This window comes from Somniosus microcephalus, chromosome 1 (assembly GCF_052327205.1).
Source record: "Somniosus microcephalus isolate GS21.2 chromosome 1, FLI_Smic_1.0, whole genome shotgun sequence".
Classification (NCBI taxonomy): Eukaryota; Metazoa; Chordata; class Chondrichthyes; order Squaliformes; family Somniosidae; genus Somniosus; species Somniosus microcephalus.
The window spans coordinates 115925677-115997765 of NC_140987.1; the positions used below are offsets into that span (position 1 = coordinate 115925677).

General features: G+C 47.7%; 1 long non-coding RNA gene across 1 annotated transcript; it reads left to right on the top strand.

Moving 5' to 3' along the window:
• The first annotated feature begins 3747 nt into the window (after positions 1-3747).
• On the top strand, positions 3748-19551 carry LOC147124312 (uncharacterized). The gene is made up of 3 exons (XR_015078001.1): positions 3748-3841; positions 8041-8189; positions 15113-19551. It is a non-coding gene; the product is annotated as an uncharacterized LOC147124312 (long non-coding RNA).
• The last annotated feature ends 52538 nt before the right edge of the window (positions 19552-72089 follow it).

Consider the following 72089-nt stretch of genomic DNA (forward strand, 5'->3'; position numbering starts at 1 on the left):
GCACTCCATGTTTTCTTATAGCTTACAGGGATGAGTAGTGTCAGCCAGTATATATTAATACAATAGCCATGGGATTGATGTCAGCCTTGGATCAGTGGTAGCACTCTTGCCTCTGAATCTGAAGGCCATGGGTTCAAGCCCCACTTGAGACGTCAGCACGTAATCTAGGCTGACACTTCAGTGCAATACTGAGGGGGTGCTGAAATGTTGGTAGGTGCTGTCTTTCATATGAGACATTAAACCAAGACCCATCTGCCTTCTCAGGTGGTTGTACAAGATCCCATGGAAACTAGAGCACGAGAGTTCTCCTGGTATCCTGGCCAACATTATAACCCCTCAATCAACAGGTTATCTGGTCATTATCTCATTGCCATTCATGGTACTTTGCTGTGTGCAAACTGGTTGCTACATTTCCCTACGTTACAACAGTGATTACTCTTCAAAAGTACTTCATTGGCTGTGAAGCACTTTTGGGACATCGTGAGGTTATGAAAGGTGTCCCTTACACAGCAGAATTCCATGCACAACTTAGTGATGATGCCAAATATGTCATATTCTTTAACATCATACTCTTTAACTCTATGCCTGTGTGTGACGTCCTCCATAGTCGGATAGCCTAGCAACACTCACTGTCAAGGCTCACACATAAATAATGTCCACTTGGACAAAATGCTAGAGTGTGACTGCTGGTTCATGAAACTATAACCCAGTGAGCCAATGCCCTCAGATAAGAAGAGGAGAGAAAACTGGAGGGGAAAATTGAAAGAAAAACTTCTTTGGTGACTCAGTGGGGGTAATTTAGACTTTGTGCGATAGTGTAAAATGGATGATAGTGAAATCAGCATCCTGCTTTATATTTCTCCAATAGAAATAAAAATCGGGAGAGATGAAAAACAGGGTGCCACCCGTTTTACACTATCGCACAAAGTCAAAATTACCCACAGTGAGTAAATGCACCACATGGTGTGACAGAGAGTTATACAAACCAGGGGGACCTCAAGTTCCATCTTTGGTCTAAATTGAGTGAGCTGAATTAATCTGGGTTAGTGATGGGGATGTAACTGTTTGCCTCAATGACCCAAACTAGGGAAGGGAAAAATCGGTGCGGTTACCCACTCCCAATTGCTATTCACTAACCATCCGAGGTATCAGCCTGGTGAATCTTCGCTGCACTCCTTCCATGGCAAGAACGTCCTTCCTCAGGTAAGACGACCAAAACTGCACACAATACTCAAGGTGTGTTCTCACCAAGGCCCTGTACAACTGCAGCAAGACATCCTTGTTCTTGTACTCGAACCCTCTTGCTACGAAGGCCAACATACCATTTGCCTTCTTAACCGCCTGCTGCACCTGCATGCTTACCTTCAGCGACTGGTGTACAAGAACACCCAGGTCTCTTTGCACTTCCCCTTCTCCCAATCTATTACCATTCAAATAATCTCAGTAGAGATACAGTCAGTAACACAGGGTGCTGGGGGAGGGGTTACTGAGTGACAGTGTGAGGGAGCTGGATTAACATCAGTACAGATAAAATCAGTAACACAGGGCGCTGGGGGAGGTGTTACTGAGTGGCAGTGTGAGGGAGCTGGATTAACATCAGTAGCGATACAGTCAGTAACAGGGCGCTGGGGGAGGGGTTACTCAGTGACAGTGTGAGGGAGCTGGATTAACATCAGTAGAGATACAGTCAGTAACACAGGGTGCTGGTGGAGGGGTTACTGAGTGGCAGTGTGAGGGAGCTGGATTAACATCAGTAGAGATACAGTCAGTAACACAGGGTGCTCGGGGAGGGGTTACTGAGTGACAGTGTGAGGGGGCTGGATTAACATCAGTAGCGATACAGTCAGTAACAGGGCGCTGGGGGAGGGGTTACTCAGTGACAGTGTGAGGGAGCTGGATTAACATCAGTAGAGATACAGTCAGTAACACAGGGCGCTGGGGGAGGGGTTACTGAGTGACAGTGTGAGGGAGCTGGATTAACATCAGTAGAGATACAGTCAGTAACACAGGGTGCTGGGGGAGGGGTTACTGAGTGACAGTGTGAGGGAGCTGGATTAACATCAGTAGAGATACAGTCAGTAACACAGGGCGCTGGGGGAGGGGTTACTCAGTGACAGTGTGACGGAGCTGGATTAACATCAGTAGAGATACAGTCAGTAACACAGGATGCTGGGGAGTAGAGGACATACTTGCTCTCGAGTCAGTACAAAGAAGGTTCACTCGGTTAATCCCGGGGATGAGGGGATGGACATATGAGGAGAGGTTGAGTAGATTAGGACTCTAGTCATTGGAGTTCAGAAGAATGAGAGGCGATCTTATTGAAACATATAAGATTGTGACGGGGTTGGATCGGGTGGATGCGGGGAAGATGTTCCCGATGATGGGTGAAACTAGAACTAGGGGGCATAGTCATAGAATAAGGGGCTGCTATTTCAAAACTGAGATGAGGAGGAACTACTTCACTCAGAGGGTGGTAGGTCCATGGAATATGCTGCCCCAAAAAGCTGTAGAAGCTACATCATTACATAAATTTAAAACAGAAATAGACAGTTTCCTAGAAGTAAAGGGAATTAAAGGTTACGGGGAGCGGGCAGGAACTTGGACATGAGTCTAGGTTTGGATCGGTCATGGCCCTGTGGGTAGCGGAGCGGGCCCAGGGGCCATGTAGCCTGATCCTGCTCCTATTTCGTGTGTCTAATTCTGTTAGATTCAGGAGATGGTTCTGGGATAGTGGATTGGCGGTCAGGATCAGATCAGCCATGATCTTATTGAATGGCGGAGCAGGCTCGAGGGGCCGATTGGCCTACTCCTGCTCCTATTTCTTATGTTCTTATGTTCTTATGCTGAAAAATAATTTTTCTTATGGACATCAAGTCCCTTCCACAGTTGAACAACCTGCTGACACTCATTCACTGTCCGGGCTCACACAAAAAGAATGACCTCGGCTGAATTACTGTTCGGGCCTACGAAACTGTACCCAATGCGAGTCACTACATTCAGAAGAGGAGAAACCTGCAGGAGAAAATCAAATTAGTGCATGAATATTAATCTTTTACACAAATAAAATGTCCTATATAATTTAAAATTTCATCTCTGTGTTTCTTATAAAACAGTAAAACTGAAAACTGGTTGCAAACCAAATTTCCTTGGTTTGTTACATTTCACTTGTGCTATGGTGACAGAAATATAAGACCTAAAATGATAGCTACAAATCAACTGGAGCATTTAAATCTATAACATAATTTGACATGTGCAAGGATGCTGTTGCAGTCCTTTAATGAGTGACCCGTTGACATTTAACAGTTAAGTTCTGAAGTCTTACTTGAAGATATCACGAGTCAAGAATCAAATTTATTTTCTCTGCCAGTTTCCATGTAATGCGATATTCCGTCATGAATTGTTATACAAGCAATTTCACACTTACAGTTCCTGTTAGGCCAAAAGCAAATTTGAGCAAGTCTCATGAAAGCCGCACTGAAGTGAATGATGTGCTTTTCAAAGAAATATCCGTTCCATCTCTGCCAAGTTATGTTTGGCTTGCAGGAGTTTAATGACATCTGCCAGCAACTATCCCACCCCATGGGCGATGCTTCTGGAGCCCACAGCCTATAATGTCATCACACATACTATACTACAAAATGCATGGAATGATACAAGCCCTCTATTCAAAATAGACTTTGTCACCAGCTCTCATATAAACAGGGCGGAGACACAACATAAAGAAATGTTGCTCGTGTAGGTTGACCACGACCCACTCTGTTACGCCCCTAAACAGTTAGGCACCACTGCAGTTTGAGGAACAATCATTTCGCTAGAGGAACAATTTTTTCTTCTACTTCTGGTAAGTGAATTGTATTTTAAAATGCTATTTTATTTATTTGTGTTAAATTAACTCCCATAATGTTGAGTTCCCTCTACGGATCTGATTATTGTGCTTCAAAAAATTGCCCATTTCTTTAAATGTTTAGAGGTATTTATAATGAATCACAATTGTTTCCAACAATTTCTACTGAGCGAGTTTGTATGATGTAAGGAGATCTTTTAATAAATGTGCTGTTGTTAAGGGCGAGTGTCAAATATGACTGCCACATATTCTCAGCTGGAAGCCTTTCCTGATTTAAGCCAATCTTCATCATATTAGATCCATCAAAGTTCTAGGAAATAAGTACAGTAAACCATGTAGTGAGACTGCATTTCAAATTGCGGGGTTGTAAATACATGAAATAATTCAGTGAAAATATTTTCTAAAGTTATATATTTGTGTCATAAATCTTATAAAATATATAATAAGGATTTAACACTTTTTTAAGTACAGGTTTGTTGTCAAATTAAGTGTGGTACAAATTCAAAGTAAAAATAATGCCTGACTAAAATAACATGCAATCCTTCTGATGCTTTAACTGAATTTAGTTTAAGACATAATGATGATTTCAACTTATACTGATGATAAGTAACAGTACTTGTAAATGTGATTATCATGGATTTGTAAACGAACAAATTGTGTTTCAATTAAAGAATTAAAATGATGTTCAACTTATACAGTGTATGTCTGCAGGATACTCTAGGAGACAGTACACAATTTAGAAATGAGCATAAGTTCATATTAACAAATAAAATCAATCTTACACTGAAACCATGCTTGCAAAGGATAAAGTAGTATTAATTAAAATGGGTTTTATTTGGGGAAATGTTTAAAAGTGTCTATCACTCTAACTGTTGATGTTTTTAAGGCTGACAAGAGACCTTTCTGGCATTATTTAACATGAGGTCTTAGTTTTGTTCAATACATAGGTGCATAGAATATTAAAAAGAAATTCGCACAAATGTTTAGGAATAATGATGGAATATTCTGTAACTCATAACCTAAATTGCAATTGGCTCGCTCCCCTGATGGTTCAACTGGTTAAGGCAGTGATTGAGCCACACAGACCAAGAAGGACCCAGGTTCAGTCCCTGGTCTGTGCTGCATTAGCTGATCTTAGCTAGGGCAGCAGCTGGTATACTGAAGTTGTCCTCAGTGTCTGTGGATTAGTGAAGCAACAAAATGATCAGGGTTCCTATTCCTGATTGGTATTCAGCTACTGGAGCTGTGTATGTAAACATCAGGTGAAGACATGATTGGGGTTGGCTGTGATGTACCTTGTGCTGTTTGTGCTGCACTTAAAGACTAGCTACTTAGGTGAGGTACCTTAGATTGACTCTAGAATTTACCCCAGTAGGAAGTCAACACCTTCAAGAGAAGGAGAGCAGGGTATGGAGAAAGGGAGCAAAGGAGGGGGAGGGGGAGAGGCAATTAAATATTTGATATATGGAGTGATTTTATTAATTTTCAAGAAAGTCATAGAAACATAGGAGTAGGAGTAGGCCATTCAGCCCTTCGAGCCTGCTCCGCCATTCAATATGATTATGGCTGATCCTCTATCTCAATACCATATTCCCGCTCTCTCCCCATACCCCTTGATGCCTTTTGTGTCTAGAAATCTATCTACCTCCTTCTTAAGTATATTCAGTGACTTGGCCTCCACAGCCTTCTGTGGTAGAGAATTCCATAGGTTCACCACCCTCTAAGTAAATAAATTTCTCCTCATCTCAGTCCTAAATGTCCTATCCCGTATCCTGAGACTGTGACCCCTCATTCTAGACCCCCCAGCCAGGGGAAACATCCTCCCTGCATCCAGTCTATCTAGCCCTGTCAGAATTTTATATGTTTCAATGAAATCCCCTCTCATTCTTCTAAACTCTAGTGAATACAGGCCTAGTTAACCCAATTTCTTCTCATACGGCAGACCTGCCATCCCGGGAATCAGTCTGGTGAACCTTCGCTGCACTCCCTCTATGGCAAGTATATCCTTTCTTAGGTAAGGAGACCAAAACTGCACACAGTACTCCAGGTGTGGTCTCACCAAGGCCCTGTACAACTGTAGTAAGACATCCTTGCACTTGTACTCAAATCCTCTTGCAATGAAGGCCAACATATCATTTGCCTTCCTAACTGTTTGCTGCACCTGCATGTTTGCTTGCAGTGACTGGTGTACATGGACACCCAGGTCCCTTTGTACATTAGCATTTCCCAATCTATCACCATTTAAATAATACTTTGCCTTTCTGTTTTTCCTACCGAAGTGGATAACTTCACATTTATCCACGTTATACTGCATCTGCCATGTATTTGCCCAATCACTCAACTTGTCTAAATCATCTTGAAGCCTCTTTGCATCCTCCTCACAACTCACAATCCGACCTAGTTTTGTGTCGTCAGCAAACTTGGAAATATTACATTTTGTTCCCTCATCCAAATCATTGATATATATTGTGAATAGCTGGGGCCCAAGCACTGATCCCTGCGGTACCCCACTAGTCACCGCCTGCCAACCCAAAAAAGACCCATTTATTCCTAATCTCTGTTTCCTGTCTGTTAACCAATTTTCAATCCATGTCAGTATATTACCCCCAATCCCATGTGCTTTAATTTTGCACACTAACTTCTTATGTAAGACTTTATCAAAGGCCTTCTGAAAATCCAAATACACCACATCCACCGGTTCTCCTTTATCTATTCTACCAGTTACATCCTCAAAAAACTCCAGTAGGTTTGTCAAACATGATTTCCCTTTCATAAATCCATGTTGACTTTGTCTAATCCCGTTAATATTTTCTAAGTGTCCTGTTATCACATCCTTTACAATAGACTCTAGCATTTTCCCTACTACTGATATTAGGCTAACCGGTCTGTAGTTCCCTGTTTTCTCTCTCACTCCTTTTTTAAATAGTGGGGTTACATTTGCCACCCTCCAATCTGCAGGAACTGTTCCATAATCTATAGAATTTTGGAAGATGGCAAACAATGCATCTATTATTTCCATGGCTACCTTTTAGTACTCTGGGATGCAGATTATCAAGCCCTGGGGATTTATCAACTTTCAGTCCCATTAATTTCTCCAGCACTATTTTTTTACTAATACTAATTTCCTTTAATTCCTCCTTCTCACTAGACCCTTGGTTCCCTAGTATTTCTGGGAAGTTATTTGTGTCCTCTTCCATGAGACAGAACCAAAGTATTTGTTTAATTGCTCTGCCATTTCCTTGATCCCCATTATAAATTCTCCCATTTCTGACTGTAAGGGATCTACACTTGTCTTCATATTTTCTGTTACGTTTTCATTTTCTAAAATTATTCTTCCAAATGGTTCATGCAGGAACACAAACAGAAAAAAATCAGAGGGTAAGAATGAAGTTGGAAAAAATACTTCTCAAAAATCTAATTGATAGAAGCACAGGAATCTAAAAGCAACAAGGAGATTTTCCATTCACATACACCAGCTGTACAACTGGAGGTTGGTGAGGATTGGGGGGGGGGGGCAGGTGGTGTGGGAGGTGGGGGGTTGGGGGAGAATTGGATGGCAAGTCCGAAAATAGAAATTGGGGAATCAGGAGGTTCATTCTGCAAACCTCATTGAAGCTTCAAAAATATGGTAATGGCACAGGGTTTCTCTCCCGTGCATTTTCCATCACTTATGACATCATGGCTGTGTGACTTCAAAGGTGGGTGGTAAAAGAAAAAAGAGAAAAGACTGAAATGCGAAAAAGAACAAGGACCTAAGTAAATACAGCAAAAGCAAACCAAAAAGGCAAAATAAAAAATCCAAGTTCACTATCACTTGCAAAACTAGGGGACTCACACCATTAAGAAGACCGAAAAACAACTTCATTTTCTATGTCTGCCTCTATAAGAAGTAATTATCATTTTGTATTGCAGTGAAAGATGCTATTCCGAGGTTGGAATTTAATGGAACTTTAAGCTGCTTGTAACCTGTGCTATATCTCACTGGGAGCACTGCTCAGTCATTTGGTGCAAAGAAATGCACCATTTCCAGCGCATCATTATTTAAACTGATAAACATGGGCATCAGAAAGGTACAAAAGGGACTAAAATTGTGCTAGTAGAACCCTGAGAAAACCAGCACCTGTTGCTGTAAAGATTGTCATAATGCACAGCTGCTGAATGGCGAGCTTCAGTCACAGTGTACTTATTTCTTCTAGAAAATGGAACGTTTGTCTTACTTGTCCAATCGGGAGAGAGCAGCTGGCCCTAAATATGATCTGAAAACTATCTGGGAGAAGAAAATTGAAAAGCAGACGGAGTGGCTGGAGCAGGAGAGGATAAGGTTGGATAAAAGTGCCCTTAGTAGGTGGGTTGTTTGATTATTTTGTAAATAAATTGTGATTCAAGAGAGCATAGGGTTGACGTCCAGAAGATGTGTTTTACCACTACACTGATAAAATTGCTTGTCTCTCTGGATTAGACTTTATAATTTACATGTTGCCATAACTTAATGAAAATAATCAGTGAAACACAGTGCAATGGAGCACCGCTGTGAATTGTGATGGAATGATGGGTTATCAGTTCATAGTCATAGGGATGAATTTCTGCAGTGGCTCTTCCCTTCATCTGCCAGAACTTTGGCAGAAGGGCCGTGGTAACCCCAGAAAAATGGTGTAAACAGCATTTCTGCTGAAGTTATGGTGAGCAAGTAGGAGAAATTCCCCCCCATGATGTTTCACACTGCTGCACAACCAACCATAGTCATGTCATTGCAGAAACACAGATTGTTTAACAGGGGTGGGGGAGATGATTTGTCCCTGGGCCACTTACTTCTTAGGTTGTTTTATCAAATAACTTTATTTGTTGATATTGAGTTGAACAAGTATTTATGGGGCCAATTCTGTCAGCTGTGTACATGGAGAGCAATTATGCCAAAGGCACAAGAGAGGCAGGGGAGGGAAGAGAAGCCATTGTTGGGGATGCAATGGCTGCATTGGGAGAGGTAGAAATGGGAAATGTATCAAATAGGATCACATGCCTGTACGCAATGTTCCCTCTAATTTCTCGGGGGCGCGCGGCCCCTTTAACGGGCTGCGCGACCCATTCAAATTCTCGTGCATGCGTGGTTTTTCCATTATAAAGCTGGCAAGCGGCCTGTATGGGATTTCTAGACCATTGCGTGGCTGCATGGCTGTGCAGCTTAACGGGAACATCGCCTGTAAGCAAGTCCGCCTGATTCTCTGTCCGTTTATTTCAATGGACAAAAAATCAGGTGGGTTCCCTTTTGGGCATGTGTACCACACACATTACTTGGAGTTACTTGCAGAGCTGAAAAACTATTGTTTAAATCTGGTACTCTGCATAAAAGAATGTGACCAATTTTTTGACTTTCAGCTTTCCCTGGTTACCTAGTAATAATGGTGTAACTAATGCAATGTCGTTTATTGGTAATTATGTAACTGATCTTCAATAGTCCATTGGAAGAATGTATCCATATTTCCTGATGGTCCTGAAAAGCCTCATAAGGTTCTAGTGTAAAACCTAAACCAAGGTTGAACCATTGTTAGGCCAGCGGTGAGTAGATTTGTCCCACACTGCTAGAGAGGATAAATGAGAAGTTATTGGACACCTTCTACTAGATCAGGAAATAGCAGTGATATTTTTCAACTAATATAGATGGTCTGTGGTGTAGAGCCAAAACCACAGACTGGGGGCTCACACCAGCATTTCTCCAAATAGCACGTTCATATTTTTGGTTAATCCATCAACAAAGGTAAGGAGAATCAGTCAGGATCACTCGCACACTTTCTACAGAGTGGCATTTGTAAAATGGTATGAAAAAAAATCACCATCTTATGGAACAATGCATGACATAGAAGGGTAGAAATAAATTTAACCCTTGGAACACCACTCAGGAATTCTCTCATCAGGTGCGATTGGGCTGTGGCTATGTCTATGATATGACTATGTTACTTGTTAAACTCTAATGAGTATTGCAACAGAAAAAATGACCCTTGGAACTGACTCTCAACCAATTAAAGGCTAATTCCAAAATGCACAATGGGAAACATGGAGGTAAAGGTCAGCAAATTCCATAGTGGCTGTTCTGTCAATGAAAGAGTGGTGGAGCAGAACATTTATCCAATCCTGTCCCCAATTGCGAGGCTGGTGGTTCTTGACACTGATCTTTAAGATTATTGCCATTTTCCTCACTCCTTGCCAAGGGTAGTTTTAAGAAGTTTAATATCAATCCTGTTCATACCCGCTGTCCTGCCATTAGCTAGGCAGAGCTGTGTGGAGTCCACTTCCTCCCAATGAACTGGTTAATTGAAGCCTTCTATCTGTGTAGTACACGCCACTGGCTTTTCCACTCTTCATGCAGCTGGGTCTTTACTGTGGCCTGTTGGCTCAGACACCTTCGGTATAATGCTCACTCCAGACCCTGAGGATAGCCCCAGAAATTTGATCAACAGTATTGGAATTGTCATGTTCGATTCCTAGTCTGTGCTGAACTGGGGAGGAGCTGGGGAACTACTATTGGCCTCAGTGCCCTCAGGCTAAAGAGGAGACAACTTAGCCGGTGACTTCTGATGGAAAGTACATAAGTACGGATGGTGGAGGAGGATTACCTACCGACACTTAGGGCTAGATTTTACCATCCCTGAGGAGGCGGCTTTGAAGGTGGGTCAGGTGGGAAAGTTTGAAAAAATGACGGCGGGTTCCGATCCCGCTGTCAACCCACCTCCGCGCAACTTTGCCAGAGGCGGGCTTGCAGAGTCCATTTCGGTTGCGCCTCCAAGCGGCGGGATAGGCCCATAAGGCACTTAACTATTACTTAAGGACCTCTATAATGCCATTTTGAGAGGCCTTTCAAATTTTCCCACATTTTCAGCATGCTGCATGTCTCTCCTGAAACACGCCAGCTAATCCTGTCGGGTTCACAAGTGTCTGGCTTCCAAACAGCTGCAGCTCCACCATAAAAATGGAGCTTTCAACAGGATCAGTTGCAGGTGGGAGAACTTTGATTTTTCAGGTCTTGGAGAACTTTTTGCAGGTCCACTGATCTTGGAAGCGGTGAAGCTGAGATCCATCTCCACTGTGACCTCCTGGGAAAACCCTCTCCCCACATTGAGCATTTCCCCAACTGAGGTATCTACCAGCAGCATGGGAACCATTTATTTCCTTTCATCCTGGAGCTCAGATTCGGACGAAGAGCAGCCACGGCAGCAGCAGAACCAAGAACAGCAGCAGCAGCAACAACAGGAGCGCCAACCTGCTGCTCACCCACCTGATGGCACACAGGACAGAAGATGTCAGCACAGGGAAGCACGGCACCGCAGGAGATACCCCACAACAGGGTTTACAGGATGAGGATGAGCTTCCTCAACATGAGTGAGCAGCAGTGCCAAAGGAGGCTGAGGCTTTCGCGAGAGGTAGTGGGTGACATCTGCGCAATGCTGCACCAACACCTGGAACCCAGAGGATCGGGTGGACACCCTTTACCAGTGGCTGACAAAGTCACCACCGCACTCAACATTTTTTGCTTCAGGCTTCTTCCAGGGATCATCAGCAGACATCAGCGGCATCTCCCAGTCGTCTGCACACACTTGCATCACGCAAGTAACCGATGCCCTCTTTGCAAAGGCGCACAATTACATCTACTTCTCCACGGATCAAGCAAGTATAACCACGCGTGCGGTTGGCTTTGCAAATATGGCAGGCTTCCCAAGGGTGCAGGGCGTCGTAGACTGCACACATGTGGCCCTTAAGGCACCCCATCACAACCCAGCTCTTTTTGTCAACTGCAAGGGCTTCCACTACCTCAACGTGCAGTTGGTGTGTAACCACAAGAAGGATATTTTGCATGTTTGCGCCAAGTTTTTTAAAATTCTCTTCAATCCGCCAAACCAACTTTCGGGATGGCTACTTGGAGACAAGGGCTATCCGCTGAAGACGTGGCTAATGACGCCGCTCAGGAGGCCATCGAACGAAGCTGAGGAGCTTCAGATGCCTTGACAGATCAGGTGGAGCCCTACAGTATTCAGCAGCCAGGGTCTCCAGAAGCGTCATGGTCTGCTGTGCCCTGCACAACATCGCACAGAATCGTGGCTTACCGCTGCCTGAGGAACAAGTGGCTCAGTGCACAGCCTCCTCAGATGAAGAGGATGAGGATAAGGATGAGGAGGAGGAGGAGGAGGAGGAGGAGGAAGACCTTGCGGAGGCGGATGCGCCAGTTCCAGCAGCACGCAAGCACATTGCTGCCCGGGATACAAGGGATGCACTCATCTTGGCCAGATTTGCTTAGGTTGCCCAATCAAACACATGTGCCTGGCACCTTCTTACCACACCATAGACAATGGACAAGAACCTGTGGCTTCCTATCACTCTGACCACCATCATGACAAATGCAAGTCACCCTGAGCCCTCAATGTGGAACTTCCGTTTCCGAAATGACAGAGGCTAGATCTTCAACAGTTTGCCATCACTTCACGTTTAACGAGCTGGTCACACCGCAGGTAAAGAGTACACAGGCAGACAGGAAATGGGTGACCACCAGACAGAGTAAAAGAACTAGGAAGGTAGTGCAGGAGTCTCCTGGGTCCAACTCCCTCTCCAACAGATTTTCCGTTTTGGATACTGATGGGGGAGATGGTTTCTCAGGGGAATACAGCAAGAGCCAAGTCCATGGCACTACGAGTGGCTCAGCTGCACAGGAGGGGAGGAAAAAGAGTGGGAGAGCAATAGTGATAGGGGAATCTATCGTAAGGGGAACAGATAGACGTTTCTGTGGCCGCAGATGTGACTCCAGGATGGTATTTTGCCTCCCTGGTGCCAGGGTCAAGGATGTCACTGAACAGCTGCAGGGCATTCTGAAGGGGGAGGGCGAACAGTCAGAGGTCATGGTTCACATTGGTACCAATGACATGGGTAGAAAGAGGGATGAGGTCCTGCAACAAGAATTTAGGGAGCTAGGTAGCAGATTAAAAAGCGTGACCTCAAAGTATGTAATCTCTGGATTACTCCTGGTGCCACGTGCTAGTGAGTATAGGAATAGGAGGACAGAGCAGATTAATGCGTGGCTAAAGAGTTGGTGCAGGAGGGAGGGCTTTAGTTTCCTGGATCACTGGGTCTGCCTCTGGGGAAGGTGGGACTTGGACAAGTCGGTTGGGTTGCACCTGAACCGGACCGGGATCAACATCCTTGCAGGGAGGTTTGCTAGTACTGTTGGGGGGGGGGTTTAAACTAACTTGGCAGGGGGATGGGATACGGAGTGGAGCTATAGTAGGGGGTGATGCACAGCCAAATATAGGGGAAAAAACAAGTCAGCCTGGAAGACAGAGCAAATATGTAACGTCACAAGGGAGTATGGCAAGGCTGGATGGCATTTATTTTAATGCAAGGAGTCTTGCGAGTAAGGCAGATGAATTGAAGGCGTTGATGAACACATGGGAGTATGATATTGTTGCTATCACAGAGACTTGGTTGAGGGAGGGGCAGGACTGGCAGCTCAATATTCCGGGGTATAGAATCTTCAGGCGAGACAGAGGGGGGTGCAAAAGAGGAGGGGGTGTCGCAATATCAATCAAGGAGTCAATTACTGCTGTAAGGAGGAATGATATCTTAGCAGGTTCCTCTAATGAGGCCATATGGGTAGAACTTAAAAACAAAAAGGGGGCAAGCACTTTGCTGGGAGTGTACTATAGTCCCCCAAACAGTCAGGGGGAGATAGAGGAACAGATATGTAGGCAAATCTCAGAGAAGTGTAGAAATAATAGGGTAATAATAGTAGGGGATTTCAACTTCCCCAATATTAACTGGGATAGTCAGAGGTGAAAGGCTTAGAGGGTGCGGAATTCTAAAGTGCATCCAGGAGAGCTTTTTGAGCCAGCATGTAGAAGGTCCTACAAGAGAGGGGGCAGTTCTGGACCTAATTCTAGGCAATGTAGCTGGGCAAGTGGTAGAAGTGTCAGTAGGAGAGCATTTTGGTGACAGTGACCATAATTCGGTGAGATTTAGTCCTCATCTTTCGATTAGGCACTTTACAGCCCTCTGGACTCAACATAGAGTTCAACAATTTCAGATCATAACCTCGGCCCCTATCATATTTATATTTTTTATCCACACTTTTTGTTTGTGCTTTTTTTTCCCCCTCCCACATGGCAGCTGTCTTCCATTCTGCCAGCGCAATTCACACTCCATCTAGAGCCATCCTTTGTTTCTTAACCTGTCCCATTATCATCTCATCTTGCCTTGAATATCTCTTAATGCCTGTTTACTTCTCCTGCCTTCCATCCTATCACAGACCTTCCCTTTTGTTCTTTCATCCCCTCCCCCATTTCCCAGCCCCTAAACTTGCTTTTAAATCTGCTCCATTTCCTGCTTTTTTCCAGTTCTGACGAAAGGTCTTCGACCTGAAACATTAACTCTGTTTCTCTCTCCACAGATGCTGCCTGGCCTGCTGAGCTTTTCCAGCGTTTTCTGTTGTTATTTCAGATTTCCAGCATCTGCAGTATTTTGCTATTGTACTAGAATTTCCTGAAACTGTTACTAGCCTAAGGGCTTGGATTCCACTTATAACTATCAACAACCAGTTACCAACACTGTCTCTGCCATGGCAGTGAAGTTATTATGCGAAACAAAAATTGCATTGTACATACATAGATGAATATTTTGTATCTGTGCCTGAATGGTGACAATGTTTTAAAACAGTGACACCAGGAAATGAAAGTTACTCCAAACTGGCTGAATAACATCTTCTTAAATAGGCCCAAAAGGCCCAATTCCGATCACTGAGGCTTTCAAATGGCTCAGCCTTAGTGAGTAGTGTACTGAGTGGAAGAGTAGGTTCTCAGCAGGGGTGCATTAACACTGCCTGCCGATATTGTAAACAGCATCGCCTGCTGGTTGGGACTTGAGTGGACTCACGGACCCTGGTACTAAGGAAACTAGTCATGCCTGCGCCGTGCAGCCACCACCTGCTGTCAGTGGTGGGAAGACACAGTCAGAGCCTCTGAGCAGGCAGGTGACCATGGTGCGAGTTAGGACACGGGCAGCAGAGTTTTGGATGACTTCAAGTTTACGGAGGGTAGAGCCAGCAGTGCGTTGGAATAGTCAAGTCTAGAGGTAACAAAGGCATGGATGAGGGTTTCAGTAGCAGATGAGCGAAGGCAAGGGCGGAGACGGGCGATATTTCAGAGATGGAAATAGGCAGTCTTAGTGATGACGCGGACATGTGGATATACTGCACATATAACACACTGAACAAAGTATAATATGTTTTACTTGCAGACTCATCAAAGAATGGAACCACAGACTTGAAAGCAAAAAAAAGCTGATGCAAACCTTTCCTGAAGATGACACCAAGAAACAGAAATCTGTGGTATCAATTGAAACTCCTGTTCAGCAAGTACCATCTAGTGCTTAATTATTGAAGATGCAATCAGGCCAATTTAGGACAGTTATTTAAAGGGTGCAGATTATATAATCAGTCAGACATGGCTACTCACTGTGTACGTGTATAGATTTAGGACATCATGGCATCCTGGATTTACTGTAATGCATGGTCTTACTCATTGTGAAAAATAACTTTATCAAACCTGCTTGAAATAATTCGCTGAATTCACAGTGAAATATTAGTAAGTATTCTTTGTTGCTTGATTTAGTGCACCCTTATTTATATAATAACTTTGAATTTACTGTAGTTTCATAAATCCTAATGACAGGTCATGGAACATGTTCTACATTTTGGGCTGTAAATGTGGCAAAACATTTATTGGTAACAAAACGTGGGCCTTAACAAGATAACCGCTAAAATTATTCAGTTAAGCAAATGCAATACATTGATTTTGACAGAAAATGCTTTTTTATTATAAATTTCTATTTAATCAATAGACACATTTACTGGAGTGCATTCAGTATAACTAGAAAACAGCAGGAGACCTTCCAAATGATCACCTGACTAGGGAGTAGTGGCTGTGAGAAGCCAAAGTGTTGCCGGCAGAGAGTGTGGATGTAGGAAGTATATGGAAAGTGGAGGTGTCAGCAATGGCCTGTGGAGAAAGGATTTTTGAGATCTGGTAATGAAAATAAGTGAAAGGTGTCCTGTATATTATCAAGTATGTAGATTCGCACGGAGTTAACTTGGGAATCAAAGCAGGAGAAAGAAAATATAGGAAATGTAGAGTTTTTTTGCTGTGCTACAGCTCCTTCAAACTGAAATTTCCAGAATTATTCAAACCATGCACTGCAAGAGACACAAAGGTTGGTGGTTAAGCCCACCGTGAACAGCCATGCATTGTAGTTCTGTTTCCATTTGTATTTGCATTGACTGAGCTCACCCTAGGAACACTGAATGTGTTAAGTATAGACTGCCCGTCCAAACAGACAGTTTCAAGCATAGACTTCCACATTCAGTTTCAAGACTGGGAGGATGTTAACAAAGCATTATAAAGTACGAGTAATACTTCATTCCAGGTGGTGGGATAGAGGTGCCAGAGTGTGTTTCTTTACTGGTGTGATAGCAGAGTGTTTACACCCACAGTGATTACACTGCACATTTTACAGGTCAGGAATGAATCAGTGGCAGATAGGTCCCTGACCTGAATCAAACTCATTATAAAGAGTGCAGTAATTTTTTAATATTCCAACCCATGATTGTAGAATTTTTGTTTCCCTTTCCTCCCCTCCTCTCCTAAGGTCAGTGCCACAGTATGGTTCCATGAGCGCTGACAACCATTCGTCAAGTGTGAGCCTAGTTAGTAAATGTTGCCAAGTTATTTGACCATGGAGGACAGCCAGACTTAATCCTGTCCTCGTCCAACATCCCCACACGTGCACCTTACAACAAAGGTCACTGGATAGTGATAAGGAAAGAGATTCTTGGCAGAGTTTTCCCCTCCCTAGCCCAAGGACACTGAAGCCAACTGTAGCATCTCACAAAAGAGTTTGGGAAGTATTTCATTTTGTAGGAGGGTGTCTGAGGACGATGCACAATTTACTTTGTTCTTAATAAAGACGGCAAATGCAATGATAAAACTGATTTGAAACAAATGCTTCTTTCACTATTTTCAGCCCATAGTGACACAGCCAATTACCTACTACAAAACAAAACACTTCAACAGGTTATGGGTATTATATATCAAAATAACAGAAAGAGAGGTAGATTACAATATTTGAACCCATGCCTGAACCATTGCCAGGTAGCCTTTCACAATATTTCTCAGCTGAACTAAGTTCTTTCCTTATGTTCTCATTGCTAATCCTATTTTGTTATTCTTCCCACCTGCTTTTATAAAAAAAATCCTTTACAAAGCTGCCTACAGCTGCTTCTAGCTTTCTGGATTAACCTTTTTGGAGCCAATTAAAAAAACAGATAGTAAATACTCAGAGTGAAATACAGTACTATTAAGATTAGGGTTTTGTCTTTTTCCATTTTTGAAGAAAAGAATCAGTGTTATTTGACCCATATGATTCCTAACCATCACTGCCAATTCTCCAACCAGAACTACCAGGTCACAATCTGTTTATACATCTCCTTTACAAACACCTCATATTTAAGCACTTTGAAAAAACACTCAGCACATGTTGGAAATTTGATTTTTAAGTAAGTTAAGTTTATATTCGTGTACCTATTTTACACCTTTCAACCTCATTTTCCTTGGTTCTACATGTTATTGTGTTATTCCTTCGCTGACTAAGTTGCCTCTAAGAATTATACCAGTGTTGCTGTGATGCTATCATGAACTACAAGCTCTGTAAGAATGGTGACAATTACCTTACCCTCTGATTGCTTCACCATGTCAATATTTAAGAATAAGTTAGATGGGTGGTCACAGAAAAGGGGTATATGGATATGGGAACAGGACAGGCACATGGATTGGAACTACTGCTCATCTGGAGGATAAACACCAACATGGACTGTTTGGGCTGAACAGCCTGTTTCTGTGTGTAATTTCAACTACAACATTCATGTACCCTCTGCTGAGCACTTCCCCACCTCAGCTAAAATAAGGAGCTCACCATCAGAGATGCCTAGATGTTATAACGGGTAAAATTATTGTCTAGTTTGGGACCAGAATGTCCCAAATTCAATCCCTGGTCTGTGCTGAGTTTGTGCTAGGACAATGGTGTGATGCCACAATTTGCAACAGCATTTTTGGAATAAGTAGAGATAAAATTGTATACGGTTCATGTGCATGGACGTTAGGTGATGACACCATTGGGCTTGGCTATACTGCTCCCCATAGTTGAATAGCCCATTGATATTCATCGTTTAAGCTTACACGTGAAGAATGGTCATTTGGGTAAGGTACTGAAGGGCTGGCAGTACCACTAGAACTGTATGTCAGCATGAGCCACTACATTTAAGGAGATGAAGGTTAAAAAAAAGATGGAAAAAATGAAAGGAATTCAACATTTTGGAATCAGGACGTAGAAACAGAATCCTGCCAATAATAACATACCATCTCCCCCAATCTAAAATTAAGAAAATTTAGGTGAGAAACATATCAGACATATTGATTCTAGCACTCTGTTGGCTTTTTATCTGGCAAAGCACAAATAACTTGAATTGCGTTTCAACAATGTATATTAATATACATATTTAAATGATCATGTCTGTTCATTTAAAAGCTCCCATTTAAATGTTATGGAGCAAAATAAAAATGGTTCAGTTGAGTGAGGTTTGCTCTGCTGTTGCTGTATTGGTACACAGTGATTACTAAGATGTATAAGTAGAATAAGCAACCAATGACTGAGACATAGGACAAGGCTACAGCAACATGTCGTCAGGGGTAATACCTTCCTCACAATGACAGAAGGGAAAGGATGGAGTTCTCTCCTTAAATATAAATAATCTTAAGAATTATTTTCTGTCCCTGGCTTGTAAGGTTGTACAAGGTGCTACAACTGATCTTGGTATCCCTAGGTTGGGGAGCAAAACTAAGCAAGGATTCTACTCTTGATCACTATCCTTTGAGTTAGCTTGGAAAGTGTGTGGGTGCGCGGATGTCAAGTGAAGGTAAGATCTAGCTTACCTGTAATGCCTCCCAATGTTAAGTGGTTAATGCCTGTTTTGGCCTTTTTGCACCCCACATTTTATTGATTTATATGTTTTCATTGAAAGCCTCATCTAATAAATATATAAAGAATTTACCAACATTTAGATTTATACTAATTGTGAGGTTCTGGTAGGACACTGATACATGTTACTTTAGCTCCATTCAAATGTGGCTACATAAAATTAATTGAATTTTTTGCAGTACTGTAGCAAGCTATGAACTGTGGAAAGTATTGTATAAACTAATTATTATGTTTTGTTTCTTCATCTGTTATAGATTGCTTTGCATGATTTGATATTCAAATCAGATGGAAATACAGTTGCGCTCATGCATTAAGTGGCAATCTTCTGGATTGAATTGAAGTGATTATTAAATTTGAACGAGAGATAGAAATTTTCTGGATTAAACCCAGTTATAATAGCAGTTTTAACAGTAAATCAGACCATCTTTAAAGCATGGTTGTGCATTGAAAGCACAGGTTCCAACTGACTTCTGCTGCATACCAGTCATTTTTACTTTTATTCCTTCCAAAAGGTGGCTGCTTCATCCAGGTGCATGTCCAATTTAACTGCAATGGTCCACATTTTAGTCTATCTTATTAACGCTTGTATCCGTATATATAAAAAAGGCAAACCATTATTGACAACTCAAATAAAAATGATTACTTATGGTCTGGGTTGTTGTTTCTTTTGAAGATGGACTATATTCAGAACCATATCACAGTACTGTATCTATTGTGCTATTGTCATAGTGAAACTTAGACATAATAGGGAAGGAACAAAAATCAAAATACTGCAAATGCTGGAAAACTAAAACTAAAATCAGAAAAAAAGCTGAAAATACTCGACCGATCAGGCAGCATCTACGGAAAAATAAAAGTGGACCAAAGGAGCTTGTGGTATAATTCCCAAAGGAGCTAGGAAATTAGATATTAATGCCACAAATAACTAGCATCTGTTAATAAAGCTACTGGAAATGTAAGACTCTCTTCACCAATACATTTTATGTGTGTTATTCAGCTAAGATATATTCAGACTTTGGTACTTAATGAATTGATTTCTATATTTTATATAGCTGGTTAGTTAATTTTGCTTCCGTAGTGGCCTTTAAAAAACAACAGGTGAAATATACTGACAGCAAGCGAGATCCACTGGATTGTGTTCCAGGTACAGTGGAAATAAAATAATTAGTAGAAAGGAACAGATATGTGGGAAAGCTGTGTCAGTTGGTGGTTTAAGTGTTGTTTTTCACCCTGTGACAAAAGAACTTCTTAACATTCTGTTGTCATTTTAATGCTAATTGCTTAGTGGTGCCAGTTCAAGGGCTCGTTAATGGCTCTTTATACTGGTGCTCTTTCTCATTCGCTGTAATGAATTCTCCACTAACACCTGTTGCTACATGCCTGAGTTGAAGTTATTAAAATGTCTAGATAGGTTAAAAAAAATGCTGGTGAGCATTACACGTGCAAAATGTGCTGCCAGGTATTGCCAGAAGAGTAGATAGTAGATAGTGCAGGAGAAAAAGTTGCATTGAAGATCTAAAATCACCTGCACCAAAATCACCTGCACCAACTACTCCAGGGGTCTGTCCACAGGCCAAGCAGCAGATACTTGTCATTACTGGAGAAGCAGTACATGCAAAGACTAAGGATATCCAGGGAGGTGGTACGAAACTGTGCCAGCTCTTGAACAAATAACTGTGGGGAAAGCGTTCAGTAAGCATTGCCCCTCCAATGGTAGCCAAGGTAAAAACATCTTTCAATTTCTATGCGACTGGTAGATTCCAGGTCCCAACAGGGGATATCACAGAAATAAGTCAGTATTCAATCCAGAGAGCCATTAAACATTTTGATTGATGCACTGCTCAGAGTAACCCCTGCAATTGTAAAGGCAGCAAGGCTCCGACCAACTTGCATGGCTCTCCAGCTGTACTATTATTTAGGCACTGTCTAACAACACCACATTATTGCAAAGTTATTGACCAAAATGTCTACAGTAATTGACAAGGTCTAATGGACTCTTTGAGGCAGAGTTTAACTACTGGGCAGCCGACGGGTGGAGCGCGCCAGAGGGAAGCTTGGTCCATTTTGAGGGCCAGGCCTCTTTACCATGCCATAGGTGTTAGATCCATGTATCTTGATGTTGTTGTTAGGTCCGTGATTCTGAGAGTATGATGTTTTTCAATAACCACACGGATGCTGTAACTTAACAATCAACAGGTATTTACTGGAGTAGGGTAGTCTCAAGACTGGGGGTACAGAGGCATGCTCAAGGCTTATATACAGGTGTGGTCACTGCCGGTACTACAGTATACAGGAGCTGTAAAAGTAGTTCTCTCTTAAAGGTACATACACTACAATTCCTCCCCTTTTAGATTAGCAGTACCCATAATATTCAAATAACAATTAACACTTTAACATAGCAGGGATAAACCAGGGAATTACAGGCCAGTGAGCCTAACATCTGTGGTAGGGAAATTATTGGAAAAAATTCTGAGGGACAGAATTAGTCTCCACTTGGAGAGGCAAGGATTAATCGGGGATAGTCAGCATGGCTTTGTCAAGGGTAAATCATGTCTGACCAATCTGATTGAATTTTTCGAGGGGGTGACTAGCTGTGTAGATGAGGGAAATGCTGTGGATGTGGTTTACATGGACTTCAGTAAAGCTTTTGACAAAGTCCCGCATAGGAGACTGGTCAAGAAGGTAAGAGCCCATGGGATCCAGGGGGCCTTGGCGCGTTGGATCCTAAACTGGCTGAGTGGCAGGAGGCAGAGGGTGATGGTCGAAGGTTGCTTTTGTGACTGGAAGCCTGTGTCCAGTGGGGTACCTCAGGGATCGGTGCTGGGTCCCTTGCTGTTTGTGATCTACATTAACGATTTGGATGAGAATGTAAAGGGTATGATCAGTAAGTTCGCGGATGACACGAAAATTGGTGGGGTGGTAAATTGCGAGGAGGAAAGTCTCAGGCTACAGGACGATATTAACGGGTTGGTCAGATGGGCGGAAAAGTGGCAAATGGAATTTAACCCGGAAAAATGCGAGGTGATGCATTTTGGACGGTCAAATAAGGCAAGGGAATACACAATGGGTGGTAGGGCCCTAGGAAGTACAGAGGGTCAGAGGGACCTTGGTGTACATGTACATAGATCCCTGAAGGCAGCGGAGCAGGTAGATAAGGTGGTTAAAAAGGCATATGGGATACTTGCCTTCATTAGCAGAGGCATAGAATATAAGAGTAGGGAGGTTATGATGGAGCTGTACAAAACGCTGGTGAGGCCACAGCTGGAGTACTGTGTGCAGTTCTGGTCGCCTCACTATAGGAAGGATGTGATTGCTCTGGAGAGGGTGCAGAGAAGATTCACCAGGATGTTACCTGGGATGGAGCGCCTTAGCTATGAAGAGAGACTCTACAGGCTGGGGTTGTTTTCCTTGGAGCAAAGGAGGCTGAGGGGGGACCTGATTGAGGTGTACAAAATGATGAGGGGCATAGATAGGGTAGATAAAGAGGAACTTTTCCCCTTAGTAGGGGGGTCAATAACAAGGGGGCACAGATTCAGGGTAAGGGGCAGGAGATTTAGGGGGGATTTGAGGAGGAACTTTTTCACCCAGAGGGTGGTTGGAAGCTGGAACTCACTGCCTGAAAGGGTGGTAGAGGCAGGAACCCTCACAACATTCAAGAAGCATTTGGATGAGCACTTGAAATGCCATTGCATACAAGGCTATGGACCAAATGCTGGAAAATGGGATTAGACTGGACAGGGATGGATGGGCGGCGCAGACACGATGGGCCGAAGGGCCTCTTTCTGTGCTGTAAAACTCTATGACTCTATGACTCTATGTACATGAAACAACAATAGTCCATTTATAGATTCAGTCTTTGGGGCGGCTTCCTGATCCTTTCGGGATACCGCCTTTCCTGAGGTTCTTGTTCTTGGTGCGGAAGCGATTCTGGCCCCTTTTCGTCGGTTAGTTCATCGGTTTCCACTGCTACTGGTTCGGAGGTAGATGCTACCAGTATGTCAGGTTCATCCCCAGGTACTCGAGACATGGGGTTGACTTGTTCCTATGACGCTAAGATCTGATCGACGTGGCGTCTCACAATGTTCTCCCCGACATTCACTGTGTACATTAATGGCCCCTGCCTTGTGCATATCATTCCGGGTTGCCATTTCTCTGTTCGGTAGTCACGGGCCAAGACTGGTTGTCCTACATTGAAGCTCCTTGTCGGCTTCTCATTGATGTGCTGGAATTGTTTATCCTCAACATTTCTTCGCACATTTGGTCTGAGCAAATCCAGACGAGATCTCAACCTTCGGTTAAAGAACATCATGGCCGGGGTCTGGTTGGTGACTGCATGTGTCGCATTTCTGTAGGCTAATAGGAAATTGGCCACCTTATGCTGCAGTGGAATTTCATCATCGCACATGGCCTTTATCGCCTTTTTAAAGGTTTGTACGAACCTCTCAGCCAATCCATTTGTGGCTGGATGATACGGGGCGGATGTGTAATGCCTTACCCCATTCCTTCTCATAAATTTTCAACACTCTTCGGACACAAACTGTGGTCCAATATCAGAGCAAATCTGCTCTGGCAAGCCGTTCCTGGCAAATATGGTCCGTAGGACTGCAATCGTTTTCTCTGTAGTGGTTGAGGACATTTTTATCACCTCAGGCCATTTCGAGTGAGCATCCACTGCTATTAAGAACATTGAGTCCATGAATGGACCAGCAAAATCAATATGCACCCATTGCCATGGAGAGGAGGGCCACTCCCATGGGTGTAGAGTGGCATGTGGTGGTGCATTTTGGACCTTCTGGCATCCTGAGCAGCTCTTGGTTAGGTCCTCAATTTGTTGATCGATCCCCAGCCACCACACATAAGCCCTAGCAAGGCTTTTTATTTTCACCCCTCCCAGATGACCTTCAAGAAGCTCATTTAGCACCCTCTCCCTTAACTTGGGTGGAATCACCACTCGGGATCCACACATCACTGTCCCCTGGCATACTGACAGCTGTTCTCTTCTGGATGAGAATGCTGGCAACAGTGAAACGCCATGTGTTGGCCATCCCCTCACCGTCAAATCATATACCCGAGACAGTGTCGGATCATTGCGGGTCTCCTTCTCTACATCCGCGTTCGTTACTGGCAATCGTTCAATTATTGACGAATAAAATATCTCGATAGGGTCCACTGCTGGTGCTTCCTCCACAGTAGGAACGATATGCACAAGGCAGGGGCCATTAATGTACACAGTGGATGTTGGGGAGAACATTGTGAGACGCCACGTCGATCAGATCTTAGCGTAACAGGAACGAGTCAACCCCATGTCTCGAGTACCTGGGGATGAACCCAACATACCGATAGCATCTACCTCTGAACCAGTAGCAGTGGAAACCGATGAACTAACCAACGAAAAGGGGCCAGAATCGCCTCCGCACCAAGAACAAGAACCTCAGGAAAGGCGCTATCTCGAAAGGATCAGGAAGCCGCCCCAAAGACTGAGGCCTAGAAATTCACTAGCCTTAGTGCCGCTTTTGAGGCGCTAGAGGGACTAGCGCCAGAGTTATGGCCAGTTTAAAAATTCCCTGGGGCCCTAAATCGGCATTGCACCGGTAGCGCTGCGCCGGCACCGATGACGTCATCGGTGTGCGCAGCGTCCCGGTTGCCGTGGTAACCCGCCCGAACTCCGAAATTGAGTTGCGGCCGCCTCGCCCGTGGCAGCCGCAAGCAACGTTCTGGCAGAGGTGCCTTACTCCAGTTTGCGCCGGCGCATTAAAGGCCCCGCGGCGGCCGGCCACTTTCCCGCCGGCCGCCTGCCCGCAGCTCCCTCCCCGGACTTCTCCCCCCCCCGGAACAGATGCAAGCCCGGCACTTGTCCGAGGTGCCGGGCTCATTTTTAAGCTGATTTGCGCGGGCCGCGGCCGGGTGCAGGCAGCTCCTCCTTAACGGGAGGAGGAGGCCTGCACGTCCCCAGCCTGCCGCACCGCATCGGGTGCCGCAGCGCCGGAATTGCGGCGCGAAACGGCAGTTAGCGCCGATGTACCGCCGCAAAGACCCTTCAGTAGCGCCGGCAGCCGTTTGGGCGCGGCGCCACTGAATTTTTGGCGCGCGCAGGGGAATTAGCGCCGGCACTAATTTCCGACGCTAAAGCCCTGGCTAAGCCAAAACCCAATTTCTAGGCCTGAATCTATAAATGGACTATTGTTGTTTCATGTACATGTTAAAGTGTTAATTGTTATTTGAATATTATGGGTACTGCTAATCTAAAAGGGGAGGAATTGTAGTGTATGTACCTTTAAGAGAGAACTACTTTTACAGCTCCTGTATACTGTAGTACCGGCAGTGTTTCGATAGCTTGCGCAGTTCCGTTAAGTACTCAGCATTGCTTTTGTCTTTGTGTTGGTTCCTTTTATGGAACTTAAATCGTTCTGCTATCAGCAGCGGTGTGGGGTTTAAGTGGTCCTGTAGGATTTCTATTATGCTTTCGAAATTCTTATTCACAGGCTTCTCTGGGGTTATTAGGTTTCGCAGTAACCCATAAGTTTTTGCACCCATGGAATTTAACAAAACCAGTGCTTTCCTAGCATCTGGCACTTCATTCGCCCTGCAGTACACCTCAATACGTTCCACATATGTTGCCCAATCTTCGACTTCATTGTCGAACGTAGAGATACTGCCACTCTTCGGCATCCCTGGGTGTGATTTAACTGTCAAAAATGGCGTCTCCCGCGCTTTCCCTTCTTCTCCGCTGGCACAAAATGGCGTCTCCCGTGCTTTCCTTTCTTCCCGCGCTCGCCCTTCTTCTCCGCTGCGGCTTCTAAAAATGGCGTCTCCCGCGCTCTCCCTTCTTCTCCCCGTGGACACTGTTCAGCCCTTGAGCCCTGGCTGTGCTCTGCGCGTTTTTTTTTCTGTGCACCTTTCCCGTTTCCGCCGCTCGGTCTTGAACCCGGCTGCTGCTTTACCCTTTCTCTCTCCATTTTGTTATTCCTCGACGCCGCTCGGTTTTCAACCCCCGGCTGCGCCCTGTGCACTTCACCCTCTATCTTACCCCATTGACACTGTTAGATCCGTGATTCTGAGAGTATGATGTTTTTCAATAACCACACGGATGCTGTAACTTAACAATCAACAGGTATTTACTGGAGTAGGGTAGTCTCAAGACTGGGGTACAGAGGCATGCTCAAGGCTTATATACAGGTGTGGTCACTGCCGGTACTACAGTATACAGGAGCTGTAAAAGTAGTTCTCTCTTAAAGGTACATACACTACAGTTGTGTCCTTCAATAATTAGACAAGAGACTGCAGGGAACGATCAACAGGTGTTTACTGAATGAGGGTTACTCTAGAACTAACTGTACAGATCCCTACTCAGGGTTTATATACAGGTGTGGTCACTGCCTGTACTACAGTATACAGGAGCTGTAAAAAGTAGTTCCCCCCTTAAAGGTACATACATTACAATTCCTCCCCCTTTAGATTAACAGTACCATAACACTCATTTAACAATTAAATAGCAAACTAATTACAATTAACACTTTTAACATGCAACATTAACTGAAAATAGTCTATTTATAAATTCAGTCTTTGGGGAGGCTTCCTGATCCTTTCTGGATAGCGCCTTTCCCGAGTGTCTTGCTCTTGGTGCGGAGGCGATTCTGGCCCCCTGTCGTCGGTTGGTTCATCCGCTTCCGATGCTACTGTTTCTGGGGTAGATGCTACCTGTACGTCGGGTTCATCACCAGGTACGTATGGGCGAGACATGGGGTTGACTCGTTCCTGTGACTCTAGGATCTGGTCAACACGGCGTCTCATAATGTTCTCCCCAACATCCACTGTGTACATTAGTGGCCCCTGCCGTGTGCATATCGTTCCTGGTTGCCATTTCTCTGTTCGGTAGTCGCGGGCCAAGACTGGTTGCCCTACATTGAAGCTCCTTGTCGACTTCTCATTGATGTGCTGGAATTGCTTATTCTCAACATCTCTTCGTACATTTGGTCTGAGCAAATCCAGACGAGATCTCAACCTTCGGTTAAAGAACATCATGGCCGGGGCCTGGTTGGTGACTGCATGTGTCGCATTTCTGTAGGCTAACAGGAAATTGTCCACCTTATGCTGCAGTGGAATGTCGTCATCGCACATGACCGTTACTGCTTTTTTAAAGGTTTGTACGAACCTCTCAGCCAATCCATTTGTGGCTGGATGATACGGGGCGGATGTGTAATGCCTTACCCCATTCCTTTTCATAAATCTTCGAAACTCTTCGGACACAAACTGTGGTCCGTTATCAGAGCAAATCTGCTCTGGCAAGCCGTTCCTGGCAAAAATGGTCCGTAGGACTGCAATAGTTTTCTCCATGGTGGCGGAGGACATTTTGATCACCTCAGGCCATTTCGAGTGCGCATCCACGGCTATTAAAAACATTGAGTCCATGAATGGACCAGCAAAATCAATATGCACTCGTTGCCATGGAGATGAGGGCCACTCCCATGGGTGTAGAGGGGCATGTGGTGGTGCATTTTGGACCTTCTGGCATCCTGAGCAGCTCTTTTTCAGGTCCTCGATTTGCTGATCGATCCTCGGCCACCACACATAAGCCCTAGCAAGGCTTTTCATTTTCACCCCTCCCAGATGGCCTTCGTGAAGCTCATTGAACACTCTCTCCCTTAACTTGGGTGGAATTACCACTCGGGATCCACACATCAAGGTCCCCTGGCATACTGACAGTTGTTCTCTTCTGGATGAGAATGCTGGCAACAGTGAGTCGCCATGTGCTGGCCATCCCTTCACTGTCAAATCATATACCCGAGACAGTGTCGGGTCATTTCGGGTCTCCTTCTCTATACCAGCGTTAGTTACTGGCAAGCATTCAATTATGGTCGAATGAAATATTTTGACAGGATCCACTGCTGGTGCTTCCTCCGCAGTAGGCAGTAGCAGGCGTGATAGCCCATCAGCGTTTCCATGCTGTTTCGTGCCCTTATACTCGATTTCATATTGGTGCGCCCCTAGAAAAAGGGAACATCTTTGTAGCCGTTGCACAGTCATCACCAGAACGCCCTTCTTTGGATTAAAGATGGAGACAAGTGGTTGGTGGTCAGTCAGCAAGGTGAACTTCTGCCCGTGCAGATAGTGATTGAACTTTTTCACTCCCCACACTAGGCTGAGGGCCTCCCTGTCAATCTGGGCGTAGTTACGCTCGGCTGAGGTTAGTGACTGAGACGCAAAGACTACTGGCCTCTCCGAGCCGTCCGGGAATTTGTGCGACAGCACCGCTCCAATGCCATAGGGTGATGCATCACACGCCAACCGAATTGGTAGTGCTGGGTTGAAATGAGCCAACACCTCTTTTGATGTGATCAATGCTTTGCTCTTCTGGAAAGCTCATTTACATTCGTCACTCCCCTTCCATGGTACCCCCGTTTGCAGTAGGGTGTTCAGTGGGTGTAGTATGGTAGACAAATTCGGCAAGAACTTATGGTAGTAGTTCACCAGCCCGAGGAACGACCTCAGTTGTGACACATTTTCCGGTGCTGGAGCCTTGACTACTGCCTCAATCTTTTCAGGGGACTTATGTAACCCCTCTTTATCAATAACATGGCCACAATACGAGATCTGCTTCTGGAAAAACTCGCATTTGTGGCGATTAGCTCAGAGCCCATATCCCTTCAATCTAGTGAGCACCTGCTCCAGGTTGGCGAGGTGATCACTTTCGCCCATGACCACGATGCCGTCCAAATAACACTGGGTCCCTGGAATCCCTTGCAGGACTTGTTCCATTGCCCTTTGCCAAATAGCCGGAGCTGATGCTACCCCGAACACCAGCCGCTTGTATTGGTAGAGACCTTTATGAGTGTTGATCGTGAGGTACTGTTTCGAGGCTTCTTCTACCTCCATTTGCAGGTACGCCTGGGCCAGATCAATCTTAGTGAAGCGTTTCCCTCCAGATAGCGAGGCGAAAATATCTTCAATCCGCGGAAGCGGATATTGTACAGTGTGGAGGACTGGGTCCCCCAGGCGTATTACTCAACGGCCTCTTCATTATAGGAACGATGGGTGTAGCCCACTCGCTCCAGTCCACTTTGGACAGTACTCCTGAAAGTTCCAAACCTTCCAGCTCTGCTTTGACGGCTGGGCGGATCGCATAAGGTACCGGTCTGGCCTTAAAAAACTTTGGGCTTGCATTTTCCTCTATTTTGATCATCGCTGTTATGCCTTTTAGTGTTCCGAGTCCCTGCTGGAACACTTCTTGTGCGTCAGTTAGCATTTTTGACAGTCGTCCAGGTGTGACGTCGTCATCCTTTTTGGCATCTACAGTTAGTGGTTGTATGGAATGCCAATCTAGCTGTATCTTCCGGATTCATTCACGTCCTAGTAGTGGTGGTCCTCCATCTGGCAATACATATAGGTCCATTTTTGGTGTTTCCTTTCCGTTATATATAACGTTCACCCTTATTTTTCCTTTGGGGTAGACTTTTTGCCCCGTATACGTCTTCAAGACAATCTTTGTATCTCTCAAGGGTATATGTGAGAATAGCCGCTGTAGTCCCTTCGGTTTATGACTGTTAGGGCTGATCCTGTGTCCAATTCCATTTTCACTTGGACTCCTGCTATCTTGAGCGTGACCCAGATAGTTTGGTGATCCTCCGTTTTGATCACATTATGTAGTTTCAGACAACCCAGCTCCTTGCTTCCGGAGTCTGTATCACTCTTCTGTTCGTCTGAACTACTCTCCGTCACCTTATGTACCTTCTTGTACTTCTCCTGTGGAGATTTCTTGCTGCTGGTTTACTTTCCTGACCTGCAGACTCTTGCTATGTGTCCTACTTTTCCCACACTGTCTGCACACTTTGTCCTTGAACCAGCAATCATTATGGTCGTGTGTTATTCTGCCGCAGCGATAGCACTTCACTGTTCCGTATGACATTTCATTTGTGCCATATTCTTGCAGTCTCCGTTGTATCTCTGCAGCACCCCGTGCTGTTGCTTCGTGTGATGCTGCAATGCTGAAAGCCTTGTCCAGCGTAAGATCCTTTTCTGATAGAAGCCGTTTCTGGGTTCCTTCACTTTGAGGCCCACACACAAATTTGTCCCTTAAAGTATCTGCTAGTCCCATTCCAAACTGGCAGTGTTTCGATAGCTTGCGCAGTTCCGTTAAATACTCAGCATTACTTTCATCTTTATGCTGGTTCCTTTCGTGAAACTTAAATCTTTCTGCTATCAGCAGCGGTGTGGGGTTTAAGTGGTCCTGTAGGATTGACACTATGTTTTCAAAATCTTTTTCTACTGGCTTCTCTGGGGTTACTAGGTTTCGTAGTAAGCCATACGATTTGGCACCCATTGAATTCAACAATACCAGCGCTTTCTTGTCATCTGGCACTTCATTCGCCTTGCAGTATACTTCTATGCGTTCGACATATGTCGTCCAATCTTCGACTTCATTGTCGAACGCTGTGATACTGCCACTCTTCGGCATTTTTGGGTGTGGTTAGACTGGCTTAAAATGGCATCTCCCGCGCTTTCCTTTCTTCCCCGCTGCGGCTTAAAATGGTGTCTCCCACGCTTTCCTTTCTTCCCCGCTGACGCTGCTCGGCCCTTGAACACGGGCTGCGCTCTGCGCGTTTTCCTGCGCACCTCTCTCCCCCGTTGATGCTGCTCGGCCCTTGAACACCGGCTGCGCTCTGCTCTCTCTCGTTGACGCCGCTCGGTCCTGAACACCGGCTGCGCCCTTAGCGCTCTACCCTCTCTCTCTCCCCCGTCGACGCTGCTCGGCCTTTTTCTGTGCCGTTGGTCGGCTCTAGCCGCCGCTGTCCGGGAAGGGTCTGCGCAGTACCTGTTGCCAGCCCGTTTCGCTGGACCACCGTGACTGGAAAGCCAAGCCTGGCTCTAGACAGCCTCCCCTGCGATGCTCAATCTCCACTGGATGACTGGGGGGTTTCCCGTGGTCGACGCCCGTGCTTCTGGACTCGGCCTTCTTCCACTGTTCTCCAGGAGCGAATCCCTGGGAGGTGATGCAGAGTTGCAGGTAGGTTTGAGTCTGCTTGTCGCCAATGTTAGATCCTTGTATCTTGATGTTGTGTCCTTCAATAATTAGACAAGAGACTGCAGGGAATGATCAACAGGTGTTTACTGAATGAGGGTTACTCTAGAACTATCTGTACAGATCCCTACTCAGGGTTTATATACAGGTGTGGTCACTGCCGGTACTACAGTATACAGGAGCTGTAAAAGTAGTTCTCCCCTTAAAGGTACATACATTACAATAGGCATCCCACTCCAACTCGCTTGCTCCGAGCCGGCACAATATCAAGTGGCCCAGATCGAGGTGAGGCCCGATCAGAGCATCGGACCTGTGAAGGGGCAGTGACCGGCGGCAGTTAAAAGCGGCGGCAGATTCAAATCGGCGGCAGTGCGAGGTGAGGCCCGATCAGAGCATCGGACCTGTGAAGGGGCAGTGACCGGCGGCAGTTAAAAGCGGCGGCAGATTCAAATCGGCGGCAGTGCGAGGTGAGGCATACCAAATCAACAGCAGAGGAGAGAGGTAAAAAGTAATCAGAGTGTGACGTCACCAGGGAGCAGGTAAGTGATTGGTTGGTGAGTATTTCTCTTTTTTAAACTTTAACTCTGTAGTTTATAGTTACTAGGGTCTTTTCTGGTGTAGCAGGGACTGTTGGTAGACTATACAAGCGCCTTAGAGATATTTTTAATTGGTGGTAGTAAATTAATTTAAATTAAGTAAAGGGAAGGTCATGCCAGGTGAGCCCAGCCCCGTGATATGCTCCTCTTGCTCTATGTGGGAATTCAGGGACCCCGGTGCCCCTGATGACCACGTGTGCCAGAGATGCATCCATCTGCAGCTACTAGCAGACCGCATTGAGGCGCTGGAGCTGCGGGTGGATGGGTTGTTGAGCATTCACGATGCTGAGAGGGTCGTGGATAGCACGTTTAGTGAGTTGGTCACACCGCAGGGAAGGGCTGCACAGGAAGACAGGAAATGGGTGACCACCAGGCGGAGCAATAGAAGCAGGCAGGTAGTGCAGGAGACCCCTGTGACCATTCCCCTCTCAAACAAGTATACCGCTTTGGATACTGTTGGGGGGGATGACTCACCGGGGGAAGGCAGCAGCAGCCAACTTGCTGGCACTGGGGGTGCTCCTGCTGCCCAGGAAGGGGGGAAAAAGAGTGGGAGAGCAATAGTGGTAGGGGATTCTATAGTAAGGGGAACAGATAGGCGTTTCTGTGGCCGTAGACGTGAATCCAGGATGGTTTGTTGCCTCCCTGGTGCCAGGGTCAAGGATATCACTGAGCGGCTGCAGGGCATTCTGGAGGGGGAGGGTGAACAGCCAGAGGTCGTGGTCCACATTGGTACCAACGACATAGGTAAAAAGAGGGATGAGGTCCTGCAGCAAGAATTTAAGGAGCTAGGTGAAGGATTAAAGAGCAGGACCTCAAAGGTTGTAATCTCTGGATTACTCCCCATGCCACGTGCTAGTGGGTATAGGAATAGGAAGATAGAACAGATGAATGCGTGGCTAAAGGGATGGTGCAGGGGGGAGGGCTTTAGTTTCCTGGATCACTGGGTCTGCTTCTGGGAAAGGTGGGACTTGTACAAGTCGGACGGTTTACACCTGAACCAGAGGGGAACCAATATCCTTGCGGGGAGGTTTGCTAGCACTGCTGGGGGGGGTTTAAACTAACTTGGCAGGGGGATGGGGTACAGAGTGGAGCTATAGTGGGGGGTGATTTACAGCCAAATACAGAGGAAAAAACAAGTCAGCTGGGAAGGCAGAGCAAATATGTGAAGGCAAAAGAGAATATGGCAGGGCTGGAAGGCATTTATTTTAATGCAAGGAGTCTTGCAAATAAGGTGGATGAACTGAAGTTGTTGTTGAACACATGGGAGTACGATATTGTTGCTATCACGGAGACATGGTTGAGGGAGGGTCAGGACTGGCAGCTCAATATTCCGGGGTATAGAATCTTCAGGCGAGACAGAGGGGGGTGTAATAGGGGAGGGGGTGTTGCAATATTAATTAAGGAGTCAATTACTGCTGTAAGGAGGGACGATATATTAGCGGGTTCCTCTAATGAGGCCATATGGGTAGAACTTAAAAACAAAAAGGGGGCAAGCACTTTGCTGGGAGTGTACTATAGGCCCCCAAACAGTCAGGGGGAGATAGAGGAACAGATATGTAGGCAAATCTCAGACAAGTGCGAAAATAATAGGGTAATAATAGTGGGGGATTTCAACTTCCCCAATATAAATTGGGATAGTCAGAGTGTGAAAGGCTTAGAGGGTGCAGAATTCTTAAAGTGCATCCAGGAGAGCTTTTTGAGCCAACATGTAGAAAGTCCTACAAGAGAGGGGGCGGTACTGGACCTAATCCTGGGGAATGTAGCCGGGCAAGTGGTGGAAGTATCAGTAGGAGAGCATTTTGGCGACAGTGACCATAATTCGGTGAGATTTAAGGTGGTCATGGAAAAAGACAAAGACGGTCCGGAAATAAGGGTTCTAAATTGGGGGAAGGCCGATTTTAATATGATAAGGCAGGATCTGGCCAAAGTGGACTGGGAGCAGCTACTTATAGGAAAATCCACATCAAAACAGTGGGAGACTTTCAGAAGGGAAATAGAGAGAGTACAGCGCCAACATGTTCCTGTAAAGGTCAAGGGTGGGACCAACAAGCAAAGGGAACCTTGGATGACAAGGGATATACAAAAATGCATTAGAAATAAAAGGGGGGCTTTTGGCAGTTACAAAAGACTAAAGACGGAAGAAGCCCTAGAGGAGTATAAAAAGTGCAGGGGCATGCTTAAAAAAGAAATTAGGAGGGCGAGGAGGGGCCATGAAATAACACTGGCGAGCAAAATAAAGGAAAATCCTAAGATGTTTTATAAGTATATTAAGGGCAAGAGGATAACCAGGGAAAGGGTAGGGCCCATTAGGGACCAAAGTGGCAATCTGTGTGTAGAGCCAGATGATGTAGGCGGGGTTTTAAATGAATTTTTTGCATCTGTGTTCACTATGGAGAAAGACGATGCAGACATAGAAATCGGGCAAGGGGACTGTGACATACTTGAACATATTAGCATCGAGAGGGAGGAGGTGTTAGCGGTTTTAGCAGGCCAAAAAGTGGATAAATCCCCAGGCCCGGACGAGATGTATCCCAGGCTGCTGTGGGAGGCAAAGGAGGAGATTGCAGGGGCTCTGACACAAATTTTCAGAACCTCTCTGGCCACAGGGGATTTACCAGAGGACTGGAGAACAGCTAATGTAGTACCATTATTCAAGAAGGGTAGCAGGGATAAACCAGGGAATTACAGGCCAGTGAGCCTAACATCTGTGGTAGGGAAATTATTGGAAAAAATTCTGAGGGACAAAATTAGTCTCCACTTGGAGAGGCAAGGATTAATCGGGGATAGTCAGCATGGCTTTGTCAAGGGTAAATCATGTCTGACAAATCTGATTGAATTTTTCGAGGGGGTGACTAGGGGGGTGGATGAGGGAAATGCTGTGGATGTGGTTTACATGGACTTCAGTAAAGTCTTTGACAAAGTCCCGCATAGGAGACTGGTCAAGAAGGTAAGAGCCCATGGGATCCAGGGTGCCTTGGCGCGTTGGATCCTAAACTGGCTGAGTGGCAGGAGGCAGAGGGTGATGGTCGAAGGTTGCTTTTGTGACTGGAAGCCTGTGTCCAGTGGGGTACCTCAGGGATCGGTGCTGGGTCCCTTGTTGTTTGTGATCTACATAAATGATTTGGATGAGAATGTAAAAGGTATGATCAGCAAGTTCGCAGATGACACGAAAATTGGTGGGGTGGTCAATTGCGAGGAGGAAAGCCTCAGGCTACAGGACGATATAAACGGGTTGGTCAGATGGGCGGAAAAGTGGCAAATGGAATTTAACCCTGAAAAGTGCGAGGTGATGCATTTTGGACGGACAAATAAGGCAAGGGAATACACAATGAGTGGTAGGACCCTAGGAAGTACAGAGGGTCAGAGGGACCTTGGTGTACATGTACATAGATCCCTGAAGGCAGCGGAACAGGTAGATAAAGTGGTTAAAAAGGCATATGGGATACTTGCCTTCATTAGCCGAGGCATAGAATATAAGAGCAGGGAGGTTATGATGGAGCTGTACAAAACGCTGGTGAGGCCACAGCTGGAGTACTGTGTGCAGTTCTGGTCGCCTCACTATAGGAAGGATGTGATTGCTTTGGAGAGGGTGCAGAGAAGATTCACCAGGATGTTACCTGGGATGGAGCGCCTCAGCTATGAAGAAAGACTAAACAGGCTGGGGTTGTTTTCCTTGGAGCAAAGAAGGCTGAGGGGGGACCTGATTGAGGTATACAAAATGATGAGGGGCATAGATAGGGTAGACAAAGAGGAACTTTTCCCCTTAGTAGGGGGGTCAATAACAAGGGGGCATAGATTCAGGGTAAGGGGCAGGAGATTTAGAGGGGATTTGAGGAGGAACTTTTTCACCCAGAGGGTGGTTGGAATGTGGAACTCAATGCCCAAAAGGGTGGTAGAGGCAGGAACCCTCACAACATTCAAGAAGCATTTGGATGAGCACTTGGAATGCCAATGCATACAAGGCTATGGACCAAATGCTGGAAAATGGGATTAGACTGGACAGGGATGGATGGGCGGCGCAGACACGATGGGCCGAAGGGCCTCTTTCTGTGCTGTAAAACTCTATGACTCTATGACTCTATGAGAGGTCGACCCAGCCAGCAGCACAGTATTTGTTCGAGGAGTTATGTAAGGGTGGGAGGATGTACTGAATGGGGCTCTCCAGAGCTTTATGTTGTAAACACTACTGTTTCTCATTTACATCAGCAACTTGGATTCAGAAACTCAATGCAAACTGATGGTATTTGTAGATGATATCAGACAGGAAGGGACAGTGGAATCAGAGGAGGCAGCTCAGAAATTACAGAATGAGTTGGACAATATGCAAGTGGGCAGATCAATGACTGATAAAATTTATAGCAAATAAGTGTAAAGCATGGTACATAGGAAGGAAAAACAAATGACACATGTATTCCATGAATGGTTTTGAAATATTTGAAGAAGAAATCGAAAGAAAGGTAGGGGTCTTAGTGGACTCAATGCTTAACATTTACAACCAGTATAGAGAAGCAATCAAAAGAGCCAATAGAATGTTGAGCTCTGTAACCACAACAGTAGAATATAAATCAGAGCAAGTTGAGATGAAACTTTATAGTGCTCTGGTCAGACCACACCATGAGTCACTGGGCTCGATTTTCATTGGGCCGTTGAGGCGGGATTGGAGGTGTGTGGGGGGTTAAAATTGCAAAAACTGATGGGCAGGCGCAACCCCACCTCCATCCCGCCTCCAAGCAATTTTCATTAAATTGTGTCTACTGGTCCCATCTCCATCCCACCTCCAAGAGCGGGATAGGCCATTAAGGCCCTTAACAAGCACTAAATTGCCTCTATAATGCCATTTTGATAGACCTTGGTGATTTTAACCCTTTTCCGACGTGAAGTGCACCTGTTCTGAAACACGACAGTGAAACCTGGCGTTAGCACAATTGGATTGCTGACTATTAGCTGCAGCTCCACCATTAAATAGGATATTTGATCAGCCATCATTTGCAGGTGGCAGGACATTGTTGTCTCAGGTCTGGGGGAACTTTTAGAAGGCATAACCACAGCTGTGGAAGTTTGGAGCCCAACACCCATCTCCAGTGTGACCTGCTGGGAAACCCCTCTCGCCACCTTCACTGAGCGCTTCCTCAACTGAGGCATATACCAAGTAATCCTAAGCCCTCAATGTGGAAGTCCCATTCGCGAAATGACACACACCACAACTACAGCAGTAGCCATCAGATTTTTTATTTACAATAATCATCTGATGGTTTTTTAACATAAAACATCAAATTTCACCCAAGTGACTACCCTTTTGGCTATTTGTGCAGTATCTTTCTCTTACGCATGCTCCTATGTGGTGCTTCCCCTGTGGATTCAGCAGATGTGGAGGCCCCTTGCTCACTTTCCTGCTGCTCTTGTCTCGACACCTTTGGCGGGCGTCCTCTGGGGTTGCGAATCTGTGAGGGCTCGCCAAAAGTCTGCTGCTCCTGCAGCTGTGCAGGGGTTGAGACGCCGATCTCATTTGGGTGTGGACTCTGGTGGGGCTCTGACCGAGGGCTCTGCAGTGGCATGGAAGTGTGAGCGCTTGGAGAGGAGTCCCCACTTCCTTGATGTCTGCCACCAACTTCCCTCTCATGGGTCAGGTCCCCCTCAGCGCTTGCAAGTGGCTTGAGAGCACCTTGCTGCACATCAGGGGGGCCATGGGGAACCGTATCTGCACTGGCAGTCCTACTCAGAAGGACTTCCATGAAGGTCTCGTTTCTCTGTTCAATAGATGACCATCGCTCCTCCAGAGATGTCATTCTATTCAGAACACTCACCATGTTTTCTGCACTCTGGCGACTTATCACCTCCATGGAGGTTGCCATCCTTTCCATGGTGATGCGCTCATACGCCAATGACTCCACAAAGGCTCTGCTCATGTTCGCAATGGACTCCTCCATTCGCTCCACACTCGCAGCGACCCTGGAGACAAAACCTGCCAGAGACTCCTGCATCTGTTCCTGGAGTTCCAGCACCGCTGATCTTATGGATGGACCCAGAGGCAGAGGGTCGACATGCAGCTGAGCCGAGCTGGCAGAGTCCTGCGCCCTCTGACTAGGACTCTCCACTGCTGTCCCTGTCTCCACAATCTGCTGATGCTCACTTGTGAGCTGTGATACACCAGGTGACAACACTACTCTATCTCGCGATGTTCCCTCCGAGGTGTAAGTGTCTGTGCTGGTGCTGGGTGCGTGAATTCTGCTGATGCTGCGCCCTCAGAGGTTGCAGCTTCCTCTGAGGAGTCTGGATGCTCAGGCTCTTCCTCCTGGCTAGTGGGGACGGGTGCTTGTGATGGTCCTGTGGGGGATTAAAGGAAAGAGTCCGAGATGTGATGCCAAGGTTACATGCACATTGCATATTGCAGATGATCATAATTCCATCTGTTAGAGCTTCAGAATCATTATCAGCGACTCATGCAATGTCATTGAGAGAGATGGAAAACTATTCTGTCACCAGCTTGTTGTGATGCACCTGTCTGTCCGTCCCCCACTTGCGCAGCGTCCTCCACTCCCACGATCTCCAGGAACGCATCCTCCCAGGGGGTGAGGTGGGCTACTGAGGGTGGCCGTCCTCCTGTCCTCGCTCTTTCTCTCTTATTGTGAGCTCTCTTTTCCTGCAATGAGGGAGACAAGTGGAGTTTGAGTGAGAATGAAGGAGTGAGTGTAGAGAATCCATAGCATAGATGCTTAGAAGGAGACACAGATGGAGTGAGGTGGCAAGACCAAGGGCCCTTCCTGTGTGTTGTCAGTTGTTTTCATAGCATCAAAGTGATATGGAGTGTGAGGGCTGCATAGTCGAATAGTTATGTGAATGTGAGCATAGAGAGGGAATGGGTAAGGGTGCATGGATGTCAGTGTCAAGTGGGATATGGAGGAAGAGATAGCTAAAGCTGAGTGCTGGTGAGGAGAGGTAATGGGGAACAGATTGAGGGTGATGGCAAAGTCATACTCGCTTTTCCAGTGCGCAGGTCATGAAATCTCTTCCTGCACTGAAGCCAGGTTCTGCGGGTTACTGACAAAGAGTTGACCTCCTCTGCCACCTGGATCCATACAGCCTTGGTTTGCTGCGGAGGCTTCTTCCTCCCTGAAGAAGGGAAGAGCACCTCTTTATGTGCTCTTGCTCCCTCCACTAAAGCCTGCAGGGCAACGTCATCGAAGCGGGGTGCAGACCTAGGTCTCTGGCTGGCCATTCTTCCTGCAGGTTCCTCTCACTGCAAAGGCCAAAATGTTGGCAGTCTGCCGAAGAAGCAAGGCTTGTTGCAGACCTTAAATGCAGCAGCAATGATGACGTCATTGGAGGCAACTTTCAGACTGGAAAAACTCATTGGGCCATGGGTTCCCACACATTGGAACTCAATTGGGCAATTAAGTTAAAATCGCATCATTCTCCCACATTGATTTAGAATTGGGTGGTGGCTAACACGAAATGCGGATTACACGACCCCCAGCCCACCCCAGTTTCAAAATCCAGCTCACTGTGTCCAGTTCTCATTGCAGAGACACAGGAGCGTCATTTAAGCACTTGAGGCTGTGCAGGGAAGAGCCATGAAGCTGACCCCTAGTGTCAAAGGTTTGAGTTATAAAGAAACTTGGGCTTATCCATCTTGAAAGGATGGCCGGAATTTTCCCCTAAAACAACAGGTGGGTTTGGGGCATGGGGGAATTTAAATTGTTAAAAATTGAATTCCCGACCTGAGCCTGCCTCCAGCCCGTCCACTTCCGGTTTTAATGCAGGGAGGACAGGGTGGCGGCGACCAACCTGCTCCCGGGGGTGGCGGTGCGTAAATTTAAATATGGTAATGAGGCTGGAAGCCTCTTTTTTCACCTCCATTTTGAATTTAATTGCATGTGGACGGGTTTCACACAATTCATGAAAGTCAGCAGTTAAACCGAGGCAGGGACTGCAGCATCCAGGAGATAAGTGGCTTTATACTGACCTCCTGGATCCAGGGTCCCTGCCTAACCCACCCTCCATGATTGGAGACCCCACCACGAGGCCTCCAATCACCTCCCCAGGCCTCCGATCCCCAACATGAGGCCTGCCCCCCACCACACCGATGATGTTGAGGCCGGCCACTGTTTTGATTTCTTTTTGGGTTCAATAAAGACTCATTTCTGAAAGAGAATGTTGTTTAATCTAAAGTCTTGTTCAAGACTTTCTACAGCTTTTTACAGAACACACTATGCTGTGATGCATCTAGAATGAAACTGAAAGTAAAACTCCTCTGGACTGCTTGTCTCTCACATGACCTCTGCTGGTCAGGCACAAGTAATCAAAAACACAGACAAATATGCTGTAAGGCATAAGTAATCAAACACAGACAAATATCATCACTATTTGCTGATATCATTACAGCCACAATCCTCCGGTGGCCGGCCCCGATCCTTTCTCCCCACCGCCCCCCCCGCCGATCCCCGATCCCCGGCCGACCCCTCCCCCTGCCGAATCTCCAACAACCCCCGCCAACACCACACCCCCCATGATCCCCGATCCTCCATGGCCGACCTCACCTCCCGCGATCCCCAATCCACCACTCCTGACCCAACCCGGGATCCCTGACTGCCGAATCCCGAACCTCTCCCCCGCTATCTCCGACTGCCAATTCCTGACCCTCCCCCTCCCGCGATCTCCGACTGCCGACTAACGACCCCCCCCGGTGATCCCTGATCCCCGACTGCTAACCCCCCCAACTTCCCCTGTCCCCCCCGCAATCCCTCCCCCAGACCGACCGCATCCAGCCAGCCTCTCAATCTGGCTGGCTGTAGGCGGGAATCCAAGGCCTCAGATTCAAATCAGGCCCTGCCGTTAAAGTCGGCAGGGCCTGTGGGAAACCTGTCCTCCCGGGAGAAAATTCCGGCTGATGTATTTGAGAGATTATCGAGATTATTTTATCGAGCTTTAAAAGATAGTTAAAGGTATGGAAAAGATAAATCCGGAAAATTACTTTAACTAAATTGCAAAAGTAGGACATGGTGACATAGGTTAAAACTAGTAAAAGGTAAACTTGGGACTGATATCAGGAAGTACTGCTTCACAAAAAAGTGATCAATGCATGGTATGGATTCCTGGATAGAATGGTGAAGGCAAACACCCTGGAATTTTTTAAAGAAACAATTGGATGCTACAATGTGGAATTTAAGCTCTTTCTGGATAGACAGACAAAGATAGGCCAAATGACCCTCCTCATGCATAATTATCTAGTGATCTTGTGTAATCGTGTGATCCATGGCTTTAAGAAAGACTTTTCCCACCGTGGCCTTAGTGCGGTGTGCAAGTGGTGATTCTCAAATAATGTGGGAGGAAGACAGGTCAGAAAAAAAACACATTCCTGCCTACCCGAGTAAATTGCAGCAGGATATTATCCATTTTCCTTTTGTTTTTGTCACGCACTTTACTCTGTCTTCACCACTGGTCATGTTTTGTTACAAGCTACAGAACATGGCTTTAATTTTTCCTTTTTGAAATTGGCTAGGCTGCGACATTTTGAAGATCTTTCCTCCTCCTCACCATCAATATCTTTCAGGGTGTATTTGGACAGTAAACTACCAATAAAGAAGTGACACAGAGGCTGTACGTTTTGTCACTTACAGCCTTTACTGCATGTCTCTGCCCTATTTAACTTCACATTCACATAGCAACTATCCAGGCCTGACCCGAGGCAGAGTCTTAACATCCTTAAAGTGACAGTAACAATATGCTGAATATTACAGTGAGTTCAGGACCAAGTATTTGAAGGAAATTAAGGTAAAACAAATGGAATACAATAAAGTCTTTAAAACAAACAGAGGAGGAAAAGTAGATACAAATAATGAAGTTAAAATTATGGCAATTATTAAAAAGTTTTTATATATTATACTTAATAAAAAAACATTTTAATTGAGAGTTAACATGACTTGATGAATGCATTAAAATTATAGATGAAGCTTACAACAGATGGCAATACCAAAATGCTTCAACACACCCAGTTTGGATGTGAGGCCAATTGTCTCTACTATCACAAGTGTGACTATCCCTGGTAAGGGAGAAATACACTTATGGGTTTTTCGTCCTGTTTTAGCCTTAAAGTCAACTGGGTGATATGTTGGCTATATTAGATTTTTCAGATGGATCGGATAATAAGCTCAGCTGAGCTATAGTTGGCCCTTGGGCATTTTGGGTAACATGAGTTAGAGAGCAGGTGTTAACTACAACGCAGAGAGAACTAATTTCACTTGCACTTGTTTCCAACTAGATTAATCACCATGATCCAAACCTGTATTATGCCAGGGGAGGCAATTTAACTCATAAATTATTCGAAGCTCTCTACCACAGTATCCATATACAGTATAAAAAAGATAAATCCAAAAAAATTAACTACATTGCAAGAGTAGAACAAGGAGGTTCAAACTAGTAGAAGGTAAATTTGGGACTGATATCAGGAAATTTTTCTTCACAAAAGAGTGATGGATTCTTGGATACAGTAGTGGAGGCCCTTTTTCAGAAAAATCTATGAAAAACCATTTTGGATATTAGAAAAACTCTTGGCTATAAATGTCCTTTAAAATTCATGGTACACAGCTAAAGTTCATTGATATATTTGACCATGACATGGTGTTGACTGATGTGATCTGGCTGCTTTCTACACATAATGCCTGGAAGTGACTGATTCCTAATTAGTATTACATGCTCAAATGATGAGATAGAGGCCTTAATTCTGTTGCTTGCCTAACATGTGATAGGTAATCTGTTACCTCTGGTGTCCCCCAAGGACCTATCCTTGGCTGCCTCCTATTTCCCATCTACATGCTGCCGTTCAGCGACATTATCCAAAAACACATTGGCCTAGAAATTCAGTATAGCCACTTTTGGGGCGGTAAAGTTGGGCGGCCGCTAAAGTTTGCGCCCGCCGGAAAGTGGAGGCCACTTCGCCGATATTCAGTAGCTTTGGCCAAGGAGTTTGCTCGAGCGCTAAAACTGGCGATGCACGGCTATCTTTAGGCGCTAAGCCGGCGGTGCAGACTGATACCCCCGAGGCCGGGCGCAGCGCAGGTGCGGTCATGTCTTGATTGACAGCAGACACCCTGGCGCCGGCCAGCTCTTAAAGGGGGAAGGGTCGACTTGGTCTGCTGCCACGCCCTGGATACTGCAGCCCTCCAGCTAGGCCTAAACACTGCTGCTGGAGAGAAATAGCGCCAGGAAGGATGCAGAGGGCCCGTAAGCGAGCGCAGCGCTTCTCTGCCCATGATTTAAAGGTGCTGGTTAGGGCTTTGGAGGGGAGACGCCATATCTTGTTCCCGGACAGTGGCAAGAAGCCTGCCACCAGGGTGTACAGGAGAGCCTGGAGGGATATCGCCCAGAGGGTCACAGCCGCCTGCGATGTCCCCAGGACTGGTGTCCAATGCCGGAAAAAGTTTAACGACCTCACTCGGATTGTCAGGGTGAGTACCCTTTCCAGTGTCCTCCTCATCCTTGCATGTGCACCTCACATTATGGGCAAAGGGACCTCAAAGCCCTAATGGCCAGCCCTCATCCAGCAGCTATGGCACTGGCATGAACATCAATTGCACTTTCTGCACTTTACACACTGGCCAAGCTATTCCACCATGGGAGGCAGTGCATACAGCAACAGGGTACCACACTGGCCAAGCTATTCGACCATGGGAGGCAGTGCATACAGCAACAGGGCACCACACTGGCCAAGCTATTCGACCATGGGAGGCAGTGCATACAGCAACAGGGCACCACACTGGCCAAGCTATTCGACCATGGGAGGCAGTGCACACAACAACAGGGCACCACACTGGCCAAGCTATTCGACCATGGGAGGCAGTGCACACAACAACAGGGCACCACACTGGCCAAGCTATTCGACCATGGGAGGCAGTGCACACAACAACAGGGCACCACACTGTACTTAGAGGCCGTCCTTTCTCTTGCAGGCCAAGCTGGCCCAGAATCTGAGGAGTCGGACTGTCACCGGGGGAGGCCGTCCCCAGTTCCAGCAGCTCAGTGACCTGGAGGAGCGTGTGGGTCCACTCATGGGTGGCCGGCTGATTGGCCCCGTTGCATGTGGCGATGCCGACCCTGTGCTGGGCCCCAATGGTAAGGACATGACCTTTTGGACCTCTCTCGTTCCCCTTGCGCTTCAGATCTACATCCTTTGCCACTGTCCGACCAATGCGCTGAATGCCACCACTCATGCCTCCCTTGCTGACGCCCTGTCCTCACTCTAAAGCTACTCTTGTGCCTTCCTGCTTTCAGCTGGTGAGGAGGAGGTCCCTGAAGCTGCCAGTGACAGTCCCTCGGAAGAGGAGGACGAGGAGGAGCAAGAGGAAGGCGGCCCCTCGGGGGAACCCTCATCCGCGCCAGGGGATGGCAATGAAGGGGACACGTCTTCCCTGGAGGACAGGCAGGGGGAAGTGTTGCAGGGGGGTGTAGCTCCTGTGCCCAGTGGCGTCGAGCCACGCGGGAAGGGTCGGGCAGCTCGGCGGCCTTCTCCCCAGAGGGGGGAAGTGTTGCAGGGGGGTGTAGCTCCTGTGCCCAGTGGCGTCGAGCCACGCGGGAAGGGTCGGGCAGCTCGGCGGCCTTCTCCCCAGAGGGGGGAAGTGTTGCAGGGGAGTGTAGCTCCTGTGCCCAGTGGCGTCCAGCCACGCGGGAAGGGTCGGGCAGCTCGGCTGCCTTCTCCCCAGAGGGGGGAAGTGTTGCAGGGGAGTGTAGTTGCTGGGCCCAGTGGCGTCCAGCCACGCGGGAAGGGTCGGGCAGCTCGGCTGCCTTCTCCCCAGAGGGGGGAAGTGTTGCAGGGGAGTGTAGTTACTGTGCCCAGCGGCGTCCAGCCACGCGGGAAGGGTCGGCCAGCTCGGCTGCCTTCTCCCCAGAGGGGGGAAGTGTTGCAGGGGAGTGTAGTTGCTGGGCCCAGTGGCGTCCAGCCACGCGGGAAGGGTCGGCCAGCTCGGCGGCCTTCTCCCCAGAGGGAGAGTCCGGCCTCCAGTCCGGAGACGGTCCTCGCCCAGGAAGTGCGCCTCCTCGATCAAATGTCCACGGACTCGGATCGCCGGCACACCGAGTTCATGGGGGTTGTGGCACGGTTGCCTGAGGCCATCGAGTCCCTGGCTCATAGTGTGTCCGATTTCGGGGCCTCACAGGCCAGGGGTTTCGAACAACTCGGGGCAGCACAGGCCAGGGGTCTCGAACAATTCGGGGCAGCACAGGACGCGAGTCGGGCCGAATTGAGGGCAGCACAGGACGCGAGTCGGGCCGAATTCAGGGCAGCAGAGGACGCGAGTCGGGACGACTTCAGGGCAGCACAGGCAGCGAGTGGCCAGTTGATCAGTGGTGCCGTGCAGTCACTGGCTGGTCTGATGCGGGCACAGACCAGGGCAGTACGGGCACTCACTGCTGCCACACTTGCTGTGTCAGGCAGGCATCGCCAGGGCACCCGCCGCGCTGCAGCAGCACAGCGGTCTGGCCTTCAGCAGATTGCTGCACTTGCTGCAGTGCCAGCCCGGCCGAGTGCCAGTGTCTCAGGCGAGCAGTGAGCGCCTGGCATCAGCCAGCTTGCCCCCATTGCTGCAGCCGCCACTGCCACTCCCCCAGCGAAGCTGCCACGAGCTGCTGGAGAGATTGATGCTGCCCAGCCACAGCTGCAGCAGTCAGCAGCCGGCCCCTCAAGGGCCAGAGCTCGTCTAGGCCGACCCCCAAGGGCATCTGCCGTCACGCAATGTGCCCCTCAGGAGCCTTCCCTCAGCCTTGCAGCGCCCACAGGGCCCAGGTTGAGGTGGAGCAGCAGGTCGGCCAGGGGCCGGAAAAGGCTGGACAAGGACTCGCCCTCTCGGCACACAAAGTAGAGTGTGTTGCCAAATGTTTTTTTATATGGGGGTGGTTGTGTTGTCTATGGGGGGGGTTGTTTTGGTAAGGCCGAGGATGAAGGCCATTTTGATGGAAAAGTTTTGTTATTCCTCCCCAGGTTGTGGGAGTGAGTCATGTGTTTGACTGTTTTTTGGGGGTGTTGTCTGTTTTTGGGTTTCATGTGGGAAGGGCCCTGAGTTTGTTCAATAAAGCTTTTTCTTTATTCAGCTTGTCCATGTGTGATGTTTGAAGTGGTTGTTGCGTTAACCGGCTGAGGGCTTGCGGAGCGGCTACATTCATGTCCCTTCATTGCCACAAGCCATTCCCTGACAGGGGGCCTAGAAGTGTCGTTCAATAAGCTGCCGACGGACGGCCCTTGGACCTTGTGGCTCCCTCCTGGGCTGGTACTCCTCCTCCTCCTCCTCATGGTCCTCCTGCTCCTCCTCCTGAGGTGGTGGTCCAACGTGAGGTGGCAGTGCCTGAGTCCTGCGGATAGCCAGGTTGTGCAGCATGCAGCAAACGACGACGAACTGGGAGACTCTATCCGGCGAATACTGCAGAGATCCGCCGGAGCGATCCAGGCAGCGGAACCGTTGCTTGAGGACGCCAATCATTTGCTCTATGATGTTCCTTGTGGCTTGATGGCTTTCGTTGTATGCCTCCTCAGCAGGGGTCCTGGGCGCGCGGAGTGGGGTCATGAGCCATGTACACAAAGGATAGCCTTTGTCCCCGATAAGCCATCCTCTTGGGGGAGGCTGTGCCTGGAACATGTCAGCCACAGTAGTCTGGCGCAGGATAAATGCATCGTGGCTGCTGCCTGGAAAGCGGGCATTGACAGCTAGGATGCGCTGCCTGTTGTCACACACCAGCTGTACATTGAGGGAATGGTAGCCCTTCCGGTTGCGGTAATCCTTGGCATTGTTGATAGGTGCCCGCAAAGCCACATGCGTGCAGTCAATGGCGCCCTGCACCATGGGGAAGTCCACGATCCTCGCAAATCCGACTGCACGCTGCTCCTGCCTCTCCAGGGTCATGGGGAAGGAGATAAATTGGTGTCTCCTTGTGAAAAGGGCATCGGTGACCTGCCAGATGCAGCGATGCACGGCGAACTGGGATATGTTAGCTATGTCCCCAGCAGCGGCTTGGAAGGAGCCGCTTGCATAAAAGTTCAGAGCCACCGTGACCTTCACTTCCACCGACAGAGACGTCCTGCACATCAGCTGTGGATGCAGATCTCTGTGAAGCAGCTGGCAGATCTCTGCAACCACCTCCCTTCTGAAGCGCAGCCTCTTAACACACTGCGCGGCAGTCATGGTGAGATAGGACACCTGCTGGCGGTATTCCCTGAGTGGGTAAGGCCTACATTGCTGATGCCTGATGCCCCCTCTGCGTCTAGGCATGGCTGCCCCTCTCACACAGCGTCTGCGAGCCCTTCGCACATAATGCTGGAGCTGAGGGTTGGAACCCCATGCAGCCCCCATAATATACTTGCAAACAATGAAATCACAATGAGGCAAATTTCCAAGCTCTGGCCAGAAGCCAAAAATACCTCTCTTATGTTGGGCCAAATCAGTAAGGTCTCTTCCTTGGTCTCTGTCCAGAAATCCGTTGCACAAAAGTCATTGCAGCAAAATGGCTGGCCTTTATAGTTCAGTGTAAGTGCCCTTTAATTAGCGCTCCCCGAGGCCCGCAGGGCCTCTGCTGCGTTCCACTTCACAGTTCTTAGCACCGCCACGCCCACATTGGGTGGGCGCGACTGAAGTTCCGGTTTGGGGCGCACAAAGGGCGTTGCACAACGAAATGATGTCATAAGCTGCGCGCGCAGCTGAGCGCGCGCAAACACTTTGCGCCGGCGCTAAATGTCTACTGAAGTTGGGCGTAGGCGCAGATCGCCCTGCGCCCGGCCGCTAAGTGCCTAGCGCTCGAGATCTACTCCTCCTAAGGCGCTAACGGCTGGCGAACGCAACTGAATTTCTAGGCCATTACGTTTCACATGTACACTGACAGCACCCAGCTCTACCTCACCTCCGCCTCTCTCAAACCCTCCACTGTCTCTAAATGTCAGACTGCTTGTCTGTCATCCAGTAGTGGATGAGCAAAAATTTCCTCCAACTGAATATTGGGAAGACCGTAGTCAATGTCTTCGGTCCCTGGCACACATTCCGTTCCCTAGCCAATGACTCCATCCCTCTCCCAGGCAAATGCCTGAGGCTGAACCAGACTGTTTGCAACCTTCGTGTTGTATTTGACCCCGAGCTGAGCTTCCGACCACATATCCGTGCCATCACTAAGACCGCCTATTACCACCTTCGTAACATTGCCCGTCTCCGCCCTTGCCTCAGCTCATCTGCTGCTGAAACCTACATCCATGCCTTTGTTAGCTCTAGATTTGACTTTTCCAATGCACTCCTGGCCGGCCTCCCATTTTACAATCTCCATAAACTTAAGCTCATCCAAAACTCTGCTGTCCGTATCCTAATTCACACCAAATCCCGTTCACCCATCACCCCTGTGTTCGCTGAGCTGCACTGGCTCCCGGTTAAACAACGCCTCGATTTTAAAATTCTCATCCTTGTTTTCAAATCTCACCATGACCTCGTCTCTTCCCATCTTTGTAACCTCCTCCAGCCCTACAACCCTCTGAGAAATATAATCGCTCCACCACTGGTGGCCGTGCCTTCAGCTGCCAAGGCTCTAAGCTCTGGAATTCCCTCCCTAAACCTCTCCACCTCTTTAACTCTCTTTCCTCCTTTAAGACGCTCCTTAAAACCTACCTTCTTCTGCCCTAACATCCCCTTATGCGGCTTGGTGTCAAATTTTGTTTGATAATGCTCCTGTGAAGTGCCTTGGGGTGTGTTATATTTAAGGTGCTATATAATGCAAGTTGTTATTGTTGTTGTAATGTGCTTGGATAAGTGAACTAATGTGCTCTTGATTTCTCATCACACATGAGCAGTGACTTATTTGTAGAATTTTCTATAGGTATAAAATTGGAGAAATTATACAAAAGGACCGCAATGTAAAGGAGCTGTGCATTGAGCATATGGAGTGTGCATTGCACTGTAGATGTCACCCATTTGTACAGTAGAAGCCTGAAAAGATTTGTTCACCAGGTTAACATTTACAATTTTAAGCACTTGCTAGGCATAAAGATCCTCTAGAATTCCATCATAGCTACATCAAAAACATTTTGATGGGCAAAATTAAAGGTATCCTCTACTGGCTGCAGTAACCCTGTGACATGATTTACATTTCACCAGTTCAGACAAATTTTTAAGATGACGCTGCCCCCCCGTATTATCTACTTAACCTTGGCTTCAATTTCTTCTTGTGGGCACCCCATGTGTGCCAGTTCATGGGGTATTGCGGCATGGAAAAAGAGGCAGAGATCCGTAATACTCCACCCTTCCTGCGCATGGTGTGCATTTCCAATCTGCTGGGAGGTGGGTGCCGCAAGTTCTTGTTTGAAACCCCTAGAAGCTTCATTATAATATTCAAATGATGCAGGAATAGCAGAATAAAGCCTTCTACATTTATTTCCAGCCTTTACATCTGCTCCATAATGCTTCCAAACCACGCCCACATAAATGGGGATCCAGGGTTGCTAGGCGCTAAGCTGCATATAGAAGTAAGTTTAAAGGGCCTAGTATGAAAATTCATTTAACAGTTTTAAGGCCATTTCTCTCTGCTGGCATTTAGGTTCTCACAAGCCTTTAGAAACATAGAAACATAGAAGATAGGAGCAGGAGTAGGCCATTTGGCCCTTCGAGCCTGCTCCGCCATTCAATGAGATCATGGCTGATCATCCAAATTCAGTACCCTGTCCCTGCCTTCTCCCCATATCCCTTGATCCCTTTAGCATTAAGAAAATTATCCAACTCTTTCTTGAATATATTTAATGAACTGGCCTCCACCGCCCTCTGAGGCAGAGAATTCCACAGGTTCACCACACTCTGGGTGAAGAAATTCCTCCTCATTTCAGTCCTAAACGTCCTACCCCTTATCCTTAGACTATGACCCCTGGTTCTGGACTCCCGACCATCGGGAACATCCTTCCTGCATCTAGTCTGCCCAGGCCTGACAGAATTTTATAGGTTTCGATGAGATCCCCTCTCAAGCTTCTAAACTCCAGTGAGTATAAGCCCAATTGACACAATCTCTCCTCATACGTCATTCCTGCCATCCCAGGTATCAGCCTGGTGAATCTTCGCTGCACTCCTTCCATGGCAAGAACGTCCTTCCTCAGATAAGGCGACCAAAACTGCACACAATACTCAAGGTGCAGTCTCACCAAGGCCCTGTACAACTGCAGCAAGACATCCTTGTTCCTGTACTCGAACCCTCTTGCTACGAAGGCCAACATACCATTTGCCTTCTTAACCGCCTGCTGCACCTGCAGCGACTGGTGCACAAGAACACCCAGGTCTCTTTGCACTTCCCCTTCTCCCAATCTATTGCCATTCAAATAATAATCTGCCTTCCTGTTTTTGCCACCAAAGTGGATAACCTCACATTTATCCACATTATAGTGCATTTGCCATGTTTCTGCCCAATCACCTAACCTGTCCAAATCGTACTGGAGTTTCACAACATCCTCCTCACAGCATACCCTCCCACCCAGCTTTGTGTCGTCTGCAAATTTGGAGATATTACATCCAATTCCCTCGTCCAGATCATTAATATATATTGTGAACAGTTGGGGTCCTAGGACCGACCCTTGTGGTACCCCACTAGTCACTGCCTGCCACTCGGAAAACGACCCGTTTATTCCAACTCTTTGCTTTCTGTCCGCCAACCAGTTCTCTATCCAAGTCAATACCTTGCCCCCAATCCCATGTGCCTTAATTTTGCATGCTAATCTCTTATGCAGGACCTTATCGAAAGCCTTCTGAAAGTCCAAATACACCACATCCACTGGTTCTCCCTTATCTATTTTACCAGTTACATCCTCAAAAAATTCCAGTAGATTAGTCAAACATGATTTACCTTTTGTAAATCCATGTTGACTTTGTCCGATCCTGTCGCTGCTTTCCAAGTGCTCTGCTATTACATCTTTTATAATGGACTCTAGCATTTTCCCCACTACCGATGTCAGGCTTACCGGTCTATAATTCCCCGCTTTTTCTCTGCCACCTTTTTTGAATAGTGGGGTAACATTAGCTACCCTCCAATCCATGGGTACTGTTCCAGAGTCTATTGAGTTCTGGAAGATGACCAGCAATGCATCTACTATTTCTAGGGCCACTTCCTTAAGTACCCTGGGATGTAGATTATCAGGCCCTGGGGATTTATCGGCCTTCAGTCCCATCAATTTTCCTAACACCATTTCCCTACAAATACTGATTTCTTTCAGTTCCACCCTTTCATCAGACCCTATGTTCCGCGGTATTTCTGGGAGGTTATTTGTGTCCTCCTTTGTGAAGACAGAACCAAAATATGTATTTAGTTGGTCTGCCATTTCTTTTTTCCCCATTATAAATTCCCCCGAATCTGACTGCAAGGGACCTACGCTTGACTTCACCAATCTTTTTCTCTTCACATATGTATAAAAGCTTTTACAGTCAGTTTTTATGTTCTCTGCTAGCTTACTCTCATATTCTATTTTCCCTTTCTTAATTAATCCCTTTGTCCTCCTTTGTTGAATCCTAAACTGCTCCCAATCCTCAGGATTATTGCTTTTTCTGGCCAATTTGTATGTCCTCTCCTTGGATCTTATGCTATCCCTAATTTCCCTTGTTAGCCACGGTTGAGTCACCTTTTTTGTTTTATTTTTATGCCAAACTGGGATGAACAACTTCTGTAGTTCATCCATTCGGTCTTTGAATGTTTTCCATTGCCTATCCACCATCAACCCTTTGTGTGCCATTCCCCAATCAATCCTACCCAACTCGCTCCTCAGACCATCGTAGTTTCCTTTATTTAAATTGAGGACCCTAGTTTCTGAGTCAACTACTTCATTCTCCATCTTAATGAAGAATTCGATCATATTATGATCGCTCCGACCCAAGGGGCCTCGTACAACAAGATTGCTAATTAATCCTTACTCGTTACATAATACCCAGTCTAAGATGGCCTGATCTCTGGTTGGTTCCTTGACATATTGGTCCAGGAAACCATCCCGTAAACACTCCAGGAATTCCTCCTCCACAGTATTGTTACTAATTTGCTTAGCCCAATCTATATGTAGATTAAAGTCACCCATGATGACTGCTGTGCCCTTATTGCACGCTTCTTTAATTTCCCTTTTAATGCCATCCCCAACCTCCGCCTTACTGTTTGGAGGTCTATATACCACTCCCACTAATGTTTTTTTCCCCTTAGTATTTCTCCATTCTACCCATACAGATTCCACATCTTCAGAGCTAATATCCTTCATTACAATTGTGCTAATCCCTTCTTTAACCAGTAATGCTACCCCTCCTCCCTTTCCTTTTTGCCTATCTTTCCTGAATATGGAATACCCCTGGATGTTGAGTTCCCAGTCTTGGCCATCCTTGAGCCACGTTTCCGTAATCCCAACCAAATCATATTCGTTTACCTCTATTTGCGCAGCCAATTCATCCACCTTATTACAAATGCTCCTCGCATTAAGACACAAAGCCTTCAGGCTTGTTTTTTTAACGCTCTTAGACCTATTAGAATTATTATTTACTGTGACCACGTTTGATTTAAACTGTTGATTTCTCTGACTGCCACTTTTGTTCTTCTCCTTCCTATCTTTTGCTTTTATCCTTGTTTCCCTTTCCTCTGTCTCCCTGCTCAGGTTCCCAACCCCCTTCCATTTTAGTTGAAACCCTTCCCCACAGCACTAGCAAACACTCCCCCTAGGACATCGGTTCCAGCCCTGCCCAGGTGCAGACCGTCCGGTTTGAATTGGTCCCATCTCCCCCAGAACCGGTTCCAATGTCCCAGGAACTTGAATCCCTCCCCCTGGCACCATTCCTCTAGCCACGTATTCATCTGAAGTATCCTTCTATTTCTACTCTGACTAGCACGTGGCACTGGTAGCAATCCTGAGATTACTACCTTTGAGGTCCTGTTTTTTTAATTTACCTCCTAACTCCCTATATTCCACTTTTAGGACCTCATCTCGCTTTTTACCTATATCGTTGGTGCCTATATGCACCACGGCCACTGGCTGTTCACCCTCCCCTTCCAAGATGTTCTGCAGCCGCTCGGAGACATCCTTGACCCTTGCACCAGGGAGGCAACACACCATCCTGGAGTCTCATCTGCGGCTGCAGAAACACCTATCTATTCCCCTTACAATTGAATCCCCTATTACTATAGCTCTACCACTCTTTTTCCTCCCATTCTGTGCAGCAGAGCCACCCCTGGTGCCAGGAAGTTGGCTGCTGCTGCCTTCCTCTGATAAGCCATCCCCCCCAACAGTACTCAAAGTGGTATATCTGTTGGAGAGGGGGATGGCCACAGGGGACCCCTGCACTACCTGCCTGTGCCTAGTACTCTGCCTGTTGGTCACCCATTCCCTTTCTTCCTGTCCAACCTCTACCTGTGGTGTGTCCAACTCCCTAAACATGCTATTCACGATGTCCCGAGCATCGTGAACGCTCCAGTATGCATCCAATCGCAGCTCCAGCGCCGCAATGCGGTCTGTCAGTGGCTGCAGCTGGGTGCACTTCCTGCACACGTAGTTGTCAGGGACACAGGAAGTGTCCCTGAGTTCCCACATATCGCAGGAGGAGCAGATCACAGGGCCGGGCTGTCCTGCCATGACTTACCCTTTAATTAATTGAGTTTAAATTAAATCAATCAATCCCACTAATTACACTACAGTTAAATAGTTTACCAACAGTCCCCGCTACACCAGAGAGACCTTAGAAACTATAAACCAGAGTTAAAGTTTAAAAAAGAGTGAAATACTCACCAACTTCCTGCTGACGTCACACTTTGATTACTTTTTACCTCTGTCCCCTGCTGCTGAATTGGTCGGGCCTCGTTCGCTGCCGCCGTTTTTATACCTCGCCACGCTCGATGCTGCTCTCTCCCAGGTCCAGGCTCTGTGGTCGGGCCACGTTCGCTGCCGCCGGTTTTATACCTCACCGCGCTTGATGCTGCTCTCTCCCAGGTCCAGGCTCTGTTTCATTTTTTTTTTGCCCCAGCACCATTATTGTTTCCCAATGCAAATCTCCCTACCTAAAGAACTTTGAAGAAGAAGAGGACCAACAAAGGGATGCCGGGCAGGTTAGGTTGCATGAGGGGTGCTTTGTGCCCACCTGCTGGCACCTGCACACCCACATCTGCAAACAGAGGGGATCAAATGTTGCTTTGGCAGATGACAAATGCATGCAGACCTCCAACTTTAAAGGTAGGCTTTGAAAATAGGGGTAAAAAGTGTGAAGACCTGACCAAGCAATTTGCTCGATGTTTCTTCCAAAACACCCCAATCACCGCACGTTACGCTTTACGTTATATTACATTACGTTACATAGCATTACATTGTATTTACAGCACAGAAACAAGTCATTCAGCCCAACAGACCTATGTCGTGTTTATGCTCCACACAAGCCTCCTCCCACCTTACTTCATCTCACCCTATCAACATATCAAAATCACAAAAGATAGCTTGCTTGTCAGCCAGCAGAGCCTGATCAGCTGCACCTGTCAAGATGTCGCCAACCATATTTGCAGGCATTGGCGCACCTACCTGGCAATGACTGTGGGGAACTGTCTTCTCAGGTTCCAGGTTATCAACAGAAAGCCCACTTGCAGAGCTGTGGCATCTGCTGTAAGGACACCTGCTGTTAACTTGCACTTGTGCTTGGACAGTTGATGACAGTACAAGCCAGCTGCGGCATCAAGGCCGCCTCCAATTCCTTCTAGCCATACTTCAATGCAGACTCTTGGAGATGTTCCCATGGAGCAACAGAGGTCACTCCTCCTCATACAGCACCATCTCAACTTCAGTAGGCATCAAACAAGGGGTTGGTTGCTGGGTTGCTCCATCAATTGCCTGAAAACTCATGCTTGCATCTTGGATTTCATTTTCCTTCATTTTTGCCTGTCACCTCTTAATGGCTTGTCTCTTCAGCTTTACTAACTTAAAACCACTGCTAGGTTGAGATGTCTTTTGGGCCTTCATATGGCTTTCAGAATGTTGTCCCCCTATTGTGATGCTTCCATTTAATTGTTCAAATCTCATTAAATTTCATTTACATGTAATTGAGATACCGGAACTATTTGCAGTGAAACAGAAAAGGCTAAAAGGAGATTAATAGATGCTTTTTAAAATTTTGAAGAATATTGATTGGATTAAAAGGAAAAGACTATTTCTTCTGGTTGATGAAGGCTCATTCATTTAAGAGAGTGAAGAGAGAGGCCAAGAGGAATTTCTTTACACAAAGGTTTGTTGGAGCATGGAATGCTTTGCCACAGGGTTTAGTTGAGGTGGAGACCATTATTGGTCTCATCTTTTAAGGGAAAAGTGGATAAACATTTGAAGCAGTGGAAGATACAGGAGAATGGGGAGAGAGCAGGGCAGTGGGATTAGTTTGGGGTTCCTCTAGCAAACAGCTAGCACAAACATAATGGGCCAAATGTGCTTCTGTGCTGTAAACTGCTATGGTTCTAATTTTTCATTCCTTGTACCGATCCAAACCTATACCTGGATTTGTGAATAATTATGTAAAAGAACTGACCTACAATACTTGAGTGTTATTATTACATTACTATTCCGTCAAGACTAGCCCCAGTTCTTAACATTTAAGAACTGACTGGCATCAGATGATGAATTTTAATTTATTTATTTTGGTGTATTTTTGCCCTGACAAGATAATTAATATCAGAGCTGAGGAATGGGACATTTTTTCACTTTGGGTACTAATCTCATTATCAAGCATTCTGAGGTCATGAGTGCCACATGTCAATTGTAGAGAAATGCTCTCTCTATCTTTCTCTCTCTCTTTCTTTCCCAGTAACTTGCCTTAACTTGAATAGTAATATAAGAACACACAAGTATTGTAGCCCTCTCAGGGCCACACCATATAAATCTTTCAGTATTCCTTCTCAGCAATCCCTGAGGCCAGTAAGTGAGATTATCAATTTTGTGCCAATTTGTGAGGAAGCCAGAACTGCTCTTAAATGTGTTGAACTATTTCATGTGGTGCGTTCTTATTAGGCATCATGGCGTGCTGTATCTATTTAGCTGCTGAGAAGCTGCACAACTTGTGTAGGGATTTTGTTCTCAGTATGCCAAAGACACATACAATCATTCTGTACTCAACATGTGACACCAGACGATAAAGCGCTACAGATATTCTTTTCTCCAAGGGAGGGACGGCCAGTTCAGGTTAGGCCATGACAGGCCTCACCACATCCATTAAATGTTTGAATGAATTTCAGGAGATCTGTTACATTTCTGTTGGTCTTTTGGGAGGAAATTCAGGGTGAGGGCTGGCACCTTCATTTTATGGTATGGTGTGTTACATCTACACATACCTGTGCAACACATAGCTGGAGCTTCCACAGTGCATGGCCAGTATAACAAGGTTCACACAAGTTGTACAAGTTGCCAATGTACCTAGTGTTGACCTAAGGTCACATGTGCCCTGATTGACAACCATTCTTTGCAGGTTTCGCTCCTGCCGGCTTGATTAAGGGCAACACAGTGCCAAAAGTACTTTGGAGCATAAGAACATAACAACATAGAAATAGGAATGGGAGTAGGCCATACAGCCCATCAAGTCTGCTCTGCCATTCAATAAGATTATGGCTGAACTTCTACATCAACTCCACTTTCCCGCCCTGTCCTCATATCCCTTGATTCCCTCAGTGGCCTAAAATCTATTTATCTCAGCCTTGAACATATTCATCGACTGAGCATCCACAGCCCTCTGGAGTAGAGAATTCCAAAGATTCACAACCTCTGAGTGAAGAAATTTCTCCTCTTCTCAGTCCTAAATGACTGACCCCTTATCCTGAGACTATGGCCTAGAAATTCGGTGGGCTGCGCCACCAGTTAGCGCCTAAAGAGGGCACTCAGTGGCTTTAGCGCCACTGGCCACGCCTCCCGCGATATTTAGCGGGGCGCTAATGGCGGCATTAGCCTGTAGCGCTGCGCCGCCACCGATGACGTCATCGGTGTGCGCAGCGCCCCGCTACCGTCCCGATCGCGATATTTGGTAGCGCCCGCCTCTGTAATGCCATTCGCAAATCGCGCCTGGTTCACGGGGCCTACCTGTGGCGGTAGTGGTGCAAATTAAGGTGGAGGTGCGGGGCGGCCATTTTTTCGGTGGCCGCCTGCCAGCACCTCCGTCCCCGACCTCCTGATCCCCCCCCCCCCGTTAGTGCCAGCTGTGTCCCGAGAGCCCGGCACTTCTCCTTGGTGCCGGGCTCTTTTGCCGGCACTCGCGATCGGTCATCGCGCTGGTATAGGCCCCTCCCCCTTAAGAAGGGGAGGAAGGCCTGCAGTACCGCAGCGCGCCATGCCGCAGCGTGTGGTGCTGCGGCACGTTGCGCTGCGATATTCAGTTTCAGTGCCCCAAGAGGGACACGGGGCGCCTCGAGCAGCGCCCCACGTCCCTCTTGGGGCGCTCAAGCTGAATTTCCGGTGGGCGCAACTGCTCCGTTCGCAGCGGTAATTCCGGTGCCCAGGCGAGCTTGGCGCCCCGTTTGGGCCTCCACCGAATTTCTAGGCCTATGACCCCTAGTTCTAGACTCTCCAGCCAGGGGAAACAGCCTCTCAGCATCTACCCTGTCAAGCCCTCTAAGAATTTTGTACGTTTCAATGAGATCATCTCTCATTCTTCTAAACTCCAGAGAATATAGGCCCATTCTACACAACACAGCATACAGCCTGAAAAAAACTTGAGAAGTGTTTGCTGGAGTTACAAAAGAGCTTTTAAAGTATTTATTGCTAGAGCCTAAGGGCATGTGAGACCGTGGGGATATTTTTTCCCCATCCCAATTTTGAGGAGTTCTGAGTACCAGGCATGGGATTTTCAATGGGCATTCTCTGGTTTGCAATTTTAATGGAGGAGACGGAGCTGTACAGGACGGAGGAAAAAAGAGTGATGCAGCATATGAGGAAGATGTGTCTTCCAAGATATTACCATCGCCCCCCCGCCCCCCACCGCCACAAACATTTTTTTTACAGACCACGCAGATTGTATGAAGATCTCAGTGAGGAACTGTGCATGAGAAGAGTGTGATTCCAGCTACTATATGAGGTAACTCTGCCTCTCAATGTATTTAACTGTGTCTTGGTGTCCACCGCAGCTGATTCCACAGCTGGACACTTGTTAAAAAACTATATCCTGCACACACAAAGATCAGGAAATAGCATGTTGCACCCCACTCCCAAAATGAATAGCTAAAATAAGGTCCAACCTGTTTGAGGCTGACATGTCTGACACTGCGCCAGAAGCTGCGCCATGGCAGAAAGTGGATTGAGCTGCAGTAGGACAGGACTCCCGTCTATCTTCCGCTACCACCCATCTGATATACGCTGCTTCACCAGGCAGCAGAAAATCTAGGCCTCGCTGTCTAAGCTTATACATGAAGAATGGGCACTTGACCATGGTACTAGAGAGCTGCTGGTGTCTATGGAACCGCACCCCAGCAAGGAGCCAGTGCCTTTGGAAGAGAAAAGGAGAAAAATACTCAGCACCAGAAATGTTCAGCAAAATCATTTTGCAGCTGTTGTGTGACAAAAAATGTGTGAGTCATTTTAAAAGCTATTCATTAGTCAAAGGTTTCATATTTGACCCTGTTATGTGATAGCATTTTTGTAACCCCTGCACCCTTAATAGGAACAACATGGAATTCCACAAGTTCCTTGAATGTGATGCCCCTGCTATACAATTACCACTGGTCACAACATATCCTGTGGAAGTATTCACGATTCACATTACCAAACTGCAATACATCAAAATGTAAAATTTCTGATAAATCCAACCACTTGAACAAAAGATCAATGGGTTAAATCTTTAAAATGTGTGCAAAAAATCAGGAGAAACCAGCTGCAAGCAAATACAAGTCAAAAATTGGTAATCAAAAAATGTTGGGTTTCATCAGCAAAACTATTTTGGAAGGAATAAGGAATGAAAGCACACAACTGTCTTCACAAGATATAACACTAAAAATATCTGGGATGCACTGCCTTAAAGTGTGGTGGAAGCAGATTCAATAGTAACTTTCAAAAAGGAATTGGATAAATACGTGAAGGGGAAAGGTTTGCAGGGGTATGGGGAAAGAGCAGGGGAGTGGAACTAATTGGATAGTGCTTTCAAAGAGCTGGCACAGGTGAATGGCCGCCTTCTGTGTTGTATGATTATATGTAATAGTTGACATGAGTCACAGTGCCTCTTACTCCTCTGGAATGTCGTATGTCATGCAGGTAACTAAAGGTGTGCTCCAGAATGATTCTGCCCAACAGCACAGAGAATGATGAAATGCTTCCTGTGGCAAAGGAGACGATTCGCTGCATGTGTTACAACAGAGCGTAATGTGCTGTTTGTGACATTTCTAGGTTTAACTTATTTTTGGGCTTCACCTTTTCGGGGATAACTATTATTTCTAGGGTCTAACCCTAAAATCGTAGGCCGGAGTTTTCTCAAGGGAGGCGGGTTGGGAGCGGGGGCTCCGAGATGGGCGGAAAACCTGGGAGGCTGGGTTTTCCACAGGGCCTACCGATTTTAATGGCAGGGCCTGATTTGAATTCGAGGCCTCGGATTCCCGCCAGCAGCCAGCCACATTGAGAGGCTGGTTGGCTGCGGGTGGGTAGGCCTCAGAAGCCAGGGGCCTGTCCGGGGGAGGGATCGCAGGAGGGGGGATCGGCAATCGGCCAGGGTCGGGGATCGGTGGAGGGGAGAGAGGATCGACAGGGGTCGGGGATCAGGGGAGGGGGGAGAGCATCAGCAGGAGTCGGAGATCGGGGGGGAGCATCAGCAGGGGTCAGGGATTGGGGGGTCAGGGATCGGGGTAGGGAGAGAATCAGCAAGGGTTGGGGATCGGGGGCAGAGAGCATCGGCGGGGTCGAGGATCGGAGAGGGGTCGGGGATCAGAGGGGGAGAGCATCGGCAGGGGTCAGGGATTGGGGGGTTGGGGATTGGGGGAGTTGGGGATCGGGGTAGGGAGAGGATCGGCAGGGGTCAGGGATCGGGGGGAGAGCATCGGCAGGGATCGGGGATCGGAGAGCGGTCGGGATTGGAGGGGGAGAGCATCGGCAGTGGTCGGGGATCGGTGGGGTCAGGTATCGGGGGGGAAGCATCGGCAGGGGTCGGGATGGGAGGGGGAGAGTATCGGCAGTGGTCGGGGATCGGTGGGGTCAGGGATCGGGGGGAGAGCATCGGCAGGGGTCGGGGATCGGTGGGGTCAGGGATCGGGGGGAGAGCATCGGCGGGGGTCGGGGATCGCTGGGGTCAGGGATCAGGGGGGAGAGCATCGGCAGGGGTTGGGGATCGGTGGGGTCGGGGATCGGTGAGGGAGAGTCATAGAGTCATAGAGTTATACAGCACGGATAGAGGCCCTTCGGCCCATCGTGTCCGTGCCGGCCATCAAGCCCTGTCTAATCTAATCCCATATTCCAGCATTTGGTCCGTAGCCTTGTATGTTATGGCATTTCAAGTGCTCATCCAAATGCTTCTTAAATGTTGTGAGGGTTCCTGCCTCCACAACCCTTTCAGGCAGTGAGTTCCAGACTCCAACCACCCTCTGGGTGAAAAAGTTCTTTCTCAAATCCCCTCTAAACCTCCCGCCCTTTACCTTGAATCTATGCCCCCTAGTTATTGACCCTTCTACTAAGGGAAAAAGCTCCTCAGTATCCATCCTATCTATGCCCCTCATAATTTTGTACACCTCAATCATGTCCCCCCTCAGCCTCCTCTGCTCCAAGGAAAACAAACCCAATCTGCCCAGTCTTTCTTCATAGCTGAAGCGCTCCAGCCCTGGTAACATCCTGGTGAATCTCCTCTGCACCCTCTCCAAAGCGATCACATCCTTCCTGTAGTGTGGCGACCAGAACTGCACACAGTATTCCAGCTGTGGCCTAACCAGTGTTTTATACAGCTCCATCATAACCTCCTTGCTCTTATATTCTATGCCTCGGCTAATGAAGGCAAGTATCCCATATGCCTATTTTACCACCTTATCCACCTGTTCCGCCGCCTTCAGGGATCTGTGTACTTGCACACCCAGATCCCTCTGCCCCTCCGTCTTGCCTAGGGACTTACCATTCATTGTGTATTCCCTTGCCTTGTTAGTCCCCCCAAAGTGCATCACCTCGCACTTTTCTGGGTTAAATTCCATTTGCCACTGTTCCGCCCATCTGACCAACCCATCTATATCGTCCTGCAGACTGAGGCTACCCTCCTCGCTATTTACCACCCTACCAATTTTTGTATCATCCGCGAACTTACTGATCATACCTTTTACATTCATATCCAAGTCATTAATGTAGACCACAAACAGCAAGGGACCCAGCACCGATCCCTGTGGCACCCCACTGGCCACAGGCTTCCAGTCACAAAAACAACCTTCGACCATCACCCTCTGCCTTCTGCCACTAAGCCAGTTTTGTATCCAATGTGCCAAGGCACCCTGGATTCCATGGGCTCTTACCTTCTTGACCAATCTCCTGTGCGGGACTTTATCGAAGGCCTTACTGAAATCCATGTATACCACATCCACTGCGTTACCCTCATCCACGCACCTAGTCACCCCCTCAAAAAATTCAATCAAATTAGTCAGACATGATCTTCCCTTGACAAAGCCATGTTGACTATCCCTGATTAATCCTTGTCTCTCCAAGTGGAGACTAATTTTGTCCCTCAGAATTTTTTCCAATAATTTTCCTACCACTGATGTTCGGCTCACTGGCCTGTAGTTCCCCGGTTTTTCCCTACTTCCCTTCTTGAATAATGGTACTACATTAGCGGTTCTCCAGTCCTCTGGCACATCCCCTGTGGCCAGAGAGGTCCTGAATATATGTGTTAGAGCCCCCGCAATCTCTTCCTTTGCCTCACACAGCAGCCTGGGATACATTTCATCCGGACCTGGGGAATTATCCACTTTTAGGCCTGCTAAAACCGCCAATACCTCCTCCCTCTCGATGTTAATATGTTCGAGCATATCACAGTCCCCCCGCCCTATTTCTATGTCTACATTGTCCTCCTCCATAGTGAAAACAGATGCAAAAAATTCATTTAGAACCCCTCCTACATCTTCTGGCTCCACACACAGATTGCCACTTTTGTCCCTAATGGGCCCTATTTTTTCCCTAGTTATCCTCTTACCCTTAATATACTTATAAAACATCTTAGGATTTTCCTTTATTTTGCTCGCCAGTGTTATTTCATGGCCCCTCCTTGATCTCCTAATTTCTTTTTTAAGTATCCCCCTGCACTTTTTGTACTCCTCTAGGGCTTCCTCCGTCTTTAGCCTTTTGTATCTGCCAAAAGCCCTCCTTTTTTTCCTAATCCATTCTCGTATATCCCCTGACATCCAAGGTTCCCTGTGGTTTTTGGAACCACCCTTGACCTTTACGGGAACATGTTGCCATTGTATGATCTCAATCTCCCTTCTGAAAGCCTCCCATTGCTCCGATGCGGATTTTCCTACAAGTAGCTGATCCCAGTCCATTTTGGCCAGATCCTGCCTTATCCTATTAAAATCGGCCTTCCCCCAATTTAGAACCTTTATTTCCGGCCCATCCCTGTCCTTTTCCATGACCACCTTAAATCTCACCATATTATGGTCACTGTCACCAAAGTGCTCACCTACTAGCACTTTTTCCACTTGGCTGGCCACATTCCCTAGAATTAGGTCCAGTACCGCCCCCTCTCTTGTAGGACTTTCTACATGCTGGCTCAAAAAGCTCTCCTGAATGCACTTTAAGAATTCTACACCCTCTGAGCCTTTCACACTTTGACTATCCCAGTTAATATTGGGGAAGTTGAAATCCCCCATTATTATTACCCTATTATTTGCACATTTCTCTGAGATTTGCCTACATATCTGTTCCTCTATCTCCCCCTGACTGTTTGGAGGCCTATAGTACACTCCCAGCAAAGTGCTTGCCCCCTTTTTGTTTTTAAGCTCCACCCATATGGCCTCATTAGAGGAACCTGCTAATATATCATCCCTCCTTACTGCAGTAATTGACTCCTTAATTAATATTGCGACACCCCCTCCTCTTTTACCTCCCCCTCTGTCTCGCCTGAAGATTCTGTACCCCGGAATATTGAGCTGCCAGTCTTGCCCCTCCCTCAACCATGTCTCCGTGATAGCAACAATATCATACTCCCATGTGTTTATCAACACCTTCAGTTCATCCACCTTATTTGCAAGACTCCTTGCATTAAAATAGATGCCATCCAGCCTTGCCCTTATATATTTGCCCTGTCTACCAAGCTGACTTGTTTTTTTCTCTATAATTGGCAGCACATCACCCCCTATTTCAGCTCCCCTCTGTATCCCATCCCCCTGCCAAGTTAGTTTAAACCCCCCCCAACAGTGCTAGCAAACCTCCCCGCAAGGATATTTGTCCCGCTCTGGTTCAGGTGCAACCCGTCTGACTTGTACAAGTCCCACCTTTTCCAGAAGCAGGCCCAGTGATCCAGGAAACTAAAACCCTCCCTCCTACACCAACTCTTTAGCCACGCATTCATCTGCACTATCCTCCTATTCCTATACTCACTAGCACGTGGCACTGGGAGTAATCCAGAGATTACAACCTTTGAGGTCCTGCCCTTTAATCTGTTACCTAGCTCCCTAAATTCTTGATGCAGGACCTCATCCCCCTTCCTACCTATGTCGTTGGTCCCAATGTGGACCACGACCTCTGCCTGCTCACCCTCCCCCTTAAGAATGCCCTGTAGCCGCTCAGTGACATCCATGACCCTGGCCCCAGGGAGGCAACAAACCATCCTGGAGTCACGTTTGCGGCCACAGGAACGCCTATCTGTTCCCCTTACGATAGAATCCCCTACCACTATTGCTCTCCCACTCTTTTTCCTCCCTTCCTGAGCAGCAGAAGTGTCCCTGGTGCCAGGAAGCTGGCTGCTGCTGCCTTCCCCTGGTGAGTCATCCCCCTCAACAGTATCCAACTTGGTATACCTGTTTGAAAGGGGGATGTCCGCAGGGGTTCCCTGCACTTCCTGCCTGCCTCTGTTGCTCCGCCTGATGGTCACCCACTTTCTTTCTGCCTGTGCAGCCCTACCCTGAGGCGTGAACAACTCGCTAAACGTGCTATCCACGACCCTCTCAGCGCATGCTCCAAAATTCATCCACCCGCAGCTCGAGCGCCGCAATGCGGTCTACAAGTAGCTGCAGCTGGCTGCATTTCCCGCACACATGGTCGTCAGGGACACTGGCAGCATCCCTGACTTCCCACATGGAGCAAGAGGAGCAGAACACGGGTCTGAACTCTCCTGCCATGACTTACTCCTTTAATTAATTAAAAAATTTATTCAATACCCCAGTTACAGGTATACTCTAGGGCGCTTTATTTACCAACTGTCCCCACTACACCACAGAGACCCTAGAAATTTAACACCACAGAATTCAAGCTTGTATTGAAAAGAGAGAAATACTCACCAGCCAATCACTTACCTGCTTCCTGCTGACGTCACACTTGGACTACTTTTTACCTCTCTCCCGGAACCTGGATTGGTATGCCTCGGTGCCTCTGACTGCTCCTTAAGTACCTCTCCCGCCTCGGGCTGCTCCCGCGCAGGTCCGCTGCTTCTCCAGTCTCGGGGCTGTGGGCCTCGGTGCCTCTGACTGCTCCTTAAGTACCTCTCCCGCCTCGGGCTGCTCCCGCGCAGGTCCGCTGCTTCTCCGGTCTCCGGTAGAGAATCAGCAGGGGTCGTGGATCGGGATGGGGGAGAGCATTGACAGGAGCCGGGGTCAGAAGGGGGTCGGGGATCGGGGGGGGGGAGAGCATTGGCAGGGGTCAGGGATCATGGGGGCAGTTGGCTAGGGATCGTGGGGGGGCGGGGTAAGCCAGGGATCGTGGCGGGGCGGGGGGGGGCGGGTGGATGACAGCTGGAGAAAATTCCGGGCAAGAAAGTTTATTTATGACTACCACCACTTGATCACAAAGACCACCTACCACCACCTCCGTAACATCATCAATCACTTCCCCTGCCTTAGCCTATCTGCTGTTGAAACCCTCATCCATGTCTTTGTCACTTCCAGACTAACTATTTAGAAACATAGAAGATCGGAGCAGGAGTAGGCCATTTGGCCCCTTGAGCCTGTTCCGCCATTTAATGAGATCATGGCTGATCATCCAAATTCAGTACCCTGTCCCTGCTTTCTCCCCATATCCCTTGATCCCTTTAGCCTTAACAAATATATCTAACTCCTTCTTGAATATATTTAATGAATTGGCCTCAACTGCCTTGTGTGGTAGAGAATTCCACAGGTTCACCACTCTCTGAGTGAAGAAATTCCTCCTCATCTCAGTCCTAAATGGCTTATCCCTTATCCTTAGACTGTGACCCCTGGTTCTGGACTCCCCGACCATCGGGAACATCTTTCCTGCATCTAGTCTGTCTAGTCCTGTTAGAATTTTATAAGTTTCAATGAGATCCCCTCTCATTCTTCTAAACTCCAGCAAATATTAGCCTAATCGACCCAATCTCTCTTCATTCATCATTCCTGCCATCCCAGGTGTCAGTATGGCGAATCTTCGCTGCACTCTCTCCATGGCAAGAACATCCTTCCTCAGATAAGGTGACAAAAACTGCACACAATACTCAAGGTGTGGTCTCACCAAGGCCCTGTACAACTGCAGCAAGACATCCTTGCTCCTGTACTCAAATCCATTCACTATGAAGGCCAACATAACCACCTGCTGCACCTGCATGCTTACCTTCAGCGACTGATGCACAAGGACACCCAAGTCTCGTTGCACTTCCCCTTTTCCCAATCTATTGCCGTTCAGATAATAATCTGTCTTCCTGTTTTTGCCACCGAAGTGGATAACCTCGCATTTATCCACATTATACAGCATTTGCCATGCATCTGCCCAATCACCCAACCTGTCCAAATCATACTGGAGTTTCTCTGCATGCTCCTCACAGCACACACGCCCACCCAGCTTTGTGTCATCTGCAAACTTGGAGATATTACATCTAGTTCCCTCGTCTAGATCATTTATATATATTGTGAATAGCTGGGGTCCGAGCACCGATCTCCGCGGTACCCCACTAGTCACTGCCTGCCACTCGGAAAAAGACCCATTTATTCCAACTCTTTGCTTCCTGTCTGCCAACCAGTTCTCTATCCAAGGCAGTACCTTACCCCCAATCCTACGTGCTTTAACTTTGCACACTAATCTCTTATGCGGGACCTGATCGAAAGCCTTCTGAAAGTCCAAATACACCACATCCACTGATTCTCCCTTATCTATTCTACCAGTTACATCCTCAAAAAATTCCAGTAGATTAGTCAAGCATGATTTACCTGTTGTAAATCCATGTTGACTTTGTCCGATCCTGTCACTGTTTTCCAAGTGCTCTGCTATTACATCTTTTATAATGGACTCTAGCATTTTCCCCACTACTGATGGCAGACTTACCAGTCTATAATTCCCCGTTTTCTCCCTACCACCTTTTTTAAATAGTGGGGTTACATTAGCTATCTTCCAATCCATGGGAACTGTTCCAGAGTCTATTGAATTTTGGAAGATGACCAGCAATGCATCTACTATTTCTAGGGCCACTTCCTTAAGTAGACTAGGATGTAGATTATCAGGCCCTGGGGATTTATTGGCCTTGAATCCCGTCAATTTCCTAACACTATGGCCTAGAAATTCAGTATAGCCACTTTTGGGGCGGTAAAGTCGGGCGGCCGCTAAAGTTTGCGCCCGGCGCAAAGCCGCGCCCCCTTTGCCGATATTCAGTCGCAACGCCCCAAGAGGTTGCTGCTGCGCTAAAACAGGCGATGCACGACTATCTTTAGGCGCTAAGCCGGCGGTGCTGAGCGATACCACCGAGGCCAGGCGCAGCGCAGGTGCGGCGAGTTTTTGATTGACGGCAGACACTCTGGCGCCGGTCAGCTCTTAAAGGGGGAGGGTCGATTTGTTTGCCTCCCACGCCCTGCACACTGCAGCCCTCAACCTAGGCCTGACCACCTCAGCTTCACCTGTACAACGCCCGGGACTATGGAGAAGGCCAGGGAGAGAGCGCAGCGCTTCAGCGACGGTGACCTGAGGGTGCTGGTTGGCGGAGTGGAGCGCAGGCGCCATGTTTTGTACCCAGAAGGTGGCAAGAGGCCGCTGCCCAGCGCCTACCGGAAAGCCTGGAGGGAGGTGTCCAACAGGGTCTCTTCCAACAGCATGGTTGCCAGGACTGCTGTGCAATGCCGGAAGAAGTTCAACGACCTCACTCGGGTTGTCAGGGTGAGTACCCTTTCCAGTGTCCTCCTCATCCTTGCATGTGCACCTCACATTATGGGCAAAGGGACCTGAAAGCCCTAATGGCCAGCCCTCATCCAGCAGCTATGGGATTGGCATGAAAATCACTTGCACATTCAGCACTTTACACACTGTCCAAGCTATTCGACCATGGGAGGCAGTGCAGACAAGATCAGGGCTACACACTGTCCAAGTTATTCGACCACGGGAGGCAGTGCAGACAAGATCAGGGCTACACACTGTCCAAGCTATTCGACCATGGGAGGCAGTGCAGACAAGATCAGGGCTACACACTGTACAAGCTATTCGACCATGGGAGGCAGTGCAGACAAGATCAGGGCTACACACTGTACAAGCTATTCGACCATGGGAGGCAGTGCAGACAAGATCAGGGCTACACACTGTCCAAGCTATTCGACCATGGGAGGCAGTGCAGGCAAGATCAGGGCTACACACTGTACTTAGAGGCCGTCCTTTCTCTTGCAGGCCAAGGTTGCGCACAACCGGCGCAACCAAACTGAGACCGGGGGAGGCCGTCCTGACATCAAAGAGCTCTCCGACCTCGACCAGCGTGTGGAGCGCATTATGGGAGGCCGGCTGATTGGCCCCGTCGCCACTGGCGATGCCGACCCTGTTCTGGGCACCAATGGTAAGGGCATGACCTTTTGGACCTCTCTCGTTCCACTTGCGCATCAGATCAGCATCCTTTGCCACTGTCCGACCAATGCGGTGAATGGCACCACTCATGCCTCCCTCGCTGCCGCCCTGTCCTCACTCTAAAGCTACTCTTGTGCCTTCCTGCTTTCAGATGGTGAATCGCCAGGTGAGGAGGCGGGCCCTCAAGCTGCCACTGTCAGCCCTTCGGAAGACGAGGAGGAGGAAGAGGAAACCGGCCCATCAGTGCCACCCTCAGCCGCGCCAGCCCATGCCGATGTAGGGGACACGTCTTCCCTGGAGGGGAGCCGGGGGGAAGGGTCGGAGGAGAGTGAAGCTCCGGGGCCCAGCGGCCTGCAGCAACGCGGGAGGGGTGGGGAAGCTCGGCGGACTTCTCCCCAGAGGGTGAGTGCGGCCTCCAGTCCTGCGACGGTCAGCGCAGAGGAGGTGCGCCTCCTAGAGGAAATGGCCGTCCAGGCTGAGCGCAGGCACACTGAGCTCATGGCTGCAGTGGCACGGATGCCTGACTCCATAGAGTCACTGGCAAGGAGTGTGCAGGAATTCGGGTCAGCACAGGCCAGGAGCCTGCAACAATTTAGTGCAGCACAGGCCAGGAGTCTGGAACAATTCAATGCAGCACAGGCCAGGAGTCTGCAGGACATCGCGGCAGCACAGGCCAGGAGTCTGCAGGACTTCACGGCAGCACAGTCGGCTTCTAGCCAAGTGCTCAGTCGTGCCGTCCATTCACTGGCTGGTGTATTGCGGACACAGACCAGGGCCACACGGGCACTAACTGCTGCCACCCTCGCTGGATCAGCCAGGCCTCGCCAGGGCACTCGCCGCGCAGCAGCAGCCCAGCAATCTGTCCTTCAGCTGGTTGCTGCGCATGCTGCACTGCTGGCCCGTGCGAGTGCCAATGTGTCAGGCGACCAGCGAGCACCTGCGAGCTGCCAGGTTGCCACCATTCCTGCAGGCGACACTGCCACTCCGCCATTGCAGCTGCCACGAGCTGCTGGACAGACTGCTGCCGCCCAGCCACAGTTGGAGCAGTCAGCAGCCGGCCCCTCCAAGGCCAGAGCTGGTGCAGGCCGACCCCCAAGGGCATCTGCCGTCTCGCCATCTGCCCCTCAGCAGCCTTCCCCCAGCCTTGCTGCAGCCACTGGGCTCCCATTGAGGAGGAGCAGCAGGGCGGGCAGGGGCCAGGCAAGGATGCGCAAGGCATCGCCCTCGCAGGGCAAAAAGTAGAGGTATGCACAAATGCCTGGTGCTTGTTGGAAGGCCGACACTTGTGCAGTTGTTTGGGTGTAAGGCCGAGACTGGTGACTATCTTTATTTGTGTAAGGCCGAGACTGGTGTCTTTCTTTATTTGTGTAAGGCCGAGACTGGTGTCTACCTTTATTTGTGTAAGGCCGAGACTGGTGTCTTTCTTTATTTGTGTAAGGCCGAGACTGGTGTCTTTCTTTATTTGTGTAAGGCCGAGACTGGTGTCTTTCTTTATTTGTGTAAGGCCGAGACTGGTGTCTTTCTTTCTTTTTGTAAGGCCGAGACTGGTATTTTTGTGTTTTTGGAGGGGGCTTCTCCACATGAGCATGTAATGTGGGAAGGGCAGAGGTTTTCAATAAATTTTTGTTGTTAAATTGCAGTGTGCATGGTTTTTTGGTTAAGTCCTGGTTGCCCTGCTCGGCTGAGGGCTTGTGGAGCGGCTACATTCATCTGCTGACATTGGCACAAGCCAGTCCCTGAGAGGGGGCCTAGAACCGACGTTCAATAAGCCGGCGACGGGCGGCCCTTGCACTTTGTGCCTCCCTCCTGTGCTGGTCCTCCTCCTCCTCCTCCTGCTCCTCCTCCTCAGGTGGTCCTCCAATGTGTGGTGGCAGTGGCTGAGTCCTGCGGATAGCCAGGTTGTGCAGCATGCAGCAAACGACGATGAAATGGGAGACTCGCTCCGGCGAATACTGCAGTGCTCCCCCGGAACGATCGAGACAGCGGAACCATTGCTTCAGGACGCCGATGGTTTGTTCGATGATGTTCCTGGTCGATTGATGGCTCTCGTTGTATCGCTCTTCAGCAGGGGTGCTGGGCGCACGGAGCGGGGTCATCAGCCAGGTACACAAAGGATAGCCTTTGTCCCCGATAAGCCACCCTCGTGGGTGAGGCTGGGCCTGGAACATGTCTGCCACAGAAGTCTGTCGGAGGATGAAGGCATCGTGGCTGCTGCCTGGAAAGCGGGCATTAACAGCTAGGATGAGCTGCCTGTGGTCACACACCAGCTGTACGTTCAGCGAATGGTAGCCCTTCCAGTTGCGGTAATCCTCGGCATTCTCCAGAGGTGCCCGCAAAGCCACATGCGTACAGTCAATGGCGCCCTGCACCATGGGGAAGCCCGCGAATGCTGCAAAGCCCATTGCACGCTGTTGCTGCTTGGCAAGGGCCATGGAGAAGGAGATGAACTGACGTCTCCTTTTGAAAAGGGCATTGGTCACCTGGCGGATGCAGCAATGCACGGCGAACTGGGAGATGTTGGCAATGTCGCCAGTAGCGGCTTGAAAGGAGCCGGTGGCATAAAAGTTGAGAGCCACCGTCACCTTCACTGCCACCGACAGAGACGTCCTGCACCTCAGCTGTGGCTGCAGATCACCGGCAAGCAGCTGGCAGATCTCTGTGACCACCTCCCTTCTGAATCGCAGCCTCTGAACACACTGCTCCTCAGACATCTGGAGATAGGAGAACTGCTGGCGGTATACCCTGGGTGGGTAAGGCCTCCTTTGCCGACGCCTGTTGCCCCCTCTCCGTCTAGCCAGGGCTGCCAGTCTCTCATGGCGTCTCTGAGCCCTTTGGATGTAATTGAGAAAGCCAGCGTTGACACCCATTGCAGCCCCCATAATATGCTGGCAAACAATGAGATGTCAATGAAGGCAAAAACTTTTTGAAAGCTCTGGCCTGAAGCCAGAAGTACCTGTCCGAGTGTTGGGCCAAAGCAGAAAGCTATCTACCTTGGTCTCTCTCCAAAGATCCGTTTCGCAAGAAGGTGTGCAGCAAAATGGCAGCGTTTTATATTGCAGGATGAGTGCCCTTTAATTTGCGCCCCCCGCGCCCCGCATCGGCTGAGCACCGTTCCACTTCACAGTCGCTAGGGGCGCCAGGCGCACAATGGGGCGGCGCAACTGAAGTTCCAGTTGGGGGCGCACAAAGGGCGTTGCACGAGGAAATGACGTCATGATGTGCGCCCGCAGCTGAGCGCGCACAAAGACTTTGCGCCGCCGCTAAATCTCTAGTGAAGTTGGGGCGAGGCGCAGTTCGCGCTTCGCCCGGGCGCAAGCCGCCTCGCGCCCGGAATCTACTCCTCCTAAGGCGCTAACGGCTGGCGCAACCAACTGCATTTCTAGACCTATTTCCCTACAAATACTGATTGAATTCAATTCCTCCCTCTCATTAGACCCTATGTTCCCTGACATCTCTGGGAGGTTATTTGTTTCCTCCTTTGTGAAGACAGAACCAAAGGATGTATTTAATTGGTCAGCCATTTCTTTGTTCTGCATTATAAATTCCCCTGATTCTGACTGCAAGGGACCTATGCTTGACTTCACCAATCTGTTTCTCTTCACATATTTGTAGAAGCTTTTACAGTCAGTTTTTATGTTCCCTGAAAACTTGCTCTCATAATCTATTTTCCCCTTCTTAATTAATCCCTTTGTCCTCCTTTGCTGAATCCTAAACTGCTCCCAATCCTCAGGTTTGCTGCTTTTTCTGGCCAAATTATATGTCCTCTCCTTGGATCTTATGCTATCCCTAATTTCCCTTGTTAGCCACGGTTGAGTCACCTTTTTTGTTTTATTTTTATGCCAAACAGGGAGGAACTAATTCTGTAGTTCATCCATGCGATCTTTAAATGTTTGCCATTGCCTATCCACCGTCAACCCTTTAAGTAACATTCCTCAATCCATCCTAGCGAACTCGTGCCTCATACCATCGTAGTTTCCTTTATTTAAATTTAGGGCCCTAGTCTCTGAGTCAACTACTTCACTCTCCATTTTAATGAAGATATCTATCATATTTTGATCGATCCTCCCCAAGGGGTCTCACACAACAAGATTGCTAATTAATCCTTTCTCATTACATAATACACAGTCTAAGATGGCCTGATCTCTAGTTGGTTCCTCAACATATTGGTCCAGGAAACCATCCCGTATACACTCTAGGAATTCCTCCTCCACAGTATTGTTACTAATTTGGTTAGCCCAATCTATATGTAGATTAAAGTCACCCGTGATAACTGCTGTGCCCTTATTGCACGCATCTCTAATTTCCCATTTAATGCCATCCCCAACCTCAACATTACTGTTTGGGGGTCTGTATACAACTCCCACTAATGTTTTCTGCCCCTTGGTATTTCTCAGCTCTGCTCATACAGATTCCACATCATCGGAGCTAATATCTTTCCTTACTATTGTGTTAATCTCCTCTTTAACCAGCAATGCTACCCCACCTCCTTTTCCTTTTTTCCTCTCCTTCCTGAATATTGAATACCCCTGGATGTTGAATTCCCAGACTTGGTCATCCTGGAGCCATGTCTCCATGATCCCAATTATATCATATCCATTTATATCTATTTGCGCTGCTAATTCATCCACCTTATTACGAATGGTCCTCGCATTAAGACACAAAGCCTTCAGGCTTGATTTTTCA